We start from the raw sequence: 72089 nt of genomic DNA, 5'->3' as shown, positions 1-72089 counted from the left end.
TCTTTACTGTAGTAAGGAAATTGTGGCTATATATACAAATAAAGACGCTTTAAAAATTCTGGTAGGGATGCATTTCCTTTTTTCAAATGGGCAAGACAGGATGAATTGATTCCAAGCAAACTGGCCCTTTTCTGATTTCTGCCATTCTTGCCGTTCATCAATTAATTTCTCAAACATGATCTATTAGGATTACAGGCATACTTCATAGTTTGTATCTGAGCCAAAGAACCAACATGGTTACAGAACTGGTTGGGAGATGCATGGTATTGTTTACACCCAGGACATTTCATTGACTTTGCTTACCACAAAACAAAACACATATCCATGTTGTCCCAAAGGTGTTCCCCCCCCCCAAAGAAGCAACTGGACTTTCTTGTTTTTCTTTGAAGACATTTCACTTCTCATCCAAGAAGCTTCTTCAGCTTCAGAGACAGCTTTTTCAGCTTTGGGACAATCATGACCGGGATGACTGAAAATGTCCATGTTGTTTTTGCACACTGAAATCCATAAAAAATACTCTCCAGAAACCCAATTCCTATTTTCTTAGGATTGTTTTCTCACAATGGATTCGTGCCAAAACACCACTTCATGAACTATGATATTTTTCTCTTCCTGTCTTTAAAAACTCAGCAACAACTGTAAAGAAACTGAACTGCTTATATAGAACAGTCTATCTATTGCAAAGAAATATTCTCATTTTCACTGCATTGCAAAAGAGCTTCATTTCCAACTCCACCCAAGCCAACTGCAGTTGGGTTTTTCAAACCATGTTCCAGATTCATGAACTGGCTTTAGTAGGAAAAGGCAGTAATTGATAGGAGCCACAATAATGTTGACACTAGCATTCTGCTGCCAGCTGAGCAGGGGTGAAATCCAGCAGGTTCTGACAGGTTCTGGAGAACCAGTAGCAGAAATTTTGAGTAGTTCGGAGAACCGGCAAATACCACCTCTGGTTGGTCCCAGAGTGGGGTGAGAATGGGGATTTTGCAGTATTCTTCCCCTGCCATGCCCACCAAGCCACGCCCACCAAGCAACACCACGCTCACCAGGCCACACCCACAGAACCGGTAGTAAAAAAATTTGGATTTCACCAGTGATGGAAATGCAGTTTAATATAATACCTGTTCTAGTTCTCCTCCAGTAGCAAAATCAGTTTGAAATCTTTCAAACCATCCACCCACCTCAGAGAACACTGTGAACGCTCTGTTGTAACAACATAAGTATCCATCTTCCTCAGCAGCCGCCGGTCTGATAGTTTGAAAGCAACAGGTTCTTGAAAGCAATAGGCCTTGACCTAGTTATTATAACCAGTTGTCACTGTTCTTTTATGAATGCATCAAATACATCTTTAAGAACCGCTTGCCAGGGGTCACCCCTGTATTTTCCCCCCTAAACTCCATCCATTTTCGTTAAATGAAAGGAACTACTTTGTATTGCATGGATTTATTGCCGGTCATCTTCGTTGGATGATTCCAAGCTCCAGTATAAGGGAGCGGAAGATATTTCCTGTCTTCTTCTTTCACATATTTATGTCTGTCTCTTAAGCAATCTTTGACATCACATGGCTATGATGGCATCCATATTATACTAACTATAGAAAAGTTTTATTTAAAAACTATGTTCTTTTAGCCATTCATTTTATAGCTATTCAACTTGGACAGTGAACTTGGCAAAGAACAAAAACAACAAATCACCTATTTAATACACAGACAAACCACTTCTGAAAAATCTTGATAAGAAACTGCAGGCTTTTGTCCAGACTGTCTCTGAGAATCAAATCCGATTGAACAGAAGGGGAGGGGGGAAGTCTTATTTAATTTGGGCTCAGTTCCCAGTGACTTCATGTCTTTGGAGAGTCTCAGTCATTCAGGTCATGGTTGTCCCAAAAGTGCTTTTCAAAAGGCAACTGGACTTTTGAAAAGCACCTGTGGGATTTCCAGTGGCTTCATGACATGGCCTTGTAGTTTTCTTAGTATTTTGGAAATGTGAGACATCTTACTTTCCAGGATTTTAGGTCCACGATGAGGTTCCAATTGTTTGGGGCCTTGGCTACCTTTTTATACTCAAGGGACAGAATAAAAATGACAACACCTGGTAATGTCTCTGCAGCACATACTATGAGTGACTTTGTAATAACATGAAATAACTGACCCACCGCCAGGAATATTTTTAGGTAAAGTGATGACCTTAAGCAGAAAACACCTGGGGATGGTCTTGTCACTAATTTAGAAACTCAGGCAGTTGATTCTTTGCTAAGAATTTTTTTTAAGTATTTTTGGTTTGTAGTTACTTTCTCCCGCTTCTTTCAGCAGGTATCAGACCTTGCTGTCTTCTTTCTCTTGTTACCAGTAAAAATGCAGATAAAAGGCTCAAAGGCTGGAATGATTTATAATGAATGATGCAATCCACAGAGCTTGCTATACCAAAGAAATCTACAATTTGCTAAAAATTGCAAATTGCCTTAACTGGCTAACTAATTCTTGCTATATAGAGAAAAGATCTCTTGCTATCACACTATTTCCCGCTAACTGTGAGAGGCATTCTGATATTAGTCATATTACCATGTACAGTATATTCATCATCGCTAGTAGATGCAGATAGCCTTAATATCCATTTATTTGATTACTCCATTCAAAGCCATCGAAGTCAGCGGCATCATAACATCTGACATCATGTGGTAATATGTTCCAGCTTCTTATTTTTGTATGCATAATTTTCTTATGGATTCTTCTTATGTGTTGTTTTATAGATTTTTGTTATTCTGTTAATTCACACTATATTTCTCTTATCTACAATAGCATATCTGAGATTTGTTTTTTTATATAAATGTTTCTTCATATTTCTGTATATATACAAAGTGCATAATTATCCACTTTTAGATTAAGGGCTGTTAATCTGGGGACTACTGATGCTAGAGAAGTACAGTGTTTATCATCTTATAAACTAAGTACCTGTTAGATCATCCAAACAAGAAGCATTATCAGGAACATCAGCACTATCTTTATTTTAAGGTTACATTAACAAAACTTTACAAAACTGAAAGCATTTCTCCCCTCCTCTTCTTTTACTGTCTGGAAAACTAGGGAGGGTTTTTTTCTGAAATGCTTCCCATGCAAACTCTCTTTCTGTTAACCGAGTTACCTCTTATATGCTGATAGTCCGGTCTACTGCTCTTTCCTCCCATCTCCCAACATTTTTCCTAGATACCATTATATCACTTTCCTTATTATTATTACAAATAATCAGAAATAAAATAATTGGCCATTTTTATTAATGTATCAACGGGTAGCCTATAGGACGTGTGGTTGACAGTGTTGCAGGAAGCTCTACCCGTTTTCCCATCTAACCCAAATAACAAGTTGGCTTGTAGGTCCCAAATTACTCGCTATTGATGGCAGAGGGAAATCAGGAGGATCTGAGCAATGAAAACTGATTAAAAATTCCTGGGAGGGAAAAGTAAATCACATTGCTCCATATTTCTTTCTTCCAGGCAGTCACTAGAGAGATAAAACTCCTTACATAGATAACACACTGGATGTTATCTGTAATGATTTATTCTTCCTACAGTTCAGATTCACAGAAGCTATTCCCTACCTGTTGACAGACAAAAATCTATCATGTAATGAATACATAGAGTAGTATGGTGGGTTGTAGTTCACGACAGAAATCTTTGTCCATTTACACACATGTCCAGTTAAAGGATGATATATATTTTCTTAGCAATTAGACTTTTAAGACTGCACAGGCTTAAAAAAAGATAGTATCTCTGGATAAAAAATAATCTTTCCTGAGTCTTAATTTCTCTTTCCCAACACTGTGTGAGGTTCCAAAAAGAAATGATATCATTGAAAAATGAGAGCATATTTATAGCTCTCTATAACATTGCTTCAGTGTTAATACTAATGAACTGTCCCATAAACTTGGCCCAAATCTTAATTTCTAAAATGTTGTAGTTTTGGTATTATTAATTCTCTTCGTGGGATGTCATTCCACTTTCTTAAAAGGTTATCTAATCTCCACATTAAAAAAGAATAATAAATGTTACTTGTTAATTAATCTTGAATCGTCTTAATCTACATTTAATGCTTTCCAGTTTATAATCTGTAAAACTAGACATCATTTTCTACCCCAAACAATAAAATGATTTTGGAAATTAGTATGAAAGTTGGAGAGACGTATATAAAGAAACAATAGAGATTTGTTCACATGTGTTCCCCAAATTCTAGATCTTGACTATATATCTTTAATGTCTTCAGTAGATATGTGCGCTTATTGCAGTTAAACAAACACATCTGAATGAGGTAATTCTTCTCAAGCATTCTGAACAGTCATCAATTTAAAAAAACATGGCTAGAGAAGGAGAATAATCCTTCCCAATCCCCCTGTGTGATAGTTTAGGCACTTATTGGAGCATTTCCAGTCAATACACATGGCTGACGCTGACTGAAGGGAATCTCCCACTTCATCTTCCTAGAACTGCTGCCAAAGTCATGATCACAAAATGTGACATGTAAAGAAAATCTGAGAGAATTGGGTCTAATTACTTCACTGGCATAACAGAACAGAATTAGCAAAAGAGCTCTCTTTGGAAGAATCTGGGCTTCATTTGACACTGGGAGTACATGTTACAAATAGGCCCCGTCTGCATTAGATCCCATTTCTATTGGAGATATTCATCTGCTCTATATACATCTCCATATAATATTTATTTCCAAGCATGTTAGCATTTTATGTTTATGTTTTCTTATGGTATTTTACTGTGGAGGGCTGGGTTGTACATCTCTGACTGAGAGAAAACTCTGGCATATTTCTTCAGAAGAAATTATCTCTGAATTCAATGGGATTTAACCTCCTGGAAGCAAGTTTATCACAACCGTAATATGAGTTAGCATTGCAGTCTGCTATTGTTCCTCATCTTTCTACTCAAGAAACATTTGTTTGTTTTTATTCTTTTGCCCTTTTCAGATATTTTGGGGTTTTGTATTTTAACCTTCTTTGAATAAACTGAAATTTTTCCACACAAAAAAAAGAGAAGCTTTTGTTTCACCTATTTTGTGTCACCAAGCACAAGCTTATGTGATAAGAATATCACATAAAAAAACCTGTACAATAAAATTGGGAAGTCCTCATAAGAAATGGAAACCCTATCTCTCAAGTTAGTCACAGACTGGTTCCTATGAATGTAGCTGGTGCATAAGTAAAGGCATTACAAATGTTCATGTTGATAGCATTCTAAAGTGTCAGATGACTGAATAACACAGAACAATATGTTTCTAATATATGATTCATATTGTAATGTTCCAAAGTAGTGACATCACAGACAAACTTTTCCTTCATTGGCTGGTTATCAAATTTTCAAAATCATATAACATAAAATGAAACCAAGCTTTATATTGGATGGAAGAGTTTCGCCATATCTGTTGCATGTTGATTTTTTTTTAAAGTTGCTCAAAATTTATTGCATTTTCTCTCTTTGATACTTGTGAAGCAGATGCTATATTATGATTTTGTTTGAATTATCCTTGCTTTGGATGACTAATAAAAGATCCACGATTCTTTAAAAGCATAATGTTTAAAATGCCTCAGTGATATTATAATACAAAACATTCTTACCTAAAACAGCTGGCTTAATGATCCACAAACACTTTTTTTGTTACCTTGAGTCAATTTTTGACTCCTGGCAACTGCCTGGACAAGTCCCTGCAGTTTTCTTGGCAATGTTTTACAGAAATGGCTTGCCATTGCCTGCTTCCTAGAGCTGAAAGAGAGTGACTGGCCCAAGGTCACACAGCCAGCTTTGTGCTTGAGGCAGGCCTGGAACCAGTGTAGTGTAACGGAAAGGCTTCTGGCTAGAAACTGAGAGACAATCTCTCAGTTTCTAGCCAGAAGCCTTTTCCATTACACTACACTGGTTCCTTAAGCATCCTTAGGTACTGTAAGTGAAAATCAAACTCAAGATGGAGTGGATGCAAATGGCCTAGAATGAATGACGAACTTGCAATTGTGTGTCCTGCTCATGTACTGAGTCATCCTATTTGTCCATTGGTGGTGAAGACCGGTCTCCCTTGCTTTGTATTTGCACATTCTGGAATCAAATATATTCCTATGCATAGCGAGTCTTTCTACAATAAGAGGCACTTTCTAAAACTTCCTTAAAAAGTGTTTTTCTTACATTCATTAAATCCAGTACTGAGCATAGAAGGATTAAGGAAATCAGTTTTGCACAGAGAGACAAAAATGATGAAGAAGTAGCTTGGCCCCTTGACATTGTCATCACACATCATTTCTGTTCCTGAAAGCTCTTCCAGAATGTGTAAAATTATTCACCTTAATAGGTTTTGTTTGTTTTTTTGTTTTGTTTACATTTATACCCCGCCCTTCTCCGAAGACTCAGGGCGGCTTACAATGTATAAGGCAATAGTCTCATTCTATTTGTATATTTTTTTTACAAAGTCAACTTATTGCCCCCCCAACAATCTGGGTCCTCATTTTACCTACCTTATAAAGGGTGGAAGGCTGAGTCAACCTTGGGCCAGGCTCGAACCTGCAGTAATTGCAGGCTCTGTGTTCTAATAACAGGCTTCTCTACTGCCTGAGCTATCCCGGCCCCTAGGAAAAGGAATAGGAAAAGTAACACACACGGTGAGTTTCTAAATGCACAAAGGTAGCATATGTTGGCCTTCAAATATGGCAAAAACAAAAAATAGTAGCTGAAGAAAACATAAAGCTCTCTTTCAGAGTCCCAGGCAGATATTCAGAAGAAAATGAACAAAAGGCAGATTTATTTTTGGCAGTGGAAAAGAAGTCATTTAGTTGGTGAACAGCTCACAAAAACAGTCTTTTGACATGATATGAATGTGCCTGGCTTATGTTGGAGCTCTTAGGCAAATATGTGCCCATGAAAATGATAAGAAATTATTGGGGGGAAAAATCACAATGAGCCAGTTTCTCCATATACTTGTACAAATCGGTGCATTAAAAGTTTTGTGCACTGTTTTGCTTTATTCTAAAGTTTTAGAAGTTCGCCTAGCTTCTAGAACAACATCAAAGCTAAGTGAAAAGGAACCAATGATGGAGAGTCTTAATCAAATGTCAAAGTAATTATACTATATTCAAAAAAATATATCTTTTGAAGCTTATTCAATATACACCTGTATCCTCCATGGCTTGCAACTATATCAATTTACCAAGGCTATGCACCTTTCAAAAATGATGTGAACAACTAGTTCAGATCCTTTGCAAGAACAGCACCTCTCAGCTATTCATTAAAGTAGACAGCTTTTTAACTATCGTATTTTTCAGAGTATAAGACGCACTGGAGTATAAGATGCACCTTAGTTTTTGGGGAGGAAAATAAGAAAAAAACTGATAAGAAAAAAACTGATTGGCAGGTGGATCGGCATCCCAGAGTACCCCCAATCAGCTGTTTCCACAGGTGAATTTTAGCAACAGGTTTGTTCGCTCTGTGCCTTATTTGTTGTTGTTGTTGTTGTTGTTTTGCTTTTTTTTCTGCCTCTGAAAGCCTCTGAAACAGAACTTCAGAAAAAAAGCCTCTGAAGCTCTGTTTCTGAGGCTTTTTTTCTGAAGCTCTGTTTGGGTTTTGTTTTTTTTCCAAGCTCTGAAGGCTTTTTTTCTGAAGTTTCTTTTCTGATACTGTTTTCAGCCTCTGAAACCTCAGTTTGAGAAGCTGGGCGGGGCTACATTCGGTGTATAAGACACACCCAAATTTTCACCCTCTTTTTTGGGGGGGAAAGGTGTGTCTTATACTCTGAAAAATAAACTTCTGCAAGAGTTTTAAACTGATGCTTTAAGGACTTGACTCATTAAAGTGAAGGCCACCCCACTAAGCCAACTCTGCCCGCCTTATTTGAAAAACACTAATAAGGATTCCATTAAAATTCTATCCCTTAATAGCTCTTGGTTTTATCCTTTTATAATTACATAGAGGATAGATGAATAAATAAATAGATGGATGATAGATAGGAAAGAGAAGGAAAGTCTTAGATATGTTGGTTTTATATCTATGCTGACCTAAAGTTTGCAAACTAGACTGCTTTGCTCTGTATTGGCATTCATTAATAATGGCATCTGAGATTGGATTAGAAATTGAGTCCTTATTTTCTAAAGTGTCTACCTCATAGTGAATAAGTTTACTTTTTGACTGCCCAGTCATTAAACTAAATATTACACTAAATCCATTGCTGGCAAACTTTTTAGAATTGTGGTTAATTTGGAATTGCAGCCAAGAGCCAAGAATTACTGCACTTGTTAAGAATTTTATTTCTATTAACGCTTTATCTCCACACCCTGTCTTAACAAAATTCATACATACACAACCTGGAGTGAATCATGACAGAAGAGTAAACAGTTTGAAATGTTTTCATCCTCACCGTGGTGTCCTTCCAGATTTTGCCTTCACGTTGTTGCTATGTTCTTATTTATTTATTTACAACTCCCTCTACCCTGCTTTATTCATGCCAAATTTAAGCAGCTTACAAAAGAAACCAAATAAATAACTGTGCTATATATAAATAATAACATTTCATTAAAAAAACAATAGTAATAACAATGATGAATCATCAACAAGGCCCACACACATCCTAGGTACATACTGTACATCGTACATTCTTCCATTAGAAATATATAAATACCTTAACCACCAGGTTTTCATGAAATTTCCAAATATTAATATTGAGGATGGCAGGGTATTTTGGAGGGGTAGTGATAGGAAAGGAGCATCAGAAAAGATTTAAAAATAACAAAAAATGGGTTAATCCAAACTCTGCTCTGTGGCTGGACAGCAAGATAGTTGAAAATTGGCCCATCCCGAGAGGTCATGGGTCCAAAGTTGACTCAGTTTTTTCATACTGTAGCATGAACAAAAGCCCCGGGGAAGCAGTTTTCATTAATATACTGCATTCATCAGCCCAAGCATGCTGAAAACCCATTTTGCAACTGCTTTTCTTCTGTTGTCCGGTTCAAGGCTTTTTGGAACAAGACATGAGATTCTCATTGGCCAAGTCTAGTTGCTTTTTCAGTTAGCTGTAGCTGAGATCATGTCTCAGTTATAGCTTGCAGGCAGGGTGGGGAGAAGAAGGAGACAAGAGAAAGAGAGATTCTATTTCGTTCTGAATTCTATCATTTCCTTTTCAAGCACTGTATTACTAACTATACAAACACAGTCCTTGCAAGCTGCTGTCAGGATAATTTGATGGATATCCCCAAATTCTAATCCTTTGTACTTGTCTTTTGAATAGCCTATTAATCTCTTTCCCGATGCTTTATTATTTATTTATTTATTATTTAAATTTGTATACCGCCCTTCTCCCGGAGGACTCAGGGCGGTTCACAGCCAAGTAAAAAACACAATACACTATAAATACAATTAAAATACAGTTAAAAAACTTATTAAATTGGCCACGATTAAAATTTAGGACTAAAACCCATTAAAACCCATAAACTTAAAACACTAACCCAGTCCAGCGCAGATGAATAAGTGGGTTTTAAGCTCGCGGCGAAAGGTTCGGAGGTCCGGAAGTTGACGAAGTCCTGGGGGGAGTTCGTTCCAGAGGGCGGAAGCCCCCACAGAGAAGGCCCTTCCCCTGGGTGTCGCCGGACGACACTGTCGCTACCGACGGCACCCTGAGGAGTCCTCTCTGTGAGAGCGCACGGTCGGTGAGAGGTATTCGGTAGCAGCAGGCGGTCCCGTAAGTAACCCGGCCCTATGCCATGGAGCGCTTTAAAGACGTTCACCAACACCTTGAAGCGCACCCGGAAGGCCACAGGTAGCCAGTGCAGCCTGCGCAGGATAGGTGTCACTCGGGAGCCACGAGGGGCTCCCTCTATCACCCGCGCAGCTGCATTCTGGACTAACTGTAGCCTCCGGATGCCCCTCAAGGGGAGCCCCTTCTGCTTTAAGTTCATTACTTTGATTTCTATACTTTTCGTACTTTGACACCTGTTTCTTTTACTATTTACCAAGATTAGATAAATATAAACATAGATCATAAATTGCTGATTGGTTTAATTGTACCTTACTCACATAGTAAATAATACATCTATAAAACTGAGGGTCTACCTAGAAATTGCACAATCTTCTTATCATAAAATCAGGGTAAAATAAAAGTCATCTACCCCACTAAGCCATTTAACTCTGTTAATTATCTAAACAACTGAGATAGATAGAAATGCTAGAGAACAATATAACCTTTGAGACAAATCTGTGAGATTAGCTCTACTGAACCACATCTGAACAGGATTCTGCTCATAGCCAAACTGACATCTCTGAAAAACTCACCAATAGGGCACTGTTTGTCTTAACATCCAATGAACTGAGGTGCACAATAAATAACAGGTTCCCTCCTGTTATTTCAGAGCTACACTTGGCAAAATTACTCTGCTCCTAGGTTGATAGTTGTCCTGGGTTTGGGATCTAGTGGCATTATAATCACAGGACGGTTAGAAGTTACCATGATGGGAAACATTATTTTAAAAAGTGCCATCTGGGTTCAATCAGTGCACTGACTCATATTGACAGACAAGATTGAATATTACTAAACCGCATAAAACCAAAACATGATTGGCTAGTTTGTGGTTCAAAAGGTTCTGTAAACCTGGCCATGTGATATACTGTCTCCTTGCACTTTTTGTGAAGAAGTTTATAAAACTAAAAACAAAACAATCAGGTTGTACTTAATCTGGATTTGTATATTACACTAAGCCATATGCTTTGCTTATTTTTGGCTTAGTATGATACACAAACTCACTTACTATGACTTGGCATAAAGTGTCTTCTGGTACTTGAAGGGTAGTCATAGGAAGAGAGGGATAGATTTATTCTCCAAAGCATCTGACAAGAAGCAAGGCAGTTCCCCCAAGCTCTAAGAGCTCTGAAAGATTTTGTTTACTGGTCCCAAGATCACATTTGCCAGCTCCTTCAGTACCCTGGAATATAATCCATGTGGTCCTGGTGATTTGAACTCACCTAACGTGGATAGGTGTTTTTTAACCTATTTCTTATTCTATTTTGATCTGTTTGAAAGGAAGGCAAGTAGGCCTACATATGGCTTGATATTTGTCCAAAGAAAGTTGCAACCCAGGTGAACATGCACACATTCAACAGTACCGTTCTTTCTCTTTTTTTTTGTGGATATCATCATTTCTTAATTTGTTAACCATCCTTGTTTTGTCCATTTTTGTCTTTTAAGTCTGCCTAGCTAATGAGACAAGAGTTTCCCACGTTTAGAGTTCCTAGTGTGCCACTGCATCAGTTCACATGTGTGGATTGCCTCCTACCAGGGGTGAAATGCTCCCAGTTCGGACCGGATTGCCTGATCCAGTAGCGATGGCGACGGGTGGTTTGGAGAACCGATAGCAAAAATCCCTGCCCCCCCCTTCCCCCCGCATGCTCAGCTGAGCCACACGATCATCAGAGGTTTTTTTTACTTTTAAAAGCATTTTTTCTTCGGCCAAAAAATGCTTTTAAAAGTAAAAAAAAAAAAAAAGCCTCTGACGATCGCGCGGCTCAGCTGGGATTGTCAGAACCTTTTCAAAGCATTTTTTCTACAAGCTCTTCGGCCGAAGAGGCTGTAAAAAAATGCTTTTAAAGGGCTCTGGCGATCAGGCAACTCAGCTGGGATTGTCAGAACCCTTTCAAAGCATTTTTTTACAACCTCTTTGGCTGAAGAGCTTGTAGAAAAAATGCTTTTAAAAGTAAGAAAAAAGTTAGCCACACCTACCCAGTCACATTACCCTCCCCCCACCAAGCCACGCCCACAGAACCAGTAGTAACAAATTTTACATTTCACTCCTGCCTCCTACATATACTTAATGACATTATTGATTACGTACAGGCCAGTTTCAACATATATCATTTTATTGGAGCAATTTCCCAAATCCATATATACTGTATTTCAGGAGTCACATTAGAATTAGCTTTTTTAATTTATTTGAAAAACCAAATTGTCTTCTGCAGTGTTCATGGAATCTCTTACCCTTCCCTTAAAAAAATCATATTAAGAAACTATCCTCTTACCCTAAAGCAATACCATATTTTTCAGAGTATAAGATGTACTTCCCCCCACACCCAAAAGAGGCTGAAAATTTGAGTGCGTCTTATACTCCAAATGTAGCTTTTTCAAAGCTCTTTTCAGCCCTAATGAGGCGCTAGCAAGTGAAGTGATCTCCGTGCTTTGCCTGCTTTTCTCATTGCTGCTCCCTCTCAGCTGTGCTTTAGAAGCTGTTTTTCAGCCCTAACGAGGTGCTAGCTTCACCTGCTTTTCTCATTGCTTCTCTCTCCAAAGATCAGCTGTGTTTAGAAGCTGTTTTTTATCCCCAAGCAGGGAGTAAAAAGCATGCATGTGTGCTCAAAACCAGCAAATTAATGTGCTGAAGCTGACCAGACTAAAGAGACTAGCCAGATGAATACCTGATAGGTAGATTTTTTTTTCCTATTTTCCTCCCCAAAAACTAAGCTATGTCTTATACTCCGGTGAGTCTTATAGTCCAAAAAATACGGTACTCCATTGTTTTGTGCCTCTTTTGAAATTATATGCATATTTCTTAAAGGCTGTGTTGCAAGATAATAGATCTAAATATAGCTGTCTCCCACTATGACCCACGAAGCTTCAGCCAGGCCCTCCTGTTTCCATTAGAAGAAGATTGTGTGGGATTTGTCTAGGAAAAATAAATTGAACTAAGAAAAACAAATCTGGTCTTTTAAACCATCTACAAAGGTCCTAGATCATTTGGCTGTCATCATCTTTTGAGAACCACATATTGTCATGATCTTTGTTTACCATTCATAGATGTTTGCCCAAAACCCTTAAACATTTGTCCAGAAAATTGCACTGAATCTACTTATCTGCCTAAGAAATCCCCAGCTAAGAAGTATATTATGTTCTATCTTTCTGCATTGCTCTCAGAGGTTGGATCCTTTGTGTTGCCTCATTTTTGTTTCTGAGATGTCAATGTTCTGGACACCCAGTGGTAACTTTCTTATTCCTGCATCTTAACTGGTTATTTCTAATAATGTTGAACAATGGTTTACTGCAGAAACTAAATCATTCACATTATCAGATGAAATAATAGATTTGCTTAAACAACATTGGAATCAATATATGAAGAATGCACATAAACTGAGCTTAATTACATACCTCTCAAGGGTGGGTTCTAAATTTTTTTACTACTGGTTCTGTGGGCGTGGCTTATTTTGTGGGCATGGCTTGATGGTCATGTGATTAGGTAGATGTGGCCAACTCAATGTCACTCACATCAAGGGGTGCTTTGCCTGGCCTCTCCCTTCCCAGCCATTCCTTGTCACACCCAGCCTCAACGTATCTATAGTTCTGCAAAAATGTTGCTCACCTTTTTTCAACTTTATTATCTAAATACTATAGATGCACTTTCATGACCACTGAAAGGAGGAAATGGCTCACATGCTTTGCCCAAGAGTGTGATAGGCAACAAACTTTTAAGGGGCTGCCAGAAAGAAGTGGGGGGCAATGTATTTTCCAAAGCACCAGAAGGCAAAACAAGAAGCAATGGATGGGAACTGAACAAAGAGAGAAGCAATCTAAAACTAAGGAGAAACTTCCTGTCAGTGTGAACCAATATAGGTTTCAGTCATAATTTCACTTATAAAATAGCCATTCATGTAATACAACCTGCATATTGTTCAATACACTCATTAGAATTATGGCTGATGTTTGACAGCAAGCCTAAAATCCCCATTCCCTCCCCACTCCAGGGGAAGGTTACTTCAAAATCCCCATTCCCTCCCCATCCCACTAATCTGCTCTGGGAAGGAATCAAACTACTCCCTCTTCATTTCCCAAATAAAATATTACTCATAAGAAAAGGCTCCCACATAAGCAAGGAAAAATCAAGCTGCTAACAATGAACCTGCCTGGAATTCCACATTCCTGCCAGCTGCATAAAAGAAACTTTGTAAGCAGAAAACAGCTATGGGTGCTTAGAGATAATAGAAAGTGGAAGCCGGAAGTTAGGCTCCATTTACTGTACAAGCAGGCAGAAAACTCATTCAAGACAGGATATTTCACAATGGAAATCGCCCAAACCTTTTTAGAAACACAAAGCCCATGTTGCACAAACCCACAAACTTCAAAAACATAGAACCATCCCTCCTCTTATCCAGTTTGTTGTTCAGCTGACCCAGAAACGAACTGCTTCTGCAAGTAAAAACCTCCTTCCAGCCGCTGCATCAATTTAAAGCGACAGCGTCTTTTTTCCCCCCCATTCTTCTTTGCCAAATGATCTCCTGGCTCAGAAGTGAGTCCTGAGTTGGGAGGCTTCTTGGCTTCTCAATTTAAAGCAATGATGTCGTGTTTTTTTTTTTCTCTTCTTTGTCAAGTGAGTCCTGATTTTTTCCTTCTAGCCAATCACCTGGGAGTCTGGAGCAGCAATAGATTAGGGGCGGGGCCAGGCAGAGGTGGCATTTACCGGTTCTCTGAACTACTCAAAATGTTTACTACCAGTTTGCAAGAACCGTGGAGAACCGGTAGCAACCCACCATTGATACCTCTGCTATTTGCATTATAAAGCAACAAATACATCCAAGCTTTTTGTTCTTTTTTGGTACAGTATTGTGCAACCACATCAGTGGTGGGTTGCTACTGGTTCACCCTGGTCTAGAATGGAAACCAAATGTAATAAAGTTCCATTCCAAAACCAGTGAACACTGCATGTCCCTATTGGGTAATTTCCTTAGTAAATTGTGAGAAAGCTGTACATTATTATTTCGTGCAAAATGTTTGACAAAATGCATCATGACAATCTGATTAGTAAGCTAATTAAGTATTAGCCTGAAAGCAGTACAATTAACAGACACATAACAGGTTTGAACTTTCTTTGGGTCATCAAACATATAACGGCATCCAGCAAGGAAGTTAAGACCTGTTCTCCATCATTCCAGAATAAAAGACATGGAATAATAAATGTACAAAAATGCAGACTCTGATTAAATGTTCAAAATAATAGAAAAAGTAGTTTCTCACTCACCCAGAAGTGTCGGAAAGTATAAAGCCATGGAAAGACAATCCATCTCCTTGGTGAGCAACTCAATCTGCCTGCTTTGCTGGCAGGAACTCTGGGAGTTACTAAGGTTGGAGACCCCTGATCTAAAAAATATAAATTAAATAAAATAATAAAATAAAATATTTGTGCAGCTTTCTGAGATTTGGTGTGTTTCTGTAGTGTTTCACTCTAACTACACAAACACACAAAATCTCACAAAGCTGTGAGTGTGTGTGTGTGTGTGTGTGTGTGTGTGTGTGAGTGTGTGTGTGTGTGTGTGTGTGAGTCATTTGTGTTGTGTTGTGTGTGTATAAAGTGAAAGTATGAGGTTCTTGCTTGTTGCAGGGGCCATTTTGGGTGAAGTGCAGCTGCTTTTACATTGTGTGTGAGTCAGGTGTTGTGTTGTGTGTGTGTAAAGTGTGAAAGTTGGTTTTTGGTACTTCTTATTGTTTTGTATACTTTGTTTATTTTTTTTATTATTTATTGTTATTGGCCACACCCACCCAGTCATCTGATCACCAAGCCATGCCCACCAATTAAGCCACAGAACTGGTAGGGAAAATTTTTAGATTTCACTCCTGATTGAGAGCCATATCAGGGTTGTGTTTGACCTTGGGGGGCGTAGAGTGCATGGCCAAGGGGGGCGTGGCCAGCTCAACATCACTTGTGTCGGGGGAGCCTGTGGCTACCCAAGCGCTGTGCCAGCGAAAATGCACACCCCCCCCAAACTCCATTTTCAGCTGCAATGGCCTCCTGCAACCTTCTGCCAGCGAAAATAGAGCTCTCTTTTCACTGGCAGAGGGCTGCAGGAGGCCATTGCAGCCAAAAATGGGGTTCAGGAGCCCTTTTTGCTGGCAGAGGCACTGCGGACCGATCCTTTGTGTTTCCAGGGCAGCCCCATGGCCAAATCTAACCACCACATGAGATCCTGCCCACGAGCCTTGAGTTTGACACCTCTGGGCTAGATAAATCAAACATTTAACTAGAATAGCTCACAGAAGGGACCTCTTTTGGTAGTACTCTTGCCTCTTGTCACATTGTCTCTGACTTTTGGAAACATCTCAGTTAGTGTAGTTGGACTAGGAATACTCAGTACATATCAACTCCCCATTGCTTTTATTAGCTTTGAAATAACTAAAACAACATGCCCAAAGGACAATTAGAATTAAACTGGGTTCAAGACAGTTTGGCTGCTGCCAAATAATTCTATTTTATATACCCTTAAGGCTTGTTCGTGGTGAGTAGGGCTGAAGTCACATTCAACCAAAAATGTTGGATTAGGAGAGGGAAATTATCTATGTGCTGTTTCTGCATGTTAGCTTGGCTTGACTCATGGCTTAAGCATTAAGCAAGCATGTTTTGTTTAAAAAAAAAAAAGAAGTCAAAATGAAAGTTCAAATAAATAAAGAAAAAACCTTGGTACTGCTCTCAATCTGTTTCAGATCTCCAGAAAAAAACAAAACGAACTGGGAAGAAATGCAAAGATATCTAAGGGAGTGGAGAGAGAGAGAGAGAAACAGTGTGAGTTGCAAAGTGCCTTATTTATCCTCAGATGGCCTTGGGCTAACTGTGACTCTCTAAGTATCCACCTACAAGTAATCCTCGACTTACGACCACAGTCTGGATGAGAACTTCCATAACTAAGCAAGGCGACCAGAGGTGGTATTCAGCCAGTTTGGACTGGTTCAGGCGAACTAGTAGCGGAAATTTTGAGTAGTTCGGAGAATCGGCAAATACCACCTCTAGCTGGCCCTGCCCCCGCCCGCCCGCTTGGCCACTAACCTGCTCACTGCTCACCCACTCACCGCTTGCAGCCGCCCGCCCTGTCCTGCTCAATCACTCTTCATTTCATCTCCCCAGCATAGCACACTGTGTGGCTCCTTGCTTGCATTGACCAAACAGTCTCTGCGGCTTGCCTGCCTTCCCATGCAGTGCCTGCAGCCCAACTGAGCAGCCCTGATCTGCCTGCCTGGGTAAATAAGCCTGCGAGTGGCAGCCTAGCTGCCCCCCTGGCCTCCAGCTTGCCTGGGTTGCTTTGCTGCTGCATGGTGCTGTGGCCTACCAACCACCATCCCACCATCCCCGTCCCCAGCCTCCAGCTTGCCTGGCTTGCTTCGCCACCACAGCTCCATCCCATACGAGGCTGTGGCCTAGCTAACTGCGCCTCCACCATCCCAGGAGCTTTCCTGGCTTGGTTCGCTGCTGCGGCTACATCCCATGGGATGCACCATTCCCCCACTCTGGCCTTGCCCCGGAGCCTCCGCCCACCTTGGCCAGGTCAGGGAATGAGCCATTCCCCACTCCGGCCTTGCCCCAGAGCCTTTGTCTGCTCACCGTTCGCCTTGGCCAGGTTGGGAAATGTGCCATTCCCCATTCCGGCCTTACCCTGGGCCTCTGCCTGCATATATCATTCTGTTCTTAAGTGAATCAAAAGTTGTTAAGTGAATCACACAGTGATTAAGGGAAGCTGGCTTCCTCTGTTGACTTGGCTTCTCAGAAGCCCATTGGGAAAGTTGCAACATGACCCTAGGATGTTGCTACCATTGTAAATAAATGCTCGTTGTACAACAGCCAGATGTGACTGTGAGGATGTCATAGACGCAAGGACTGAGCATAAATCACTTTGTAACTCTGAATGGCCACTAAATGAATGGTTGTAAGTCAAGGTCTACCTGTATACCATTTCCAATGAATGATTAAGAAGACGGCCCAATCATCCATGTTAGGGCTACCATATTTGGTTTGGGGTTTTTTTTCTTTCCTAGAAAGGAGAGGACTGAAGAGAGGACTGTTTTATACCAAGCACTGTACAATTTTTATTCAAGCATGCAGGGATGTAACCTGCATTCTGTCTTTCGGGACCTAAAGAGACCAGCCCAACTGAATAAGTGACTAAAGTTGAAGTAGTGTTTGAATCTACTATTTTATTAGCATAATCTTGCTCTAAGTCCAACTGGGCAGGAAAAATATTTTGGGGGAAACATGGGGTGGGAATCAGGGGTGAAATGCTCCCAGTTCGGACCAGTAGCAATGGCGGCAGGTGGTTTGGAGAAGCAGTAGCAGAAATCCCTTCTCCCCCCGCCGCCCCCCATGCCTAGCTGAGGTGCCTGATCATCAGATGCTTTTTTTAACATTTAAAAGCATTTTTAAAAGGTAAAAAAGCTGAAGCCTGCTAGGCAAAAAATGGCGGGGTGTAAGCAAAAAATGGGGGAGAGGTTTGTTTGAGAGAGAGAGAGAGAGAAAGAAAAAAAGGAAGGAAGGAAGGAAGGAAGGAAGGAAGGAAGGAAGGAAGGAAGGAAGGAAGGAAGGAAGGACTACAAACCTGGCACTAGATGCAGCTTCAGAGGATAATCCAGGGCTGGAAGGGATCTGGAGGTCATCTAGTCCAACCCTGCTCTAGCAGGACATTGTTAGTGAGTTTGTCTTTTGATCCCCCAGTCACATAGCCACGTGCATCCAGTCACATGACTCACCCACCCACCCACCCCGACCAAGCCACGCCCACAGAACCGGTAGGAAAGAAATTTAGATTTCACCACTGGTGGGAATGGGATAGTTAGACTTAGTCAGTTAATTGTTTGTGATTAACTGTGATTTTTAAAACATTTGGGAAATTACAAAAGAAACTTAATTGACCAAAAACAACTGAATGTCAGTAGATGCATTAAAGACTACATGCCTGGTGCTGCCTGGATGCTTTAGCAACCTCTGGAACTCTGATAGGCTTTCATGTCTGAGACAGGACTAGAACTCACACTTTCTTGGTTTCTAGCCTGATGTCTTCGCCACTAAACTAAACTGGCATTTCAATATCCTTGCTGGATTCTTTCGCTGATACCAGGACTGAAAAGTTGATGATTTCTAGATTTTTTTTTATTTGTCACAACATTATATACAAGCACATACAATGAAAGAAAACAATAGGACAGGAACGTAGGCACTTTTGTGCACTTATGCACGCCCCTTAGGAATGGGGTGAGGTCAATGGTAGATAGTTTTTGGTTAAAGCTTTTGGGAGTTTGAGAAGAGACCACAGAGTCAGGTACTGTATTCCAAGCATTAACAATTCTGTTACAAAAGTCATATTTTCTCAATCAAGATTGAAGCAGTTAACATTAAGTTTGAATCTATTGTTTGCTCTTGTATTATTGCGATTGAAGCTGAAGTAGTCTTTAACAGGAAGGACATTGCAATAGATGATTCTGTGTGTTAAACACAGGTCTTGTCGGAGTCGGCGGAGTTCTAAGTTTTCTAATCCCAGGATTTCAAGTCTGGTGGAATAAGGTATTTTGTTGTTTACAGAGGAGCAGAGAACTCTTTTTGTAAAATATTTCTGGACTCGTTCAATTGTATTGATGTCAGAAATGTGGGTTCCAGACAGGTGAGCTGTATTCAAGGATAGGTCTAGCAAATGTTTTGTATGCTCTGGTTAGTAGTGTAGAGTTTTTGGAAAAGAAGCTACGCAAAATTAGGTTTACAACTCTTAGAGCCTTTTTTGCTATGTAGTTGCAGTGGGCTTTGGTACTTAGATCATTTGATATGAAAACTCCAAGGACTTTAACAGGGTGGGGGTCATCTGTAAGGTAATGTCCATCAAGCTTATACTTAGTGTTTGGCTTCTTTTTTCCAATATGTAAGACTGAGCATTTGCTAGTTGAGATTTGGAGTTGCCAAGTTTTAGACCAATCGGATACAAAGTCAAGGTCTTTTTGAAGGGTAGTAGTATTGTTGGTGGTGTTAAATAGTTTGACATCGTCAGCAAAGAGAACACAATAACTTGAGATATCGTCACAGAGATCATTTATTTATAGTATGAAGAGCGTTGGTCCAAAAACGCTGCCTTGAGGAATACCACTTTTGACAGGAACAGGATTTGATAGAGCATTGCCAATTTTGACCATTTGTTTTGTATATAGGTACTGGATGGGATATGGGAAGAAGAGAGATTTGTTTGTATACTTAACTGGGGTGAAGAGTTACTAAATTTGTTTCTATTTACTCAGAAGTTACTTCTACATATATATATTTTCTTATTTTATTTATTTTTTTGCATTTTTTACACTTACAAAAAAATAACGCTTGTTAAGGTCTTTCAATTATTTCCTCATTTTCACTCACCTATGGTATTTGTCCCATAGCCATGATGGTGACACGTTCCACAGGTGGCACGCGTAGCCATATCAGTGGGCATGCCAACTCAGCTCCGGCGCGCATGGGCATGCCAGCCAGCTGATTTTCGGGCCTTCTGGGCCCACCAGAAGTAGGGAAACAGGCTGTTTCCTGCCTCCGGAGGGCCGGGGGTGGGAGGAAGGCCCGTTTTTCTTTCTCACCTGGCTCCATATCCTCTCTATGCATCTAGGGAGAGCGAAAACAGCCTTCCCCAAGCCCTCTGGAGTAGGGGTCTCCAACCTTGGTCCCTTTAAGACTTATGGACTTCAACTCCCAGAGTCCCTCAGCCAGCAAAGCTGGCTGAGGGACTCTGGGAGTTGAAGTCCACAAGTCTTAAAGGGACCAAGGTTGGAGATCCCTGCTCTGGAGGCCCAAAATGGCCCATTTCCCAACTTCCGGTTGGACAGGAACTGACGTTTTGTTTTTGTTTTTTTGTTTTTTTTTGTTTACATTTATACCCCGCCCTTCTCCGAAGACTCAGGGCGGCTTACAGTGTATAAGGCAATAGTCTCATTCTATTTGTATATATTTACAAAGTCAACTTATTGCCCCCCCAACAATCTGGGTCCTCATTTTACCTACCTTATAAAGGATGGAAGGCTGAGTCAACCTTGGGCCGGGCTCGAACCTGCAGTAATTGCAGGCTTTGTGTTCTTAATAACAGGCCTTACCAGGCAGAGCTAAACCGTTTTTTGCTGTCCCCGGCCACCAGAGACTCCTAGAGAGGCCAGGTGAGAAAGAAACACGGGCCTACTGGGCCATCATGTGCCAGGAGCGGGGGGAAGGGGGTTGTGCACACATGTACGGGGTGGGGCACATAAAATTATGGGTGTGGGCACGCTCACGTGTGAACCACCCCCCCCATCCTGGCACGTGATGGCAAAAAGGTTAGCCATCACATAGCATAGAACACCTGTTTTTATATATGCATCAATGTACAGTATGGACAATATCTAAAACACTGCAAAGACATCCACTTTCTCTTCCCTCTAAATGGATTAATAAAATATCATGATCCAGGAATAGTTTAGTTGTAATCACTGATATTTAATTAAGGAGTAGAGAGAGGTAAATAAGAGGCACATTGCTTCTTGTCCTAGTGGGGAAGTTTCTTCTCTCGTGCAGTAACTTGCACACTTGGAGAAATTTGCTATTTAATTTATCTATTGAAATTATTAATGGATAAACTTTTAAGGTCCTGTTCTCCCTTTATCTATAGAGCTGATTGAATGGCTAAGCCTTTGAAACAGAAGAATCAGGCACCAAATTAAAACTGTTTTTGATGGAGTAGATAATATTATGTGCCATTGACTAACTACATACTTTAGCATTTCTTTGTTGCCTTAGAATTTTGAGACAAAAGTTTTTGGCTTAAAAACTAAAGCATATTTTCAAAGCACATCTGCACACACACCTAGTGCAGCGTGATAAAATGTGTTTTAAACTGTTTCCATTTGTTCTGTTTTCCAAAATTATAATTCAATCTCTCACATAATTCAAGGGATTCCATAATGTCTTGTTGTTTGACCTTGCATGATAGTTTTTAAAACATATATAAACACACACGTGAGAAAGTCTTTTGGCTGCAAAACTATCATTCTTTGTACTTAAATCAAAATCACATGGAAAGTGTATTTATTACAAAAGGACTGTTCAGAACCTCGCAAAGAAAAAGAAATGCTTTAGCAGATGTTTCCTCTCAGAAGAAAATGGATTAGAAAGCCAGGAAGAACTCAGCTTGGCCCAAATTAATCTCTGAGTGGAGAAACTCTGATATTCAGAAAATACAGACGCCCTATACAGCATGCAATAACATTTACTATGAAGCGTTATCTATCATTATTTTGGCTAATGCTGCTAAGCTCCCCTCAGTTAACATAAAGATTTCAACAGATCTAATTCAGTCAAAATCTCTCTGGGAATTAAGAATCCATTATGATATACTCTTGAACCATTTGTCCTGTTCCATTATGGGAATCCATTATGAGAATTTTATCAAAGCCAGTCGGGCTCTTTGTTCTGGAATCTTCTTTCCCATTTCTAGATTTGCTCATTGGTATGTAACTTAATTCCTATAATCATTTCTTAGGATCTTTGTCTAGCACTAATCCTGCTCGCTCTGATGTCTACCATCATCACTGCTAGCTCTGATGTTTAATACATATTTCCAAGGCCAAAATATCTTGGTCAGTTGTCTAGGAACAGGTATTTGCCTTGGATCTATAAAAAAGAAAAGTTTTATTTCTGTTGAGGTATTTTTATTTTATTTTATTTATATTTTGTCAAGCATGTATTTTATGACAGATACAAGTGTAAACATAATTATAAATACATGAAATGGATACGAATAAAAGGAAACATTAGGACAGAGACAGTAGGCACGCTGGTGCGCTTATGCACGCCCCTTATTTCTTTTTCTTGCTTGCTTCTATATTTTTGGGGTTATCTTTTAACTTTGTAAAAAAAAACTATGTATGTCTGTCTGTGTTTACAAAGTTAAAAGATAAACATAAAAATAAAAAAGCAAGCAAGAAAAAGAAAAAAGTGTCAAAAACAGTAGAAAGCAAAAATAAATAAAACAAAAAACTTAAAGAAGCATCTTCCGATCTTCTTTACAACAGTAAGACATTCTTGAAACCATTTTGGCCCTTCTAAATTATATGTTTCCCTTCTCCATTTATTCAACCCTTATTAAATGGTAATCGCCCCATTCCTAAGAGGACCATAAGGGGCGTGCATAAGCGCACAAACCTGCCTACCATTCCTGTCCTATTGTTTTTCTTTTCTTCTTCCTATATATATATATGCTTATACCTCCTAATATTTACTCATATATATGTTTATATACTATATAACCTTTCTGTATGATACTTACATATATTGTTGTGACAAAATAAATAAATAAAATAAATAAATAAATATAGAAATCATCAGTTCATTTTTATCCATTTCCAGAAAAAAGTCCACAAAGGGTTTCCAGTCTTTCATAAAAGTAGTTGTTCCTTCCCCAATCAGAAGCCAAATAAGCCATTTTTGCATGTTCTACCATCTTCAAAATCCATTTTTATTGTAGATATTTCTATATTCTTTTATCTTTAAGCATATAATAATTGCATGTTATTACAGAGGATGGTAAAGGACAGGAAGGCCTGGAGGAATGTTGTCCATGGGGTCGCGATGGGTCGGACACGACTTCGCAACTAACAACAACAAAAACCATATACAACCCCTTCATGGATTATTGCCTTGTCATGGCGAAGGGGCTTGCGTAGCTCAAGGAAGCTATGAGCTATGCTATGCAGGGCCACCCAAGACTGACAGGTCATAGCAAAGAGTTCTGACAAAATGTGATCCACTGGAGAAGGAAATGACAACCCATTCCAGTATCTTTGCCGTGAAAACTCTATGAACAGTACCAAAAAGAAAAAAGATATGATGCCAGAAGGTGTCCAATATGCTACCAGGGAAGAGCAGAGGGCTAGTACTAGTAGCGCCAGAAAGAGTGAAGCGACTGGCCCAAAGCCGAAAGGACGCTCAGCTGTGGATGCATCTGGTGGTAAAAGGAAAGTCCAATGCTGCAAAGATTTTTTTCTCCAGAGGAACCTGGAATGTAAGATTCATGAAATCAAGGCAAGCTGGACGTGGTCAAACAAGAGATGACAAGACTGAACATCGACATTTTAGGAATCAGTGAACTAAAATGGACAGGAATGGGTGAATTTAATTCAGATGACCATCGGGTATACTACTGCAGGCAAGAATCCCTCAGAAGAAATGGAGTAGTCTTCATAATCAATAAAAGAGTAGGAAAAGCAATACTGGGATACAATCCCTAAAATGACAGAATTATCTCTGTTCGAATCCAAGGCAAACCATTCAATAACACAGTAATCCAAGTCTATACCCCAACCATTGGTGCTGAAGAGGATGAAATTGACCGGTTCTATGAAGCCCTACAGCACCTTATAGAATTAACACCAAAAAGTGATGTCTTTATCATCATGGGGAATTGGGATGCTAACGTAGGATGCCAAAAGATAACTGGAATAACAGGCAAGTTTGGTCTTGGAGTACAAAATGAAGGAGGGCACAGGCTGATAGAATTTTGTCAAGTGAATACGATGATCATAGCAAACACTCTTTTCCAACAACCCAAGAGACGAGTCTACACATGGACATCACCAGATGGTCAACACAGAAATCAGACTGACTATGTGCTCTGCAGCCAAAGATGGAGAAGCTCTATACAGTAGGTAAAAACAAGACCAGGAGCCAACTGTGGCTCAGATCGTGAGCTTCTCATTGCAAAATTTAGGCTTAAATTGAAGAAAGTAGGAAAAAGCATTAGGCCACTCAGGTATGAACTAAATCATATCCCTGATGAATATTCAGTAGAGGTGACAAATAGATTTAAGGAATTACAACTGATGACAGAGTGCCTGAAGAACTATGGACAGAGGTATGCAACATTGTACAAGAGGTAGCAATTAAAACCATTCCAAAGAAAAAGAAATGCAAGAAAGCAAAATGGCTGTCTGAGGAAGCTTTGCAAATAGCTGAGGAAAGAAGGGAAGCGAAAGGCAAGGGAGAAAGAGAAATGCAGAATTCCAGAGAATAACTAGAAGAGATAAGAATACCTTCTTAAATGAACAGTGCAAAGAAATAGAAGAAAACAATAGAATAGGGAGGACCAGAGATCTCTTCAAGAAAATTGGAGATATGAAGGGAACGTTTCATGCAGAGATGGGCATGATAAAGGACTGAAATGGCAGGGACCTAACAAGGCAGAAGAGATTAAGAAGAGGTGGCAAAATTACACAAAAGAACCATACAAGAAAGAGCTTAACGTCCCTAATAACCATGATGGAGTGGTCACTGATCTCGAGCCAGGCATCTTAGAATGTGAAGTCAAATAGGCCTTAGGCAATCTGAGCAACAACAAAGTTAGTGAAGGTGACAGTAACTGAGCTATTCAAAATCTTAAAAGGTGATGCAGTAAAAGTGCTGCACTCAATTTGCCAGCAAAATTGGAAAACTCAACAGTGGCCACAGGATTGGAAAAGGTCAGTTTACATTCCAATTCCAATTCCAAAGAAAGGCAATGCCAAAGAATGTTCAAACTATTGCACCATTTCACATGCTAGTAAAGTTGTGCTTAAAATCATACAAGCTAGGTTCCAGAAGTATGTGAATCGAGAACTACCAGAAGTACAGACAGGATTTCAAAGAGGCAGAGGAACTAGAGATCAAATTGCCAACATACATTCGATCATGGAGAAAGCTAGGGAGTTGCAGAAAAACATCTACTTCTGCTTCATTGACTATGCTAAAGCCTTTGATTGTGTGGATCACAACAAATTGTGGCAAGTTCTTAAAGAGATGGGAGTACTAGACCATCTTATTTGTCTCTTGAGACACCTATATGCGAGTCAAGAAGCAACATTGAGAACTGGACACGAAACCACTGATTGGTTCAAAATTTGGAAAGAGTCCAGCAAGGCTGTATACTGTCACTCTGCCTATTTAACTTATATGCAGAACATGAGAAAGGTGGGGCTAGATGAATCAAAAGTTGGAATTAAGATTGCCGGGAGAAATATCGATAACGTCAGATATGCAGATGATACCACTCTAATGGCAGAAAGTGAAGAGGAACTAAAGAGCCTCTTGATGCTGGTGAAGAAGGAGAGTGCAAAAGTTGGCTTGAAACTCAATATTAAGAAAACTAAGTTCATGGCATCCGGCCCTCTCAATTCCTGGAGAATAGATGGGGAAGAAATTGAGGTAGTGACAGATTTTATTTTCCTGGGCTCCAAGATCACTGCAGATGGGGGCTGCAGCCAAGAAATTAAAAGACATTTGGGGAGGAAAGCTATGGCAAATCTAGACAGCATTCTAAAAAGCAGAGACATCACCCTGCCAACAAAAGTGTGTATAGTCAAGGCTATGGTTTTCCCAGTTGTGATGTATGGCTGTGAAAGCTGGACCATAAGAAAGGCCAAGTGCCAAAGAATTGAGACCTTTGAACTATGGTGCTGGAGAAGACTCCTGCGAGTCCCTTGGACTGCAAGGTGAACAAATAAGTCAGTCCTAGAGGAGATCAACCCTGACTGCTCTTTAGAAGGCCAGATCCTGAAGATGAAACTCAAATACTTTGGCCACCTAATGAGAAGAAAGGAGTCACTAGAGAAGAACCTAATGCTGGGAAAGATTGAGGGCAAAAGAAGAAGGGGATGGCAGAGAACGAGGTGGCTGGATGGAGTCATTGAAGCAGTAAGCGTGAGCTTAAATGGACTCCAGAGGATGGTAGAGGATAGGAGGGCCTGGAGGAATGTTGTCCATGGGGTCACGATGGGTCGGACATGACTTCGCAACTAACAACAACAACCATATACAAAAACCAATCATCAGTGAGTCTTTTCTAATTGACTATCCATTAGCCTGGTTTTATTTAAATGTTAATTTTAAAAACTCTCTTCTACGCCTCATGCAGTCTGGGACTGCCTCAGATAGGCATTTTGAAAAATATTCACAATTACATAAGTATTAAATAATTTAATTTATTACTCTTCTTAGCTATGAATTGTTTCTCTTTTGTCCAGGGTGTATGAATGTGACACACTAGCAGAAATCAAGGTAGGGTTTTCTGAATTTTTGATACACAGAGCTCAGAAGCTTCACCATCACTGCTATAAGCCAAGTAATGTAGTCAATATGGTGCATTTCTTTAAGATATTCATTGTACCCTTAAATTGGTTTGTTCCATTTTTTTTTCCAGGGAAATGTAGTTATTCTGAGTGCCCTCAACTAGCTATAATTCCTTGATTCTTTGGGAGAAACCAAAGACTTAATGTAAATATATAGCACAGCAATGTGAAAGAGGTCAGAATAGCAAACATGCAAACTGATTCCAAATATAATTATAATGTTCTCCTTTTTCCCTGGAAAAGTTATACAAAGTTGGAAAATGTTCATGTTTTTCACCAAATGAAAGGCTACCTCCTAGGCCATCGGGAGCACGGAGGTCAAACTTGCTGGGTCACTTTGTTGTCCCGTGACATTTCACGACATTTTTCCAATTCACGGAGCTGGGGTGGACATGGCCTGCATGTGACGCATCTGGCCCAGAGGCCACCAGGTTGATACCCTTGGGTAGAGTAAAAAGCTGTCACACAATTTTCACTTCTTAGCTCACACTGCATCACACTCTTTACCTCCTATTCAGTCCAGATTTCTCTCTCCCTCTCCCTCTCTCTCCCTTTCCCTCTCCCTCCGTCTCCCTCTCCCTCTCTCTCTCTGTCTCTCTCCTTCAAGTCAGTATTGACTCCTGGCAAGTATCTGAATTAGTCCTTGCATTTTTGTTGAAAATATTTTCATAAGTGGTTTGCCATTGTCTTCTTCCTAGGGCCAAGAGAGAATGGCTGGTCCAAGCTACCCAGCTAGCTTTATGTCTTAAGGTGGGACTAGAACTCACGGTCTGCCAGTTCCCAAGCCTGATGCCTTGAACCATGACATCAAATTGACCTCATTGTCTACGTTCATTTTAGCAGAAAGGCATTTAAAAAGAGATGGAGTGGGGAAACATTGCTGTTTATCTATGATTAATTACAAACCCGTTCCTTGCCCTGAATAAAGTTAAATTAAAGAAATCGATGAAATACGTCATCCTTTTATCCAAGCTTCTCAGGGGTTAACATGCCAAACACTTGCGGTTATTCCATTGCTTTGTTCGTTCACGATGTGGTGAGTTACTGAAACTGATCCAAAATGACACACACGTTTGGCCCTTTGAAGGATTTCAACAAGCTTGGAGTGAACTGCATAGGTAGGTTGCAGCTTGTAACGATGGTGTACGTTGATGTCTGGCACTGATTGCTGACTTTCCAGGCTACCATACTAGTGTGTGTTTCATTCCAAATTGGCTCGTGGAAGCTACTGATGTATTTTCAGACTGTTACTATGGCTTACTTTACAAAAGGCAGAGTAAGATACTTTCCAAGGCAAAGGAAAAAAGAAGTTTGGATGCTAAACAACTGTTTCTCCCATAAAGACTGCAGGATTTTTGGGAGGTGTAAATAGGGTTAAGAAAAGAGACTTGCTTTGTTCTCAGTGTCCCAAATTCCTAAGCACTGAACTTATTGAGCTGAATTAGTCTAGAAATGGCACTCACGTGTATGGAAACTTCCATATATGTCCCTAGCATTTGCACTAAGATTTTAAGACGGTGGTTAAATTTTGCTTTGCATAAATATTTCAAGTACTCTGTGATATTGATGTTGGCAACCACTCCTATCTATATATGGCCCTTGTTAGTAAGATGGATTTCACACTCATGTTCTACAAGCCATATTATTGGTGGAAAGGATACCACCTGTCTTTTGGACTAGGTTCCTATCAAACCAACAGAACCCAGGAAATTAGTGCTCATTGTATAGCTACAGATAAATAACATAATAAACACAAATATATACTTACAGTATCTTGTTCATTGGTTCTGAGATGCAGACTGCCAAGAAAGTAGAAAGTATTTTCACTAAAGACTCTTAGCCTAAGATCTCATGATAGAATACAACTAGTTCACGGGAATTGACTAGTTTAGTTTTTTCCCAATCTGGTATCCTTCCAGAATTCTGGTTTAGAAACTAGCATGTATAAAATTCAATTATGATCAATTACAGGGGAAACCAACTAGCATTCTTGGTGTCACTTCTTTTAGTTGGATACAATGGAAATGATTTTATCACTACGCAGTTGTCACTGAGTCAGGTTGGACTTCTATCGAATACAAGTGCAATGTCCATCTTCTCGGCTTGCTTACTTTTCTTTAAGAGTCATACAAAGGTACATCTTTAGTTCTACTGTTTTTTCTGTATTCTGCCTTTTCTTCAGTATTTCCAAAGGAGGACAATATGCATGGGCCACATGAAGGCTTCAGCCTGCAATTTGTAACCCCTGGAGGAATCTGAGTGTTTGTCAAAACAGTCTGATTTCAGCAGCACGTTTTTGTGCCTCTGTTTCATAAAAAGTGAATCATTCCTACCCTTAAATTTGCCCCGTTATCTTAGTGATTGAGATGGCATATATACCATTGATAGGTGGCCAGTTAAAGTGGTTGAGAATTTGTGGGCCCCACCAAATGCTGTCCTGTCCCATCAAAGCACATATGAAAAAAAAAAATCTTTTCATATGCCAAAATAATAAAATGCAGCAGCAGCAGAAAAAAAAAAGTGTCAACCATTTTTGTTTTCAGAAGACCTCAAGTTCTAGTGCAAGGGTGTCCAAACTTGGCAACTTTAATCTCAGAAATCTCAGAATTTTTAATTACGTTTAAAGATATATGCTAGACTGTGTGGAAATTTCAGTTTTTAAAAATAGTTCTAAACGTGGAAAGAAATGCATGATGACAGCACAAGGAAGCTTATGTGCAACCCCAAACAGAAAAATATCCAGAGAAATATGAGCTATTTATACAAGCTCCTATAATATCCAGCTAGATGACTTTAACCAACTAAAGAACTCCCTCTACCGATGGCAAGTTCATACATTTGACTATGCAGGTTCTGCATACATTTTTTGCTAAGTGAAGCTTCTAAAAAACAGAATGTGCATTCTCTCAGCTGGTAAAGTATTATGCAACTGTTGATTTAATCTTCTGGGCAAAAGAATCCTGTGAAAGGACTGATCAAAGATGAATCACCTACTTTTCTGAATTGCAGAAGCATTTCCCAATTACATAGGAATTTTCCAGAGCTGTCCAGAGATGTATTTTTTTTCTAATTCTGGGGATCTCTCTAGGGCAGGGGTGTCAAACTGGGGGCTGTGCAAGACCACGCTGTGCTGTTTTCAGCCTGAATGGCCTTCTGCAGCACTTTGCTAGCAAACCAGGGCACAGTGTGGTCGTGTGCACCCCCCGCCCCCCACACACACACTATTTTGGCGAGCAAAGGGCTGCAGGAGACAATCCAGGCCAAAAACGGGACATTGCAAGCCAGTTCTTTGCTATTTCCAGGCCGGCCCTACGGACCAGATTTAAGCACTCTGCAGGCCAGATCCAGCCTGTGGGGCTTGAGTTTGACACCCCTGCTCTAGGGAATCTGTGTCTTCATATATTTATGAAGTATCTTCTGCTTATCTCCAATTCTGTCAAATCTTTGACAGAAAGTTTCAGTCCCTCTAAAAGAGGAAGTTCTAAAAAAGAACTTTCATTGCAGCCACTTACTGAAAATTTCATTTTTAAAAAAGGACAGATATTGAAAACCATCTCTCTCCCATTTGAAAAAAATCAAAACCTTCTGCTTGGTTACAAGTTACACATTTTTTTTGTCTGTGATCCTTTTAAAAAAAATATTCTATTAATTATGCCAGACCTGCCAGATGAAATGGAATAGGGAGCATAATATGGTATCTCTGTGGATAGAACCAGCTGTTGGCAGTGATTTAGGCAAAATCTTTAGATATTGTGGATCCAAAGCTCCTCCATTCCCTAGTAAGTCTTTAAAAATAGGGTTGCTGTATACGAGCCTCAATTCTGGAACATATTTTTTCTTATCGTCAATTAGTGGCAATGGGGATCGAAAGCTGTTAAAAGAAAAAATTGATAAAACCTGTTTCCTATAATTTAGTCTTTTAACAGGTTTCCTGCCGTAATTCCCATAATGTATCTTTCCATTTGCTGAGTTAGATAACTAACATTCACTCTTCTTCCAGCTTACGCAAACATTTTCTACATCTGTTGAAATATTTTCTAGCCTATAGAAGCTTATGTCCTAACAAATTAGTTAGTATTTAAATATACCAAGCATTAGCCAAACAGAATTTCTAAGTATGGTACAGCATCGCCATCTAGTGGCAATATTAAAGACTTCCTGCTACCTTTACATAATAGAAAATCAACTATCACTACATATACTGATTTGTAAATTCTCAAGGGGATGGAAGTCAACTATACTCCATCCAAGAGCAACAGACATAGCCATGGCCTCCCTGTTTGATGATCAGATTGCATGAACACTTGAGTTAACATTTCGTACTCATTCACCCTCATGGCTTTACAGAAATGACTTGAGGGACACTTATAAAACATACAAAATCCACATCTCGTACTTCCTAGACAAGGAGTCTCCAACCTTGGCAACTTTAAGCCTGGAGGACTTCAACTCCCAGAATCCAAGGTTGGAGACCCCTGTCCTAGACAACTGAATCCAACCCCTGCTGCTGATATATTAAGTGATATGGATAAAATGTTTTTAAGATCCTTATAAGTCGCACAGAATCATTTTCATGCTCTAATTTTTGGTTGTTTATATATATAACTTTTATCAGTTCATTCCAAACACACTAATTTTGAATCTTATATTTTTCATCCATACTCATTGCATTATCTACCTTAATATCTGCTGCAAATTTAGGTTCTCAGCCAACAACACAGCATGATCTGCATACAAAATACTCACATATTCATGTCCCCAAACACATTTCTGGTATCAAAATATTCATTACACAAACAAATCCTTGGCTTGTTCCCTGCTCAGAGCTGTTCAACTCCCTCAGAGCTGAACCATTTCTCAGGGATTCTATTTTATTGTATTCTGCAACCAACTTTTAATATCTTATTTATATGCAATGTTTTATCATTTAAGCCTATTCAGTTACCTTGTATCTAAATAAGTCTACATTTTTCTCATTTTCACTTTTTCCATAATTTGCTCTTTGAAAGTATGTGAGATGTGACATTCTGAATTTTTAACAACCATTTCCCCAGGCATACTCAATACACCAATCCCTGTAGTTTTTGCATTTAATCCTGAAGTTATTTCGTTTTAAAATGGTCCATTAGCATTATACATATTTATTTAATGACTTAAAGAGTCATTTTGCACGTTTATTTTTGGAACATCATATACAATAGTGAGATATATAGTAGACATAGCAATAAATGGATATATTTCACTCAAAGACACAAAGTGCAAATTACACCTTTAATCCAATCAGTTTATCTTATATACATGGTACACTATATTTATCACTGATTTTTCTCCCTTTCAAAAGCTCAAATTTCACAAACTAACTTTCTATATTTATCAACTGACACAGATTTTGAATTTTTATAATGAACATGCCAAATTTTTATCATTAACATGAGTATAACAATGTATCTTATTTAAGTACCATGAAGCTCTTGAAGCTCTTAACTTTTTAAGAAATCTAGTTTATTAAATGTTCTCTAAATTTTATTTCCTGGACTCTTCCTCAAATTTGCAAAAAAAGTATTCAAAAGCATTCAAATTCACATCTTACGAAAAGGAATTTCATTTGTAATCCATGTTTTTAAGTTTTAGAAATTTACATTCTTTCAGGAAATTAGATAACCCATTTTTTAAAGAGACAATTAGCACTTTCAGAACCTACAATTTTACCACAATTAGGTACAAATTAGCTCGATAAGAGGACTTTCTGTTGATGTGATATTTTCAGTGATGGAACAATTAGCAATTAGACTGCTACATATTATGAAAATAATCTGAGGAATATTTGATTTTCCGTTCTATTATTTGCAAGCTGTATATCTTGAAGATACATTTTCCCAGTTGATCACATTCCAGATAGCTTTGAGATAGTCAGGTCGAACGTTTTTATATTGAAGATAATATGCATGTTCCCATACATCAATTCCCAGTAGAGGAGTCAGTCCTAAAAAAAGAGGAAAAATATTGCAAAAATACTACAAACTTTAACAATTTATTGCCACAAACATACCCCCAACCACAGTTTAAATAAAGCCTATAGGACTGTTACCCAAATAAACATTTGACCACCCAGTTACTAGGACTAGCTTCTTTCAAAGGAATATAAAACATACTTTCCAAAAATAAACTGATTTCCTGACAGATTTAATTACTCTCATTACACACCCATCATGCCTCTTGGAAGGAAGTACAGGTAGTCCTCGACTTACAACAGTTCATTTAGTGACTGTTCAAAGTTATAATGGCACTGAAAAAAATCATGATTGTTTTTCACACAATCATTGCAACATCCCCATGGTCATGTGATCAAAATTCAGATACTTGGCAACTGACTTATATTTATGGCGGTTGCTGTGTCCCGGGGTCATGTGATCCCCTTTTGCAACCTTCAAATGAACAAAGTCAATGGAAAAGCCAGATTCACTTAACAATTGTGTTACTCACTTAACAATCACTGTAATTCACTTAACAAGTGTGGCAAAAAAGTCTGTAAAATAGGGCAAAATTCACTTAACAAATGCCTCACTTAGTAACAGAAATTTTGGGCTCAATTATGGCTGTAAATCGAAGATTATCTATACCTTCTTCCTCTAGGGAACAGTAGAGTTCCTCTAAATACAGCTACTGAGAATTTTAAAGGTGTAGAAAGAAGAGTTTTTATTTTGTTAATCCTAGAAAGTTATAAAAATGGCATTTTTGTCTTAAGACAGAAAGAGAAAGAGAAACGTTTCTCTCATATATACAGGAAATACCTCCCAAAATATTCTTATTCAAAACAAAACTAAGTTCAAGGAAAGCTGCCCTTGCCAAATACTATGTGGCTGACCACAAGATTGAAATGAGAAGCTGGAAAGAGAGACTGAGCTATTTCTTACCTGCAGGGGAGATTTGAAGAAGGAGCAATTTGGAAGTTTTTCCAACAGATATTATTTTATATCAATGTCTGAACACCCTATTGTTGAAACTTTCTGGGAGGCTAAGAGTATGCTTTGATGAATCTACAAATACTGCTCATGTCTTGTTTTCGTATCCAAACTGCTATGCAAGTGAGACTGTCACACACTAGAAGTTCTTCTCATGAGTAAAGGAAAAGCATTCACTAGTGAAGCATAAAGCAGAACCATCAATGCTCGTATTGGAGTCATGGTGGCACAGTGGTTAGAATGCTGTATTGCAGGCTGACTCTGCCCACTGCCTCGAGTTTGATCCTGACCGGCTCAAGGTTGACTCAGCCTTCTATCCTTCCAAGGTCGGTAAAACGAGGACCCAGACTGTTGGGAGCAATATGCTGACTCTGTAAACCATTCAGAGTGCTGTAAAGCAGTATGTAAGTCTAAATGCTAATTGCTATTGGTTTATTCCTTCTGCCGTTAAAAATGGTCTTTAATAGATGTAGTCAATTTCCACCTAGAGAATCTCACCTGTGGTTCCCTGGAGAGGATCCTGATTGGAACAGGCAGCAATCTGGAGTCTATTAGATTCTTTATTAAAACCGAGCCATCCCCAGCCTGAGCCTTGGACACCAACTGAAACAGCTGTGAGTTTCTCCTTAAAATTTGCAAATGAGCCAAAATCACGTTTGATGGCTTCCAAAAGTTCTCCTTAAAACGAGAAATATATAAACAGTTTGCATTTACATAGAACATCAATGTTTTTTTTTCATCAGGTAGTCCAAAGAACTATTTCAGATTAATTCTGAAGAGAGTTGGTGTAAATAAGAAATCAAAATAATCTTAACCAATGTGAAGAAAATACAAACAGCCTAAAAAAATTACACATTTTATTATGTTCCTCTCATCAGTTCGTGCAATATTAGTCACAGTAAGGCATCCATTATCATCAGGATGATTGTAACTTATCAGGCTGCCTCTTAATCAAGATTTGAGAAAGATATGCTAGTTAATGGTAATTGTTTAGCAATGCTGCTAATGTAGTGCTGAGCCACTCTAAACAGTAAGCAGCAAAAGGCAAAGCTATTTCATGCCTACAAAAGAAGGGATTCATTACATATGTAGGCTCTGTGCGATTCTGCAACCTGCTGATAATCTCTTACTTATGCTATTTTCTCCAAAGGCAGATAATAAAAAAAAAATAAAGCTTGAGACAAAATTAAAATTTGTGGAACAATTTAGTTGATATCTGTGAGATCTAGGATACAGCCTACACTAAATTATAATGTAAATCTAAAACTATATTAAATATGTTAGCATCTAAAATTACAACAAAATATATCTAGTATCTAAAACTATTAGTATCAACAAATATTAAAATTTAAATGAATTATAGTTACAAAGAATGCATTATGGGAGATTGGTCCATCAGGCTTGAACAGATCTTCCGTGATGCTGCACAAAACACAGCTACATGTACTGAAACAAGGGGTACTCTATCCATGACCAGCATCTGGGCAAAAGCTGAATTTGGGCAAATCAGGATATCTAATAATCAGAGGCGGTATAAATCAGGTGTGGATATCTCCATAAAAGGAGCAACGAAGAAGAACATGTTTTGTAGTTTCCACTTCTCTGGAATCACAGAGGCAGAGCCTTGGTACTTTTTGATCTTTACCATCTAATACTGCAGAGGGGAGAGCATGACATTGGGCAAGAAGTTTTCTGATGGTTGGGTGTTTCTAGCCATGTAAGGTAGGTGGCAGAAGTGACAATATATCTGTTGCGTACTGGTGATAGGAAACCTAGGGCCTTCTCTAGGTCTGCTTGCCTCTCTGTATCCTTTATACCCTTGCTTCAGGGTTTGTTTCGCCTGACCATATTCCATCTTAAGAACTGAGGACGGAAACTAGTCTAGATTTAAAATATTAGATTCAACAGCCTTGATCCATGCAGACTGAAAATTGCCCTGAATAATTAATGATGCTAATTCTTGAAGATATAACTTGAGTTTTAACTGGGGTGAAATGTAAAATTCGTTACTACCGCTTCTGTGGGCATGGCTTTGTGTGTGTGTGTGTGGGGGGGGTAATGAACCTCTGATGATCGCGCGGCTTAGCTGGGTATGGGCGGGGGGGCAGGGATTTTTGTTACCAGTTCTCTGATCCACCCGCTGCCATTGCTACCGGATCGGGTAATATGGTCTGAACCGGGAGCATTTCACTCCTGGTTTTAATCAAATGTTTATAGAAGTTGGGCATTTTTGACCCAGCTTTTATCTTACCTGTCTACAGTTGTAGATATGAGTTTAAGACACAGCATGGTATCTGGAGAGCTGCTCTGATGAATGTAGATTGTACCCTCTCCAGAGGTGTAAAACATGAAGCTGGAGGGGCCAACCACAATCCCATAAAAGAGCTGGGTTATCAACTTAGTCTGAAAGATCTTAAGTGCGGCTGGAAAATAATAGCCTCCTTTGGATCAGAAAAACAAGGATGGGACTGGCAGATCTTTGTCCAATACCAGCAGCATATTCCCATGAGTTTTCCTCAAACCAGTGGCATGCATAACTACTCCTAATCTAATGCTAATCACTTGTTTTATTATATGGCCATTAATGCTCCATAAACAGAGTTTCAACCTTTTGGCAAAAGCCATAATCTTGGTTTATTTCATGATTATCAATTGCTGTATTGGACCAAAAGAATTTATGAAAGCATACTAAAATATTGTATTAAAATAACAATATTTTAGTTTGCTTTCATAAATTCTTTCCCAATTTCTTGTTTATATTTTTTGAAAGCCATATAGAGCCGCAGTGGCGCAGTGGCTAGAGTGCAGTACTGCAGACTACGTCTGGTGATCACCGGCTGCCATTAGTTTGGCAAATCGAATCTCACCAGGCTCAAGGTTGACTCAGCCTTCCATCCTTCCAAAGTCGGTAAAATGAGGACCCAGATTGTTGGGAGAAATATGCTTACTCTATAAACCGCTTAGAGAGGGCTGTAATGCATTATAGAATAGAATAGAATAGAATAGAATAGAATAGAATAGAATAGAATAGAATAGAATAGAATAGAATAGAATAGAATAGAATAGAATAGAATAGAATAGAATTTTATTGGCCAAGTGTGATTGGACACACAAGGAATTTGTCTTGGTGCATATGCTCTCAGTGTACATAAAAGAAAAGATACGTTCATCAAGGTACAACATTTACAACACAATTGATGGTCAATATATCAATATAGGACCCAGATTGTTGGGGGGGCAATAAGTTGACTTTGTAAAAATATACAAATAGAATGAGACTATTGCCTTATACACTGTAAGCCGCCCTGAGTCTTCGGAGAAGGGCGGGGTATAAATGTAAACAAAAAAAATAAAATAAATAAATCATAAGGATTGCCAGCAACAAGTTATAGTCATACAGTCATAAGTGGAAAGACATTGGTGATGGGAACTATGAAGCGGTATATAAGTCTCAGTGTTATTGCTAAGTGCTATATAGAAATATTTTACTTACCACTGATAAATATGTCCCACCGTGGCATCTGAAAAGATGCCCCACCTCTAGGCCCATGAATCTGCAGACACTGTAAAACTAGCTCCAATATTAGTAACATGAAAAGTTTCCTTTGTCAATAGACCCTGGGAACATGGATATTGTCAAGGCGGAAGTCAGAACTTTTTTATCTATATAATTATTATTTCTCATACCAGACATTATCATTGTGTCACGCTAATCCTGAAGGCTGCAAACAGGAGTGTTGGTAGGGGTTCAACACTATCAAAATGGCAGGAGTGACTGGACAAAGTTCCACTTTTTTAACATGTGTTGCACACACTATAAAGGTAATAGTGTCTAGTCATGAACAACTCTAGGGGACGGTGCTTATCTCAGTTTCTTAGCCAAGGGAGCCAGTGTTGTCTGAAGACCCTTCTATGATCATGTGGCCAGCATGACTATATATTGAGGTGCATGGAACTCTGTTACCTTCCCACCCGATGTGGTACCTATTTATCTACTCACATTTACATGCTTTCAAACTGCTGAGTTGGCGGGAGCTGGGGCAGGAATGGGAGCTCACCCCATCGCACAGCACTCTGGACCCAAAATCAGGCTGTCAGCTTTCCAGCTGAAAAACTCATGTCTTTAACCATTGAGCCATTGTGCCCCCTTTTTACACATTATATGCATGTACAAAATGGGCAGGATTTTAATTATCTGACCTGTCTGCCATTTTGCTACTGTTGATCCTCCCTGTGGACACCCACATTGCAAACATTAATAAGTATTTTGGAGTGAGGTGGATAAAGCATTCAGTTCTGATTTTCATTTGCCACTGAGAAAGTACCCGGTTTTATTTAAAACTTAAGTAAAATTTCTAAAATAAACCCAAAGTTTACTCACACCTGTATCAATATTACTAAAAACTACTATAAACCAGTTCAAATACAAACCTTTTGGCTCTCCTCCACCTTTAGGAGACAGATTTGTCCAAAAGATGCTATGATTGATGTGACCTCCCCCATTGAACTTCAAAGCTGGTTGAAGAGACACCTGAGCTGTTACATCCCCTGAAGATGGAAAGAACAGAGAAAAAGCAGAACTATTAAGTCCTAACACAAAACATCTTATGCAAGTGCCTTCCATTTAAGAATTCACACATGTATTCAAGTACTGTCATGCACATCCTAGTTAAAACATGTGTTGGCATTCTTCAGTTCAGCAAAATCTCTAAAATGTTAGGAACTTAACCTGTCTCCCTTTAGCTCTGGGTTCCAATCCTCCAAATCCATGGAATTGTAATTGCTGCTTCCTGACCCACATCTGAATTAGGGGAAAGACAAAACAAAACTTGCTTTCCCAGCCTTTTTTTCTTGAATGTATCTTTAATTAGCTTATGCTGAAAGCTTCTTTCGATAAAAAAAGAATCAGCAGACTAATCAAATTTTCTTCTGATGAAACACAGAATGCAACTTGAAATACAATGCCAATATAAACTAGTTTTATGCAAATTGATTTTTATTTTCTGTTTCATGCAGTTTGAATAAGATTCTTTTGATTTATCTCTAGACCACACACCAAGAACAATGCTTGGCTACATCCTTTGAATAAAGATTTTTGGATAACTATATTTACTTTTCTCGGAACCATCAACAAAAAGCATTCCTGTCCCAGTTTAATTATTAAACTCTTTATTCTATCTATAAAGCTTCTATGAGAAATTGTTGAGAAACATCATACAAAGTCCTCATGAATAGTATGCTGGTACCTTAGAAATAAACTTATAAACTTAAGTTACCTTCCAAACGGCTAGGATTAAGAGTTATATTCAATAACTTACATAAACCATTTATAACAAATATTTTTGAAAATTTAATAAACCAAATAACATAGACTACAATCCAAAAAGAACCCTATCTGGGACAACATAATCCTCAATAAAAAATAATTGCTACCAATCTGCCTTCCATTGAGGACCTGTATACTGCGCGAATCAAGAAGAGGGCCGTGAAAATATTTGCAGATCCCTCGCATCCTGGACATAAACTGTTTCAACTTCTACCCTCAAAACGACGCTATAGAGCACTGCACACCAGAACAACTAGACACAAGAACAGTTTTTTCCCGAAGGCCATCACTCTGCTAAACAAATAATTCCATCAACACTGTCAAACTATTTACTGAATCTGCACTACTATTAATCGTTTCATAGTTCCCATCACCAATCTCTTTCCACTTATGACTGTATGACTATAACTTGTTGCTGGCAATCCTTATGATTTATATTGATATATTGACCATCAATTGTGTTGTAAATGTTGTACCTTGATGAACGTATCTTTTCTTTTATGTACACTGAGAACATATGCACCAAGACAAATTCCTTGTGTGTCCAATCACACTTGGCCAATAAAAATTCTATTCTATTCTATAATATAAGGGCAATCGTATATATGTTTAGCTAATTCCACTGATATGACTATATTACTTTGCAATCTCATGACAGTGGAAGGCACAAACGACAAATGGCCTCCTCTGCTTACTTGTGCTAGTCAGCCATGGGGACAACAAATTACAACTGTGATTTCCTCATAATCCAAATATATTAAGGCTACTAATATATTATGCTAGTTGATATGATACAATGCCTTCTCTTTAACATATTCATTTTGCATAAAGGTAAAGGTTCCCCTCGCACATATGTGTTAGTCATTCCTGACTCTAGGGGGCAGTGCTCATCTCCGTTTCAAAGCCGAAGAGCCAGCGCTGTCCAAAGACGTCTCCGTAGTCATGTGGCCAGCATGACTAAACGCCAAAGGCGCACAGAACACTGTTACCTTCCTACCAAAGGTGGTCCCTATTTTTCTACTTGCCTTTTTTATGTGCTTTCAAACTGCTAGGTTGGCATTTTGCATACAGCTCCTCAAATTGGTTTCATTATTGTTTATGTTAGTCTTTTAAACTCAAATTTGACATGTGGATCCTGGACTCTACAATGGCCCCTATTGCAGTCCAGTTGGGTAAGAGAAGATAGGAACACAATTACTGCATTTGTATCCCATGTTTTCCTCTGAGAATTCAAAAGAGTTTGTGTGAGGGTCTGACTCACCAACAGTCCAAAGAAGATGGCTTTTACCTTGAATAAGTATTACTCTTAGCACAGGGGAAACAAATGTACATAGAACAGTTATAAAGAGTCAGTTTTAGCAGGAATAAAACCAGAAAGATATACAGTGATATATTATTCCCAGTACCTTTTGCCAAAGCCTCTTTGTATTTTTCTTCAGCAATATTCAGATTATTTACATATGCAGCATGATGTTTGCTGTGGTGAAGCTGCATAATTTCTGCACTAATATGTGGTTGCAAAGCACCATAATCATAAGGCAAGTCAGGGAGAGTGTGCTTTTTTCTGGAGGCCAGACAACCAAGAGAAGTGATCAGCGCAGTGTTATTTCTGAAAGACAATAAATAAATTATATAATAAAATTGCATTGATTTTCACTTTGTAGGATTATTATTATTTTTTGCTATCACCTAATACATTTAGTTGTTAAAATTTTCATACGTATCCCTTATTGCCACAATTACCCATATCATCATTACTTCCATTTTACCTGTGAACCGAAGAGAAACAAAACCTAGCCCAGGAAAACGACAGGGATACAGGGATCAGTCTAAATATGGTTTATGTTAATATCACACAATTAATTTGTTTGATCGTTTTACATCCAAACCTGAGAGAGAGATGATGTATGGGAAAGAGTTAACAGTTCTCTGAAAGTGCAACGCCAGCATTAAATTCAACAAGCAATAACTGATTTCCAAGCTCTGCAGCCATCTATAGATATCATCTCCAGCAGTCTCTTATTTACATGTAGCCCTCGATTTACGACTACAATTGAGCACAAAAATTCCATTGCTACGCGAGAGAGTTGTTAAATGAGTTTTGTCCCATGTTAAGACCTTTCTTGTTAAGAGAATCATTGCGGTGGTTAAGTTAATAACATGGTTGTTAAGTGAATCTGGCTTTCCCATTGACTTTGTCAGTTCTACATTGACAGTCCTACAGAGGAATTATTGAGTCTGTCATCTGCACCTCTTTAACAGTCTGGTTTGGTTCCGCAATGCAACAAGACAGACACAGACTTCAGAGGATAATTAGAACCGCAGAAAAAACAGTTGCTACCAACCTGCCTTCCATTGAGGACCTGTATACTGCACGAATCAAGAAGAGGGCTGTGAAAATATTTGCAGATCCCTCGCATCCTGGACATAAACTGTTTCAACTCCTACCCTCAAAACGATGCTATAGAATACTGCGCACCAGAACGAGACACAAGAACATTTTTTTCCCCGAAGGCCATCACTCTGCTAAACAAATAATTCCCTCAACACTGTCAAACTATTTACTAAGTCTGCACTACTATTAATCTTGTCATTGTTCCTATCACCCATCTCCTCCCATTTATGACTGTATAACTGTAACCTTGCTGCTGGTATTCTTACGATTTATATTGACTGCTTCCTAATATGATTCGATTGCTTATTTGTACCTTATGACTATCATTAAGTGTTCTACCTTATGATTCTTGACAAATGTATCTTTTCTTTTATGTACACTGAGAGCATATGCACCAAGACAATTTTCTTGTGTGTCCAATCACACCGCCAATAAAGAATTCAATTCAATTCAATTCAATTCAATTCAATTCTATTCTATTTCTATTCTATTTCTATTCTATTCTATTCTATTCTATTCTATAGGTCGTAAACCCTGGGACACTGCAACTGCTATAAATACATGCCAAGTTGCCACGTAAGAGAAGAATGGTGCAATGGTCCTAAGAACCATGTCATTTTTTCAGTGCCACTGTAATGTCGAATGGTCACTAAAGAAATGCTTGTAAGTCAAGGACTATCTGTATTCCTTTGTCTGCAACAGCTTCTTCTAATTTTACCAAGAGTGTAAGACATGCCCTCCTCTCCATGGGAGATTCCTTCATATCTTCTCCACTATGATACATATTTCTTTCAAACTGAACTATATCTAATATTTCTTTTATTCTTTAAATGTATTTTGCAAATATGGACTGTATATGGATTAGGAACACTAAGCCCTGACTATCATTTATCACCTATTACTGCTAAAAATAAAAGTCTAAATTTTATTATTCATTAAAGTTGACATTAGATTTCTTTCATGCTTCTAGTCAAATCTATGTTTTTAATCAGTAAATAAACTGTTGCAATCCCATCCCCAGATTCATTTATTTTTTCTTTCAACATTTATATAGGTGCCTATCTTATATCAAAGCCCGGGTAGCTCCCATCCAAGAGTTAAAACAACATAATAAAACAACATACATATATCCCTAAACATTAAAATGTGGCACCATAGTTAAGCTATAAAATGCAATTATTGTTTTCGTTTCTCTTTTATGGAAGAATATATGTAATAAACTGTCAAAGGGGAAAGTACAAGAAAAACTTTGTCAACACAGGGTTACTATACTTGGTCTCTAAATCCAGATTAACACAAAATGACAGCACATGCAGAAAACATGTTTTAATTCTGGGGGTTGGAACTTCCAAAAAGCAAGTATTAAAGAAGACCATATTCATGGAAATCTAAGTCCAATGGCAAATAATCAAAGGGCACTAACCTACTTATTTGCCAGTTGGTCTGGAGTCTCAATATGGGCCTTGTAGGCTGGAGATAAGATAGAGAGAAGATCTCCACCTCCGAGTTGCTTGCCCTCTGGGTTTTTTAGTTTATTTAATCTTCCTACTTTTAAGTATTTTGTGCTATCTTTTTTTGTCTTTTTAATTAATTACTCTGTAAGCCACCAACAGTGACATGGGTGGCATATAAATTCAATGAATAAATAAACTCCCATTTATAGAGGGAGGAACCAATGACTTTGGCCAATGACAATAATTTACCTAGCAAGGTTAATGTGCACTAGCCAAAGCCGATTCCAAAATTATGGTAAAAAGCATTTCATTATCGGACTGACAGTGCCAGGGACAAGTAACAGTAAATTTCAGCTGCACAGTTCCTTTGGATGCGGAATAAAAGCTATAGGCAACAACTTAACGGAGCAGCTTCACGTTTTATTAATTAATTAAACTGCCCCAATGCAGGACCCTTCCAGTTATACTGGCCTTCAATGGGACCATAAGCCTGCAACTCAAATGAAGGACGACCCAGATAGTTGGGGGCAATAGGTTGACTCTGTAGACCGCTTAGAGAGGGCGGTAAAGCACTGTGAAGCGGTATATAAATCGAAGCGCTACTGCTATGGGGCAGCCGCCTTCGACCGAATCCAAGCGTCCTTCCAGCAGCGCTCTCCTCGTCCTCCTCCCCCCAAGCAATCCACCCTTTCGTGCCCTCGCGTCCTCCTGCCCATTCCTAATCTCCAGTTTCTCGTCACGTCCTTGGCAGGGAATTCAAGGGCTTTCCGACCCCGCCAGGTTCTCACCTGCGGCCGGCCGCGACAGCCAAGCGGCAGAGCATGACGGCCGCGGGGTTCGCAAGGCAGCAAGGACGGCGCAGTAAAAAAAAAAAAAAAAAAACTCTGCGCGAGGACAAAGTCGCGCGCGCTACTCTCGGCGTGCCGCGAGCCTTAGGCCTCTTTGTTCACTACGGCGCCTGCGCAGCCCCGCCTCGCCTCCCCCTGGTGTTCGGCGGAGGGCATCTTCTTCTTTTATCGGACCTATAATACGGGAGGTTCCGGATTCAGAGGCCTAGAAGGAATTAGGGGATGGACGTGGCTGACTTCTTATTTTGCTTCTCCACCGAGTTGGAGTTTCTTTTCCAAATATTTCTTCGGGCATTTATTTATTTATTCATTCATTCATTCATTCACTCACTCACTCACTCACAAGCAATGTCCCGTTGGATGCCTTCTCGTCGCAGATGCATTAGCTGAGTTCAGACATAACATAACATAACATCAGAGTTGGAAGGGACCTTGGAGGCCTTCTAGTCCAACCCCCTGCCCAGGCAGGAAACCCTACACCATCTCAGTCAGATGGTTATCCAACATTTTCTTTAAATTTCCAGTGTTGGAGCATTCACAACTTCTGAAGGCAAGTCGTTCCACTTATTAATTGTTCTGACAATGCACTGAAGTAAAAGGTATACCAGTAGTCCTGGGCGGCAGACTTTTGGACACGAAGTATTGCGGGTCTCTTTGCTGCCGTTCGCTATTTGCAGCCGGCACTTGCTATCTGTCGCCAAGGCAAAAGGGGGAGGTTTCCTTGCTTGTGGCGCAGCATGCTGTGAACGAAATTTACTAGGCCGGTGTTTCTCAACCTTGGAAACTTTAGGATAGAATGGACTTCGGCTCCCAGAATTCCCCAGCCACCAAGCTACCCAAGGAATTCTCGGAATTGAAGTTTACCTGTCTTAAAGTTATTGAAGTTGAAAAATACGGTACTAGGCCTTTTCAGTTAACAGAATAACAGAGTTGGAGGTCTTCTAGTCCAGCTCTCTGCATAAGCATGAGATCCTATACCATTTCAGACAAATGGCTGTCCAATCTCTTCTTGAAAACCTCCAGTAATGGAGTATCCACAACTTCTGGAGGCAAGCTGTTCCATTGATTAATTGTTCTCACTGTTAGGAAAATTCTCCTTAGTTCTAAGTTGCTTCTCTTCTTGATTAGTTTCCACCCATTGCTTCGTGTCCTACCTTCAGATGCTTTGGAGAATCACTTGACTCCCTCTTCTTTGTGGCAGCCCCTGAGATATTGGAACGCTGCTATCATGTGAACCCTAGTTCTTCTTTTCATTAAATTGGACATACACAATTTTAGCAACAGTTGTTTATGTTTTAGCCTCCGGTCCCCTAATCATCTTTGTCACTGTATTCTACACGTTTTAACCAGATGTAGCCTGTTGTGGCAATACAACTTGTGCTGGAGAAAGTACAACTTTTCACTCCCATCTGCACCCTGTCTGCTGTAACTGAATGGTTTTTGATCTGGCCTAGAGCAGAGCTGTCCAAACTTGGCAACTATAAGCTGGTTGGGGAATTCTGGGAGTTGAAGTCCACAAGGCTTATAGTTGCCAAATTATAAGAGCTACCTGACCAGTGGAATAACTGACCACTTCCATCCTGACAGCTAAATAATGAGAATGTAGCAAAATTTCAGTGTCTAGCATAACTATTTCATAATACATTAGAAGTTCTTTCATGTTACCTTTGCTGCACAGATGTTATTAAAATGCAGCTCAGTCCCACCCCATAGAGGTAACAGCAGAAATTAATTCATGTTTCTATAATAATAGAAATTAATGTCCATAATTTCTAAACATTACTGCGGCACTAATTCATTTGGCAAATAAAAAATTTCATAGTTCTCCAAAGTTCCCCAAACCAGGCAGAATTTTTTATTCTCTTGCAATTCAAGTAGATGTGCAGGGATCTTTGTGTGTGTCCAAGTGCAATTTTATTCTAAAAGCATTGATAAGTGTGATGACTATATGGTGGCTAGGAGTCAAAAAAGACTTGATGGCACATAATTTAGTCAATCCATCAAGTCCTGCAACATTTGCTTAATATAAAAAACTAAAGAAGAAGACACAATTCCTTTTTTTTCTCATTCTCTGACTAATTGAATTATGGTTACTGAATTAACTCAACTATCTGGACTTCCAAAGCACATTGAATCAAAAAATGTCACTCCAAACTAGTTGATTTTAGCATACCATTATGCATTAAGTATCCCAGCAAGTATTGTTAGTTCATGGTTTCCGATATAATGTAAAATTAGGTTGAGTAAACTGTGGTTATGTTACCTCTCAGAAAATGATGTTACTTCCTTGGAGTCTGTTGGAAGTGCTGTTTCCTAAATCAACAGGATAGTAGTTAAATTACAAATAATGAAGACTGGTCCTATTTAAAATAATAGGCAACAAACAATCTGAAGTTAAAAGTCAAGCTGACTTGAGAGGACAGCAAGAGCCCTTGCAGAGTCTCACCATTTCTGGAGTCCAGAATGACTTGGGGGAGTCTAGGCCAATAAGATAACTTTTCCTACCAGCATATTTGCTCCTTCTGTGCTGGCAATCCAAATGTATAGGACTGAGCATCAGGCTCAAACCTCCATCTGATCTACTATAGAGGACAAGGCAAACTTTCCACAAATGCATTAGGGGACTGCTAGAGATGACATGGAAACTTAACTCAGCACAGGACAGTTATCCTAGGCACCAGTTATTTCTGAATCTGAGTTCAGCTGGTCCAGCTCTGCTCAGATCTGTCAACATGGCAAAAATAGGGATTGGCTCAAATTCTAGTGCAGCTATAATTTCTTAGGGTTGGTCGGGGGTGGGGGGGAGATTAGTGTGTGGTAAAAACAGGGACCAGCTCCTTTGGGGTGCGCAGGATAGTAATTTAGCATCAGGAAGAAGATGGTCATTGCTTTACAAGGGTTGACATCCAAGTGTAGTTCTGTACAGTATGAACCACATTAATGACCTTGGAGGAGATAACACAGAAATGGTTATAAAAACAGAAGCATAATTTAAGTCTAGGAAATAGAAGAAATGTGATAAAGAAACTCAGTTTGGCGCCACCATAATTTGCTGGGGTATAGGAGACAGGGAAACGAAAACACAACCAGGCTTTCAAATTTGATGCCAACACTTTTATGATAGACCAGGTCAAGAAACAGACTCCACAAGCTTAAGTGAAACAATATTGATATAGTCCTTAGTAGCAGAATTTTGAAGTCATTTCTGGCTTCCTACAAGTTCATGGAGACAGATAAGGATGATCGCTTATGGGAGAGTTCTGGGGGTAGTAGTTTTGCTACATGGTAGCAAACACAACTGACAGGCCAGACAAGGAATTCAGCCTTACTTCTGTTCCCTGGACGAGGATATCATTCCATTTTCGAAATGGAATATGCTAGGATTTGCTGAGGTGTGTCGCTGCTTCTGAGCTCTGCACTCTACCACTGAAGCAGCCAGTCTTCTATGATAGCAGCCATGGAACACAAGATCCTAAGCAGTGCCAATCTCACTCTATCCACCCTGCTGCATCCCTATATTTGCCTGTTATGTGTTGAGGACGTCGCTGGGTATATAAAGACAGCAGGATTCAAGCAGAGCAGAAAGGCCAAATAAAATGTGTGAGGGTAGCCTGTGTGGCTTGGTGGTAAGGCAAGTGATTTAGACATGAAAGCATATCCAAAGCAAGAGCATGAACATCATAAATATTGAAGTTGCCCTTGGCAGCACATTTTGACAGTGGTTTGCATTGGGTGCACTGCGGAATTGTTGCCAGACTGTGCTCTTGTTCTGCCTGGACAAGACAAAAGGTGGCTGTCTAGACAGAGTGAGTGTGATGGCTCTCAAATTTGCTCATGACTTCAGTTGAAAAAAACCCCTGCCTTTAGACCAACCAATTAAATGAACTTATGAGAAATTCAATAGCAAAACAATATATAAGTTATGATTACTTGGAATTTGCTGCTACAGTTTAGTAATGACCATTAGCCTAACAGGCTTTTAAAAATAAATACATTGATATTTGGCTGCATGCTCTTTTCAAATCACAAACATCTCCCTGAAGTTTTCTTGTCTTTTTGTCTTTCTGGTGGCTTTCTCTAACCTAGGTATATCTAATGGTGGAAAATAGCTACAAGTTTGAATGCATGACATAGTAAGGTGTGGTTAAATGGATTTATCAGAAAACAAAATGGCAAAGCTCTTTTCCACCTTTAGCTTCTTAGGATACAATTGTTTAGCATGCTTCCCCCTCCACCTTCAAGCCAGGCAACCATCTTCCAAACCAGCTGCTTGATTATACCTCTCCCCCCACTTAATTTTCTCAAAATGCCTTTGGGTGTTCCCATCTTTGGACTAGCGTTTTGCAACTTGCTTGTTTTCTATATACATTTTTACTTGAAAGGAACTTTTTTTTTTTTTTTTTTTTTAAAGATAGGCCATTAAGTCTGTTAAGCATTCAAGTTGCTGATGGATCTACAGGAATATAGAGTGCCATATTGGGAACTGAGATCAGAGATATTTTACATGATCATTAAAGAAAATAAGTTGTCAGACTTACCCAGATTTTGCTGATTTTCCAGGATATTAAGAAACAGAATGCAAGATCAGCTAAACCAGGGGCCTCTCAACACACACAATGCTGTGTCGCCATGAGCACAATTGCTCTGTAGGAGAGTGTTTCTGAATATTCTGATATGCCCTCCCCTTCCCACAGTATCTTAGAAAAATTGTTATGGATTCCCTTTTGTTCAAGTGAATTTTTTTGCCCTTTGTCTCTCACAAAATCCCATCATGTTCCCCTGGAAACTTAGGGTTCTCTTGAACATTCAGAAAAACCCTGGTCTGGACTACATTGTGCAAGTACCATTAAGATTAAAAACAAATATATCATTTATACAGTTACCCCCAAAATACTAATTATTGATGCTTTTAAAGTACAATTTTGCATTGGAATGATGTAAGTTTATGTTCAATATATCAAAATTGTAACTTTATCTCTAATTCACCAATTGTAACTGGGGGCGGGGGCATTGTATGTGTGCCCTCAAGTCAGTGTTGATGTGTGACAACTGCCTGGATAAATCACTGCAAGATTGGTAAGATTTCAGAAGTGGTTTCCCTTTTCCCTGGATTGCATGAGGGATTGGCCCAGTGGTGGAATGCTGCCGGTTTAATGACCGGTTCGATGAGCACATACTTTGTGCTGAAAATGGAGCATTTAGAAGCTCATCTGCTTACCTTCCAAGTCAGCAATGGTAAGTAGAACAGCGAGGGGGGGAAATCAGCTGTGCCTGAAAACAGGAAATAAAGGACAGGATAGGGTGGAGACGGGGCCAGCCGTTCGTCAGTGCTACCGGTTAGCCCGAACCTGTCCAAACCAGCTGAATACCACTTCTGGATTGGCCCAAGGTCACCCAAATGGTTTTGTGCCTAACACAGGACTTCAAGTCAGTTCTAAATTCTAGCCTGGTGCCTTAACCACTATCGTGTATCAACATGGCTCTCTGTAGTGGCTTTTAAGGATCCATAATGCTTTTTATCATATATTTATTCTGTAATGGTTATAATTTACCATTCATAACAAGGCTATAATAGGCTACATTTAGACTAATCTTACATGCAGTGGAATACAAAAATTTCAAGATGTGTATTCCTCTGCATTGTGATTGCAGTATATAGACAACTTGAATACTGTCACATTGAGGCATATGCCATTTTGACAGGTAGATGCAAACTATTGAGATAATCTCTTTCCTACAAATTTTCATTAAACTGAAGAGAAAATTTACTGTGATACTATACTAAATAACCAGTCCAAATAGAATAATATAGGCTTAAACAATGAACCTCAGGTTTAGAAATTCAGTTTTTCAATAGAAGAGGAATGTACAAAAGAAGTGTAACTAAGGATTTCAGATATGGAATATTTTCAGTATTTGTTATTCAGTTTTTACTTCCTCTTTCTGTCCAGAAAGTAGGCTGCATCATTTTCATCAATGCAAAATCCATCATTTGTCCCAATACATTCAGTACATTAAAGAAATGTTTTTAAAAAGATTTTATAAAGAGTTCTACAGAAAATGGCAGTAAAGAAAAATCCAATGCTGAATAAATAAATGCAGCAGCATCAAATAAATTACATTATTAAAAATTTTATTTGGGTTTGGTCAGTACAGGTAAGATAATATTGGAGTCACAGAGCAATATGCATTAACAGGATACAACAGTTCTTAGTTCAGTTCAAAACTGAGTAACTATGCACACAAAATTCTTAAACATTGTCACCTAAAGAGAACACACAGATGCATAGTGGCAAAAGTGGAACACAAACTACTATAGGACTCCCTCACCAAGTTTATTTTAGTTAGAAAACTACTGTACTGGGCAAACTTGGCAGTCATTAACCCACAACTATTATGACAAAGTTTTGAGTGTTATAAACAGTATGAGTAAAGAATGCCCTTACACAGCACAAGTTCTAGATATACACAGATTTGTACATACATCATTGTGTTATACCTGGAAATAAAATTCCATTTCAACTTCACATTAACTCAAAATATACCTTGAGCTTACACAAACATCCTTTTAGCAACATTCAACGTAATCAATTTGTTAAAATTTCAGAAGTGGCAGAGGTATTGAAGCAGAAAACCCACAAAGGCAGAATTGTGACATATATGCACTAATTTGAACAGTTCTGGACAGTTTCTTTTCCCAATTAAGTGACACTATAAAAAAAATTTTTTGCAGAAAAAGGTTACAAAACCGAACCCTGCACATTTATGTTAGAGTCCAAACCATTCTGAACATGACGAGACCCCGAAGTTCTGTTACCTTTCACACTGACTGTTTTCTCCTCTTGTGGATCATGATTAGAGTCTGTATCATTTGAATGGTGAGTAAGAGAATTTTCACTACCAGTGGGAGAGTCTACACTTTCGTACCCAGTACTGAGTTGATTTATATAACTACCAGATCCTCTGCCAGTTCTATCTTCAGAGTGGTTGGAAAGCTTATTACCATTGCTTGGTGAGGGTGGAAAATCATCCTCTGTTCCACTACCTTCTCTATAAAAACCAGGCCCCGCTGTCCTCTGATGTGAAGAGCTGCCATTACTTGGTCCATTGGCCAGGCGACTGCAATCTTTGCTCATGGTTTCACCCTGATCTGTAATTTCACAAGATGGAGTCCGGCTGGTACCTGGAGTTGAAGCTTGTGACTGCTGCTGCTGATACTGAACCAATTGTTGGCGAGTCTCTTTCAATTGTTGCTGTAGAACTAGAATGGTACTCTGCATACCTTCTACTTCCTCATCAAGCTGGATGATGAAATCATTCAGTTCTACATGAAGAAAAACAATTTAGAGCATATACTTAATAAATAGTATCTATCTCTTCAAACTGGGCATAACTAAACAACATGCTCAGTTTCATATAATAATACCTTACTTGATCTTAAACACATTCCATCATAGCTCTTTAAAAAAATAAATTTAATATAAATTTAGAATCTATTTTCTGTGCATGCATGCACGCACTTGTGAGCAACACAAAGTCCAACAGAATAGCTTTAAAATGTAAATTTTAATCCCTATTTTAATTTCCATCATAATCCTTTGTTTATTTAAAGCTTTGGTAAAGCTCGTAAACAGATTTTTGCAATTATGCCTAAATTCAGCATAAAGGAAATACATGAAAAATACAGTTGTAAAAAGGTCAACAAATATGCAAAAGTCCCAGTGATAGATCTGCTTATCTAAATGGCTACATATACCTTGCTGCTTCTAATTACTTTTAGTTAAGCAATTAATCTTTTCTGGCCAAAACTGATCTACAAATACTAACATAAAAACTAGTACTGAATTCAAAATATATGTACTGATGTTCATAAATAAAATTTGCTTATTGTACACAAATAAAAGAACTTGATATTAGTAACAAGATATTTTCTATCTTTCTGCAAGAAATATATGTCCACATATTTTCTTTTTTATAAATTCTACGCTACCTATCAATCATCTCCTACACAGCTCCTTCTGTGTATTTTTTTTAAATTCCCAGGATTCTTGGGTAATACAATCTAACTGATCTGGATAGAATCATATTGCAGTTGCTCTTTACTATAATGACATACATTACCACATTTAATTTACATGTTAATTAAATGATGTATAAGTTCTATGTAGCATTTAATAAACTAATATTAGACCCAAGTAATAATTATAGCATAGAAATCTTTGAGTACATTGTAACATAGCAAAAGTAGATTTTTAAAAAGATTTTTAAAGTTTGTAGTGTATTACAATTTAATAACTAATCAATTTAACTAAGTTGATCTATGGCTTCTGAAGACCCCAAAAGATAAAACAATGTGGAAACTGGCATTAGACTTAAAATCTATGGTAACTGCACCTGATAATTATATTTTGAAATTATGTTCATTGAAACAGCACTGTTTATCTTCCTTTTGTATCTCATATAGGGGGAAAAACACGCTTTCTAGTGCAATTTCATTTGTTTACTTGTATCTTAGATATAGCATTTATATAACTAAATGTCAAAAATACATTCAAAATAATTTTTATTAAGAATTAAATCAAAGTTTGCTAGCCAGAATAGCCTATGACTTAGTGAAGATTTAAAAACAAGTTTCCAATGGCTAAGAAACAAAACATAACGAAGATAATATTTCACAAAATAGTCTTCAACCACACATTTACATGGAAGCAACACTAGAAAACTGCCAAATTCATTTTAAATTAAGTGCTAACTTTCTGTAACTATCTTCTAAGGCACTGAAATAACTTTACAGTAAGAATCTAGACGAAGATACCTTAAAGTCTAAGCATTTATGTACCACCACTGGGACTTCTGCTTTTCCAAAAAAAAAAAAAATCAAAACACTATAGAATAACCACAACATGCTTAGTTTGTATTATGATTTTGCTCAGTAGAAAACTTTTGCAAAGGAGGACATAATCATACAAGTTAAAATTAAACATAGTTAATTGTGTGAAAAATTCATGCTTAATTCTCACCATTACCATTTAGTTGTGCTGGTAACTGTAACAAGTTTTATGAGCTTGAAATTCCTTCCAGAACATTTTAAAGGTGTTCCATAGTAGAAATATATAATGCCCACAACGTTTGACTTTTGAAGCTTACACAAACACAGTACAATTCCTCTATTTTCTTTTTAAAAAATCCCTTACCATCCTGACTGCTTTTAAGCTCCTCACTATATTTCTTCTGTAAAGCCAACTCTGCCTCAAGTTGTGCAATACGTCCTTGGGACAGTTGCCTTCCAAGCTCTTGATTCTCCTGGATAAGCATTCGACACTTCGCCATTAACTTTTTGCCTGTTTGGCTGTAAAGGAAAGAGCCATCTATCATAAAATGAAGACAATTTTCTTTCATCTCCCTTGATAAAAGCTGCCACTGGGAGCACTATTTCTGTAACACATCTTTCTATAATATCTTGCTGCCAGTTGTCATTGAACATTTTTTATTGGTCTTCTGGCCCCACATGGCCAAGCTGAAAGGCAAGTATCTACAGTTTAATAAGCAACTATAATTATGATCAAAAGGTATCTATTGCTTTTATTGTCTGACTAGGCAATTTCAGTAGAAACTGGACTCAATAAGAAAACGTGGACAGAAATGATGAAAACAGCAACATTCAATTTTTTGTTTCTAGGAACAGGAAAAAATGGATTTACGTAATGAAAAGCTTAGTCATGTCTGTAAGTTTAACTCCATATCTTTGAATTATACAAATTTGGAATCACCAAAAAGTTTGAAGATTTCATGTCTCTCCTATTGACCTCATGCCAGATACTCTGCTCGTGTCAAGCAATTACAAACAGTGTTCATGGCAAAGTAAAGCTCTTTTGTACCTCCTTTTATATACACTGAGCTACTTGCTACTTTGTGTAAGCAGCCTATGCTAGCAGAAGCGGTACCATCCACCTATATGCCTGTCAGCTATCTAGGAATAGATAGTCACACTGCGGTAGGCTAGTGTAAGACCAATATGAAAGTTGTAATAAACTTTCTAAACGCAAACGTAATCTCTGCCAATAGTTAACTGCTGCCCCTAGACCAATTTAGTTACCAGCTGCTTTAGTTATAATTCATTGCTTGCTCTTTTTTTGCCAGGAAATCCATTCCTATAAATAGCTAGCTTCTGCCCTAAAACATCTAAGAGTAATATACCTTTCAGAACTTAACATTTTATATAATCAGGAAGTTTTTTCTAATGTTTGAAATCCTTCTTGGATTATTTGAACTTGATGGTTCAAGCCTAAACCTCTAGAGCAGTGATGGCGAACCTTTTAGACACCGAGTGCCCAAATTGCGAGCACACGCATGGCCAAATTGAAAGGTGCGCACGCATGAGCAGCAGAGACCCGAAGACCAGCTGGCCGGCAGGAGGCGAGGCATCCCAACACCGGCAGTGTAGCAAGAGGTAAGATCTTTTTCTTTCATGAGCTTCTGTTTCATCATTTGCAGGGAAACAAGCTCACGAAAGAAACCCATGGAGATCTGACCTGGGGCGACGGCGCGTGTGCCAGCAGAGGGCTCTGCGTGCTACCTCTGGCAGGAGTGCCATAGGTTTGCCATCATGACTCTAGAGTAACTGACAATGTGACCTATATAAAAGTCCTTCAAACATGGGAGAATGACATGTTTTACATTGCCTTTTTAGGCTAAAAGCTTTGTCCTCATGAAACTTTGGTATTGCTTATCAACTTTATCATTCATTGTATATATCTGTCAACATCCTTCTTGAATTGTGGTTTCAGAACTTAGAACTATTTCTATTTGACAAAACTATTTTAGTTTATTACATATATTAAAAAACTATATAAAGCAGTGACAGCTTAATAGTAAAGCAGCAAACATTTGCAAAATTATTTTAGATTTAAACTAATTTTAAAAACTGAGCTGGATAAACCAATGGTATGATTCAATACAAATAAAAATTCTTAAGTTACGATCTGGCCAAAAGCACCATTAGAATGCAAAATACCTATCCTAAAAGGCTTAATAATGCAATAAAGCACCTTTTCAACATAAGCACATTACAACTATTGGAAGATAACTTACACATATCATTTTGAAAGAGAAACGTGACTTAGACTGCCAGAACTAAAATCCCAGAAGAAAACATAACTGGGTACATGTATCCAATTTAGGTTTTTTCTACATTAGGAAGTTATACTTTGCAATATGCCTATTTTCTGACCTTAGCAAATATATTTGAAATTTTGATCACATAATCTAAGAAAGCTAATTTCAGCATCCTTCCTTTGGATTTTTTAAAACAAATCTAGTAAGTACCTGTTCCAAAATTGTAATTCAATGCAGAATTATTAAAATTATCCCGCTTTTTGTCTGATTGAGAAAAAACTGACACATTCAACAGTACTTTCTAGACTGACACAAAGGTATCATACAAAGTAGTTTCCTACATATAGCATAATGCCCAACAGTGGATATATTGTACATGCGTGGAACCCATTGTGATTCCTGGTCTCCAAAATATGTATATTACATATTACAGCATATCTAGCTTTTTGTTTGTTTCTCATACATAAACAACTTGGATGAAGTAAACCCAAAATTTGGCTAGTTGCCACAGTTATTTTATATATGTCAAGATTTCAAATATGCGTTGATTTTTTTTAATAGCAACCTTCATTGAATATTAAACACTTTTTAAAAAGCAGCATTTTATGAAGGTTAATAGAAAAAGACATATCCCAACCCTAAATTCCTATAATTAAGTGGATGATTCTTCGGATTCATGCCTATAAGATTCTTGCCTATAAGAAATGATTCTTGCCTATAAGAAATTTGGCTACAATAGATTTACCACTAATAAAATACATAAATGCTGAATATTTAGAATCTGAATAACATTTTAAAGTGTTTTTTTTTTTGTAACTTAGGGCAACATTCTAACTCTTGTAATTTGAACTAGATTTTATGTATATTAACTTGTATGTTAATTTATAAATGACTGAGATAAGCAAAAAACACATTAATGTAGGCAATACAGTTTCACGTTGTCCAAAGCATCTGGAGGATGCCAAGAAAGACTATCTTAAAAATGTCAAAAACTAAACAAATATAATTTCAAAACAAAACACCAATATTGTATCTTATTCCTATTCATGTTCATACTGTGAATATGATTTTCTCTTGCTGGAGTTCAAAAGCCTGTAAACAAGGGCAATGCAATACAATTCTTAAAACACTGTTGAAAAAAGGTAAGATTTTGAGCACAAACTTGCAAAGACATAGGATCCACAAAATATTATACGCAGATACAAGAATATTCTTTCCTTAGTACTTCAGAATCACTTTCACAGTGTAGAAAAATACACTACCATTTTGAAGCATAAGATCAGAAGTAAATTAGGGCAGAACACAGAAGACAAACAACTTAAGGAAAATATTTTAAAAACAATGAATTAACACTCATCTCTTGAACCAAGCACTTTCAAGCTAGGAGCCTCTGAGTTTTTTGTTTCTAAACTTTCAAGAAACTTGTTTCTATCTCTGATATATAGTAACTAGGGGTACTGCGGATTGCAGTTCAAAACACCTGGTAGCCAAGAGGTTAAGGAACACTTGTCTTACAATTTCATAGAAACAATAAAAGAAAGTATAACTACTTGAGTACTTAAAAGTACCAATTTCACATTTATCTTCTGATTAATCTATTAATCTGATTACGTGCATATCGAGGATTGAATTAAGACTACGAATTAGTCATTTTCTGAAACCATTTTTTAAATGGCAGGTGCCTATTTTAAGTGCAAATAAACTGGATATATATAGAAACTAAACGTTATCTTTTCTTCTAAATATTATCTGATCAAGTTGAGAATTCACAGGCAATTTGTATGACACAATTAAAACATACCTATGAAGAATGGTTTTCCGATTATACATTCAACAAGTTTTACAAAGACAAGAGTAACATTTTAGGATACTTTTCTCTGCAGAAATCTTACCTCAGTTCTGTTGATAGACCTTTAAAAGATCTTCCATACCATTCCACCAAGATGATCTCCAAAAGCCTGAATTAGTGTGAATGTTTTTTCCCTTTTGATGAAATACCCATGATTTGTATACTATCACATTTTTATGTTGAAATAATTTTATCACAGGTATATGCATTTTGTAAAATGGTTGTTTTAGATTAATTACTGAATGTGGAATGCTGGAATTATTATATTATGTCCAGTTGAGATATCCTATGCAATAGTCCTCAATTTTTTCAATCTATTAGAGAAGACTATACAAGTATTAGGACAAAGCAAGTAATTTTAGAAGCCTTTCCACTGTAATCTTGAGAATACTGAAACGTCCGATAAAACTATTCCTAGAAATCACTTAGATGTGACATGGTGCCAGACAGTACCAATGATTTTGAACTGTTGTAAACCGATGGGATGTATGCAATAAGCTTTGACATTATCTTTCTTTCAGAGAACAGGATAAAACATGGTAGCAGCCTGTTCTCCATTCTTTTATGTTCATATTTCACTGGAGCTTCGTACAGTGGTTCAGCCAGCTGTGTCTCTCAATTATTTGACATTACCTATTTTAAAGCAGTTTAAGGAAGAGTGCAGCTTTATATAAAACTAAATATACAAATGCATCATGCTAGCTAGGCAACTGACTGGTATGCCTTGTATAGTTTGCGTATATTTTCTCAGGATAATAATATATATATGGCAATTTTATACTGTCAAGGATAGGATAGGAATCTCAACTAGTTTTTGTCTATATATTCTAGTTGAGATTCACATGTATACAACTGTTCAACAATATAAAAATTGGTAATTAAATTGCATCTGTTTGTACAGCACTAGATTTAGGAATTTACATTTTACCAGCCATCCACAGAATAATTTGTTAATCCAAACCACGACAAGTTTCACTGAATTCCTATAAAGCCCAAATGCTAAGCAAACCAACACTTGAGTGTGTGTATGTTCTCACAGCTGATTAGCAAAAAATGTGATTTAAACAAAATTCACCTCATTTGAGTTTTGACCCAGCAGTTCAGTGAACAAGGAGGAAGTCCACAGTCTTAATGGCAAAACTGACTTAATCAGTCTCTACATCACTAGGTTTAGGATTAAGAGCGAAGCACATTCCACTTATATGTTTTACTGGAATTTGATATGATCAATTCATGATTTAAAATCTCTAGGTTCTCCTTCAATTTGTCTGTAGACATAGTGTGCCACAGACTTTAGACTTCTGCTTCTCCCTCATTTTCTTCAAACAGAACCACTTTGCAAGTGTCTACATGTTCTAGAAAGTACACATTTTCTGTGGTGGCCACTTCTTCAGAACAGTCCGACGCTGTCAGGCCTCTGAAGCAAAGGGGGGGAAAAGCTGAAACACAAGGTTCATCTGGTAAGTTTTACATTAAGCAATACAAGCTGGACAGAATAAAATGTAGCTTTTGGCTCAAAACGTCTGAGTCTTGGTGTGGAAACGAGTACGTGGTTGTCCCACCAAAGCATTCTCTGTCAGGGAAGTCTTGACTGGGGAGTATGTTTTGTTTACCTATCAGGTGTAAATTTCCAGGCACTCAGTTCATTTTGGGCTTGTTCCAGTTTGTCTTTAGTCTGTTCCAGTTCACCTTTCATTTTTAGGAAAAACAAGTTGATGGCTGGGTCCACCATTGTTGATCTCAGTTGAGCAACACTTGGTTGCTGGACTTGCTTGAGGTACTGTATCTGATTCTGCATGAAGGAAAGAAATATTAAGTCAATATATACTATCATAGGTCCACATAATCTGAAAAACAACCCTTTCTTTTTTATTGATATTAATAGAAAATAAAAATGAACTCTGAAAGTATGACAGCATTTATATAGGGTGCTGTAAACACCATAACAATTCATACAACCATGCATGCACTAACCACAAATTTAAGAAGTGGCACTGCAATACAGCTCCCCTCCTTCTGCATGTACATGCACTATTAACACATGCGCAAAAAGGGCAGAGATTGTATGATGGCAATGTTTCCATTTTATTTATATACTATTTTGTATTTTATAAAATATTTATATATATTATTTGTAATTTTATAAAGTAAGATTTATAAATAAATATTAACATTTAAACAATTTTTAAACTGAGCAATTTACAGTCTTATGAAGTTTAGTTTTTAATGGTGGCAACACCTCATAATCTTAAAAACCTGATTCTTACATATTGCAAAAGAAATGTAAGTTTTGATTTTAGTGAGGCAGAATAAATATTATTGTAATGGTGAGTTCCAATTACACTTATTCCAGTATATACAATATTTATTATTCAGTAAGCTATTATAGTGAAAATACAATGTTTAGAGAAACATACTAATACAATAAACTTTGTACTCAAAAATCAAGTCCTCAGCGTTAGGGTTGCTGAGGATTGGAAACTCAAAGAAAATTAAAGAGTAAGTAAAAGATGACCCCAAGAAACTTCAGTGGATTTAATAATATATTTTCATTTGTCCAATTTTGGGACTATCCAAATAAATTAGAGGGTTGCATGTGGTATCACTGAAAAGCTGGTGACATAAAAAGAGTAGATTAACTTTTTCAACTTTTCCTGGGTTTGAGGAGAGTAGTTTATGGTGAGCATGGGAAGCCTCTTCAGGAAAGCTGTTCCATTTCCATTCTTAAAAATTACCCGACTCTTACCAAAACAAGTGTACTACTAAAATTCAGTGGTCAAATTTCAGCAATGAAGGTGAGGGGATAGATACACAGCTAGGTGGTGTCACACTCCATTTTACAACATTATTTTTGAGCGCGAGCACGCACACACACTACAAATTGATCATTTTGCTGTTGAATTTCAATTTTATAGTTTTGAGATGCTAGAGCCGTGATGGCAAACCTGTGGCACACATAGCCTTATCAGAGGGCACATGAGCTCAGCTCCAGAAGTTGGCAAACAGGCTGTTTCTGGTCTCCTGAGGGCCTCCCAGGGGGGGTGGGGAAGGCCGTTTTCGCCCTCCCCAGACTCCTAGAGAAGCTCTGGAGCCAGGTGAGAGAGAAAAACGGGCCTACCAGGCCATGGTGTGCCAAGACTGGGGGGAGGGGCATGCGCAGGGGTGGGGCGGATAGAATTATAGGTGTGGGCACACGCAGATGGCAAAAAGGCTAGCCATCACTGTGCTAGAGAACAACAATTAAGGTACAAGAAACACACACAGACCACAATCTAACAGATTCATTAAGCAATCAGTAGGGTTTTATTCTAACCAACTAAAACCATCAAGAATTTTCGCTTAAACTTAGGAGATTTCAGATAATTCTATAAACAGAGTGAGCTACATTCATCTAGTATGTAGATGAGCTACATTCATCTAGTTGCAACAAAAATGTGAATGCTTTGCAAGCGTGTACTGAATACAAGTTTTGTAAGCATCTATTATGAAAATGTTAAAGGATACTCAACAAATATATGAAATGCAGTAGACAGTTGTGCATATGTGTGTGTAATATTATCATGGATCATGATGGATTAGTGGACTGGCAATAGTAATAAAATACAGCTTTGACTGGGAGACCAATCAACGGTATGGTAAATTCTACAACGATCATTTGCAACAAATCTCCATGCTAGCACTATCACGGAATACAAAAGCTATTCCTTTTTTCTGTTAACGTATTTCACTAACTGGACAGAAAATTTTGTTTCTGAATTGTTGCCGATACACCTGTGACCTCTAATTAAATAAAACCAATTATATGAAATTTTTCATTACGCACAAATGAATGCCTACTAAGCCTGAATCTTTCTACATTATCCAACACTTACTTGGAACATCGGTAATATTATCTAAGTACACATGGATATCATTCTCTTTTATTTTCTACTACCGATAGGCAATCTTGGTAGCAAGAGCCACATTTATCTATCAAAAGTCCAGAGTTAGGCCTATTTTCAAGGCTGTTCCAAAGGTACATTTTTAGAATAGAAGTACATGTGCCAAATGTTGTATATAGTAACTTGAATTTATTAAGGCTAATTTGAATTTACTATAAACCATTCAAAGTTATGGTGCTGAAAAATAAATTATGACCAATATCTACATTTACATGTTTCCAGTGCCCCTCAGTCAGGGTATGGGAGGGTTGTTAGGATACAAATGGAGGATGTGAAACTGATTAGTGTTGTCAGTTTTGAGCCCCCCATACCATAGTCATTTGGGTGAGTATTCCAAAAGGCAGTAGAGTGGAGAAAAGGAAAGCATAAATGCAGTTGTGTGATTTTCAACTTTGTGACCACTTCACTTAGTAACGAAATTGCATGCCCCAATTGTTACACTGGGACTACCAATAGCCTCTAAATGGACAGAGAAACACACCAAAATTTGCTATCAAATTTTAGTAGTGTATTTGGGAGTGACTTCAAGGACTTGAGATTCAGGGCTGCACACAATCACATTACCATCTCAAACAAAAAGCAAGCTTTAGTTTTAGATTTATATGAACATTGCAACAGAATTGTGTAATGCAAATTAGTGGTTTTTATTTATAGGTTCTTTAATGTTAGTGATCAATCTAATGGAACTCTGTATTGAATATGTTTTGTAATCATTGTGTCATCTATATCAAGGGTTGCTATTGAACTGTAGTAGCTCACAACTCTTTGAAAAATCAGTAATATGTCAATATATTTTACATCACTAGAACAGGCTTTTGATAAAAATATAAAATTTCAAACCATGCTAAATAATAGGAATAATTAGCACAACTAATGAATAGAATTCTGTTTAAAGCATTCAAAAGCAAATCAATAGATTTCAACAGAGACAATTGCAAAAGTTTTTATTGATTTCACTTACAGTACACTCTTGCATTTCTTGTTCTTTAGTTGCTAGTCGCATCACCAAGATATTTTCCCTTCGAGCAGATTCTTGTTGTTGTTGCTTCAGTTTTTCTTCAGATTCTCTCAATCCAGTTACATCATTGGCTAGTGTAAAAAAGGGAAGAAATTACAAGGTTTATTACCAGAAACCTTCAAAATAGTAAGATAAAAACATAAACAATAAGATAAAAATGGTATCTAAACAGAACAAAAACAAAATAATGGGATTAATAAATACATTCCCTTTTGGAAACAAATGTAAGAAAGAAATATAGCTTCTATGAGAACACAGGTAACACCACAACAAAATTCACTCTATGACTATTTTCTACTGGTCTTTTAGCAGTTCACAAAAGAACGGAAAATAGTAATGGCATGACAGTATATCAAACATGTTATTTGACTCTGTCATAATCCTCCTTTTCAGTCCTAATGTCCTAAAATTACCTGCATATGTATGACGGTAACCTTTTTACACCTATAGGAAAAAGCAGCTTCTGGGAGCTTACAAATATACAGGGTCATTAATTTTTAACATTAATATGTGTATTTATATACATCAACTATGTATTTCTTATATGGCCCAGGACAATTCCTCTTCACTCAGTGCAACCCAGGACAAGCCAAGAGGTTGGACATATCTATTGTATGAGAATGTGAAGAGCTGCAAACTATAATTTGCTCATTTGCACCTATCAGTTCTACATGAAGCACAAAAGCATCAATAATAAATGCTGCCAGAATTTTCTTCTACTTTCATTTTACTTTGAATTTTGTCAACAGATTCATATTAAGGAAAAGGAAGCAACTTTCTTTGGTACATAAAATACTAATTTGTCAAACTCTACATGCATTGCATGGCTACAAACACAATCCTCCCTAATTATTGTTTCTAGTATTAATCCCAGGTCACAGGTGAAGCCAATGTTTTGTCCCTAAAGGGATAGTTCTGGGACAAGGATAAGTAACCTAAAATAATCTAAACTCAAATCCCAAAGATACACCACGGCTTAACAAGCTCATTATTCTATGAAGGTTTCTTGATTGTTGTTAAATCAGAAGTAAACAAGCTTGACTATCCAAAGGAAGAAAACATAATCCTAAAGTCTGTTGATGCCCTAAAGACTATTTAATAATTAGATTGTCTTATTTATTGTTAACGTATTAAGTTTGTCTATACAAAGAGTAATATATCACTGCTCTCGTCCAATAAAAACCATATAGGAGCCAAATAATAATATAAAAGTTGCCCCACTTCAATTTCAGAATTAAAAAGTGAAATATAAATCAGGTTTAATGAAAATACATGTATTACAACACATTTAAAATGTACTCTCAAGCAGGTAGTACTTTCATGGATACATTATAAGGAAATGACTATCCAAAAGGGATAATCCAAAAGAAGCTTTAACTAATAAAATAATGAAATTTAAAAATGTGCTATGTATAACAGTTTCATTTAACAATTATTGCAAAACAATTGGTAAAATCAGATCAATTATGTGAACTACTGTGTACACATCTATCACATTATCAACTGAGAAAATATGCCAATATCTGTAATTGACAAAGCCCTGCTTTAATAAATGTATTCAGAGTAACATGGTTTAGGTTTTATTTTTTAAAAATACTGGTGAATTGAACAATATTACAGAAAAAATATCTAGCCTAATGAATATGCCCAAGGGAAAGCCATCCATCATTTCGTATCACAAATTATTGATTCAGACAGTGTATAAATTTTAATGTATCATTAGAGAGTGAGTATAGGTAGTCCTCAATTTATAACAATCGGAACAAAAAAATTTATAATAAAGCAATGCAATCATTAAGTTGTGCATCACATGACCACACCTGCTTTTGCAACCTTTTTTTGTTGGACATTAAGCGAATCACCTGTGATGGTTAAGGGAGACATCAAGTGACTACAACTTGTGACCTACCTCCAGTCCCACATTTGACTATGCCTGTCAGAAGCTAGCTGGGAAGGTCACAAATGATCACGTGACCAGAAGATGACATGATTTGTAAATGTGTAATAGTTGCCAAGCACTGGAATCACAATAACGTGACTGCAAGGATTCTGTAATGGTTCTAAATACAAGGACCTTTCGTTAAGTCACTTGTTTCAGCACTGTCATAGCTTTGAACAGCTACTCACTAAACAAATGGCTGTTAAGCGAGGACTGCCTGTATCAGTTTTATGCTAGATACTTTATTTCCTTTTCCCAGTAAGTTTTTTAAAAAATTTGCACAAAGATAAGAAAGAAGGTAGTTCAGGTATTAACTTCTAATCAGTGATCCTTTTAATTGTATATGATTCTAAATTAGTTTTAGGAAAAACTATTAACCAATTACTTTGAATGATAGAGATCAGATAAAAACAACTTACTACAATTTACTTCAATAGGACTAGCCTGATGGCATTAATATATAATCTTCCTCAAGGTGATAAATATTAAGTTCCTAATTTGTGAATTAATAGGTTCAAACTTACTTAAAAATGTATATACTATAGGAATATATATTTTAGTTGCTTTGTCCATACGTGGTCCAATAATTCACTTCCCAAAAACTCAATTTTTAGTATTCTATCTTTCAAAGAATACGGCAGGGTCTAATTATATATTCAGCTGATTTTCAACTTACAGTTTAGATCAGTGTATTTGCCCTCAAGAGCTTGCACATATGCTTCATACTGCTTCCATCTAACAAAGAAAGAAAAACATTTCTGAATTGCATGTATGATTAAAAAAATAGCAGCATACGATTAAACCCATCTTACAGCTTTCATTAAATATTTTAATTATCATAAAATATGTATAATTTAATACCTAAGAACACCTTTAACAGCTACAGGAAACATACACCAACAAGCCCCTACTTCAAATTGTAGTCTGCTTTCAAAAATAATCCTTTCTTTTGGTGGATTACCTTATGTGTGAGCCAAAGTAGAGGCAATATTCTTTGAACAAGTTTACAGCTAACTTTCTTTAATAATTTTTATCTTTTTCAGTATTTTCAACTCTGGCTATTTTGATTACTTTTCAAAATACCTACATACCCACCACACTATTCTTTTCCAGGGGATAAGCAACATAATGTAAAATGCAGAAAAGGAATAAGAAAATAAAAGTAAAATAAAGACCTAACTGAAAATCAAAAGATAAATATAACATATAACAAAATCATTTGCCTTATCTCCCCATATTTTTCTATCCTTGCAAACTATATTTAATAGATTTCAATGGCTCAGTGAAATTGTTAACTGCTTTTAATCTCCTACTATTAGGGCGTAAGATGGGGCAAAAGAAATTCTATAAAGCAGGGGTCCCCAACCCCCAGACTGGTCCATGGCCTGTCAGGAACCGGGGCCACACAGCTGGAGGTAAGTGGAGAGCAAGCAAAACCGAAACCACCACAACCCCCATGGAAAAACTGTCTTCCGCAAAATTGGTCCCTTGTGCCAAAAAGGTTGGGGATGCTGCTATAAACAACTGACTCAAGATCACTAAATTGAAAACCGAATTGAGATTTTTCCCATGCTTGTTTAGCCCAACCCAAATATATATTACATGTACATAATCATACCTTTAAGCTAATTTCAAATATGCAAAGAAAAAAAATCCCTATACCTACATTAATCACTTCTTTTGACTGAGTGCAATGTGCAAATCTAACCACTCTGCTTTCCAAATTATCATGTATGAGATAAATCATTATGTGTTATGTAAATCCAGATTACTAAATCCAGATTAATAAAAACAATAGCCTAGTGCAATATGTGGACTCTATAATCCATCACATGGGTAAAGATTTGATTGAATAATGTTTCTGTGCTGATGACTTTATAGACACTTCCACATAGTGTTCTTTAGCAAGTGACTTGTCACTGTCTTCTGCCAAGTTGTCTTTTTCAAAGTCTTCATCTAGCAATAGCTCATAGCTATCCTGACAGTCCTTCAATTCAAATATTAACCAGAATTATGCAGCACTTCAGATTTGATTTAGAAGAGGTGCTCCAAAATATGCTTGTTTTCAGGCCTGTATTTCAAAAGCACCCCCAAAGCAATTATACAAACTCATAAAAGCTGTTTTAATAAATTGCAGAAAGATCTTAATTTGTGAATCCACATTTCAAAGGACCTCTTCCAAACTGAATCCTATGAACAGTGATTTTTTTTTTTAAGAGAAACCGTCTATGGGCCACTTATGATCAAAACAGTAGAGGTCTGGATCAAACTGCAGGTAATTCTTAATGACTATCCATTCAGCAACCATTCAAAATCATGATAGTACTGAGCAAAGGGACCCATGAGCTGTACCTGACGTTATGGTCATTATAGTACCCCTGTGGTCACATAATTGCAATCTAGGCTCTTGGCAACCCGTTCATTTACAATGGGTTGCCAAGCACTTCACAACCATTTGATCACCATTTGCAAACTTCTGTGATAGCTTCCCAGAAAGTCAACAGGGAAGTTGGCAGAGAAAGCCACTACCGCCTGCTAAAAGAACTCCCTCTGGTTTCTTGGGATGAGCTAAAAAAAGGTCTGCCCTGAGATCCAAACAGGGTTTCAGCACAAAGCATTTGCAGCATTGTGCATTTGTAGCCAGACCCCAGAAATCAGAGGATATCCTCATCTTTGGGAGTTAGCTGCAAATATTTCTCAATCAGTCTCTGGTTGGAAAGGGCTGCCCATCAGACAGATTCAGACCCATGTGGGGAAAGTCCCTCTGTCAGCCAGCTGTTTTGACAGTGAAAGTACTGCCCACTGGAAAATTTTGACCCCATATGAAGTCATCTCCTTTCAGCAGGCAGCTATTTCTCTCCACTGAGTGAAGAGATCGCTCAATGACCACAACCAGGAGTAATGTCATTGAGCAAAACAGCCACATGACATCTCGCTTAATGACCACTTCACTCAATGATCAAAGATTATGGTTTCAATTGTGTCAAGGACTACCTATAAATAATGGCCTCTGGTGGCGCAACAGGCTAATGCAGCCTATTATTAACATCAACTGCTTGCAATATTGCAGGTTCAAGTCCCACCAGGCCCAAGGTTGACTCAGCCTTCCATCCTTTATAAGGTAGGTAAAATGAGGACCCAGATTGTTGGGGGGCAATAAGTTGACTTTGTATATAATATACAAATGGATGAAGACTATTGCTTGACATAATGTAAGCCGCCCTGAGTCTTCGGAGAAGGGCGGGATATAAATGCAAAAAAAAAAATAAAATGGGATATTTACTTTTCATTTTTTTTAAATGTTCTTTGACTCTCAGTAAATTACAAACTACAAAATTTGGTATCTTAAATCTTTAATGTCTGATTTAGCTTAATTAAACTTTTTAAACATTTTCATATGCAAAAATGGTTCTTCATTAGTCCTTATTAAATAAGCTATTGTGAAGATCCAAATTATTCTATGTAAGATATGAGAAATGAATTTTTGCTATTATGAGATAAATCATTATTTTACCTTAAGATCAATTCCTCTCTAGGTAGAACCTTGAAGTCTGTTTCACTGAGACGGGCCTGCACAAAAATAATTTCATTTAATTATTTCATCTAGCATTGACAAGGAAAAGTAATAGTAGAATACATGTTTCCAGATTACCTTCTTTGGAAGTGGTTCTTCATTAGTCATTGTGAACTCTGTAGAAGAAATAACACTATTACTATTTTACCCTCTTACAAGTGTAACTAAATGCGCATACACCTTAAAGTACAAAGTTCCAATCAGTTTGAGTATATCTAATTCATTTTTATAATAGCTTTGGAAAATAGTAAAAACTTTTGTTTCAACAATGTACCCCATTGTAACTCTTGAGAAATGTATCAGTTAAGCCCTATTGAACTCTATATTGTAAAAATATGTTCATTTTGTAGATAATTTAGACATTTATTTTCAACAATGAAGATTTAAATCATTTCTGAGAATGCATGAATGTATATGAAAACTCACTACTGCTTGTGTGCTACAGCTTCATCCAGTTACAGGTAACTCTGTAACTCTAGATTTATGGTTTTTGCCATTTCAGGAAGTAATCAACCCAGGATCATATTTATTGACTTTTCTGCACCGCATAGGTAATTCAAATCTAATGTTTTCCTCAACTAGTAGAAAGCTGTCCCTATCGTTTATAAGATGGGCAAATATGTTTTAAATAAATATATAGTAGAGAAAATGTTTTGCTCAAAGTTTTAGAACACTGATAGTTGTAATGATCAGCATCAGACCAGAACTCTGAAACTGTCATTAATTTTCAGGCTGATCTATTTCGCAGGACCAGTGCAAAGATGAAAGAATGGCAACAAGCATGCAGCAATTAACAATTCTGCTATTTTATATAACACCATATAAATTCAACCTGAGGACCCTATAAATAATGCTTTACTTAAATTATCAGCAAAGATAATTTAATAATAGTTTTATTAACTTTTTATAAACTGCAAAAAACAAAAACACCCCTAAGCACAATTTTACGGAACCTTATAAGAAAGCAGTAAGTACCTCTGAATGATGGGTCTCAATTCCTGGACAAACCAGTGCAGGGTTTTTTGGCAACACTACAGAACTGGCTTACTTTCTCACAGGATGTTTTGACTTCCCAGTCTACTCTCTTGTAGTTTTCCATCCAATTACTGAGTTCTGACTATTTTTACGGATTTTCCCCTCATAAGGATCAGTTCACTTTTTTATTGTACCATAAAATTTGATTAACCTCTATAACTTTCTATAATTTGTTTCAAACTAATTACAATAACTACTTTGTGTAAATCTATTATTTTCAGTAGCTTTATTGAAATTTTCTTTTTTCTACTGCAAATAAATATCCATTTTTATATTAGATGACTTCTAATTCTAAAATAATTATTTTCTCTTTGCATGCTAAAATGTATTTGGAATAGATTTAGAGACTTGAGATATTATTCTGCATACAGCCTTCATCTCTTATGTACAACCCTAAAATTAAGAACGTAATCTGACCCCGAAGTTGTACCTATAACAGCCCCCAAAATGTAAGAGTATAATAAAAAATGTATTGTTACAATACAAAATATGTATTGTTAGACATTACTATGCTATAGTAAACTTTGCTGAATAAACATTCAGTAGAGCAAGCCAATTTCAATTTAAGATGATATGTTTTTCTGAACATCTTTATTAAATAAAGCTAAAAAATTATTTTAGTGAAAAATATTTTTCCTCTCTTCATAATAATCACTGGACTGAGACAGACATAATAGCAACTATGGTTAAAACACTTATCAATATAAAGTTGTACAAATACCTCATCTCATATAAACCTGGCTGCATAATCTGAAAAAATGCAATCTTGGCCTTAGTACATTCTGATTTGTAGTCTGGGCAGAGGCACCATCAACATTTTAATTCTACATGTGAAGAGCTTGGTCAATACAATAAATGATCTACATGGAGCATGCAACTAATTTTTACATGGGCAGGTTATTCATAGCCAACTGGATCACCACTGCATGTAATATATTCATTGCAATGTAGCACATCAATGATGATAGTTCTTTCTAAGCAACCTGTAGAATGAACAAAAGTATTCTATCTCTCATCTGCCTTCCCCAACTTGGGTCTTCTGCAAGTGCATTGGGTTACATTTCCCATTTCTACCAATTACTGGATCTGCTGAAACACATGATTTAACATGGAAGGAGGAAATCATTTTGAAGAGTCATTTGCTATGTGGAAAATAATCACATCTTAGGTTTTATACAACTTTTGTCTGCACAGTGGCAAAACTACCAATAAAATACCAGCAGTTCAGCAGAGGATGTAAAAAATAATGAAATCTACCGTCAGTTTAAGGTTTTAAGAGTAAATCTAACTATGTTTTCCTCCAGAATCACTGTTAACTTCCTAATAAAATATAGCAACATAACCTATCCTATTTTTTATTTAAAAGAATTGTTAAGACAAAATATTGACAAACTTAAAACCATTTTGTAAGCTAAGGAGGTCTTAAAAATATAAGCATGTGATCCGCAGCCCAATCCAACCTATTTACTCAAAATATTTGGACAGTCCGGTGCATAAAAACTTTATAATATTTAGGCGAACACGCAGACACGTGACCTTACATCTATATTTCAAGCTTCTCAGACTGCAATTATAAATTGTAATAATAAAAAAACCGCACGTTTGGAACTGATCTGCAAGCGAAGAATGTAACAACCGCTTTAAATCCTCCTCGCCTTACGGCCGTCTAGGTAAACAAATCAGGATCTTCCCGAAAATAAAAGTCGCCTGTCTTAAAATGGGCCTTCGGGAAGATCTCAGCAAATGCGGGCGGGGGCGGCCGAGCGAGCGACAAAGAAGATGCTACAGGCGTGACGATGTCGGAGCCCGCAAAGGGCTGCCGCAAAGGGGCTCGGATCCCCGATCTCCCGGTGCACGCTGGACGGCCTTCGCAATCGCTTTCTTCGCTCTTTTCGGCGGTCTCTCGTTAACGCTGGAGTCGGCGGCGCCTCGCGCGGGAAGAGGAGGAGGCCACCACTCACCTCCCGCCGATGGCGGTTCCGTGTTCAGAGCCCTCCGAGTACTTCCAGGGACGGTCTCTCCTGTCGCATCGATAAATTTCGAACCACTGCCCTGAAACGGTCACCACCGCCGCCGCCACATTCCGCTTCCCGCCCGCTCTTTATTCGCTGGTTCGCTGCGCTACAAAATGGCGCCCGAGAGGGAAATGAGAAAAGCCGCCTCGCCCCTTCCTTCACTCCCGCCTCGTCCCAACCAGAAGGCAGCGCCGCCGCAGCGCGGAGCCAACCGCTGCCACTCAATTCCCCGGCCCCTCCCCCGCCCGACTGCCACCACTCGCGCGCGCCCCCTCCCTCCCTCGCGCCCTCTCTTCACTTACCGGCCCAGGCAGCCAGGCAGCAACCGACTCTTCGGCAGCCGCTGCGGCGCTCGCTTAGTGCCGGATCTACACTTCTCCGCCGCTTCTTTCGCCCCCCTCCCTCCGCCGCGCGTGGATGGTGTTTCCTTCTGTTGCTTTCTATGGAGACGAACAGCCGTTGCGCGGAAAAAGGGACAGAATTATTAATATTTTCGGGGGGGGGGAGAGGGGTAAAGAGGTGCGAAACGGTCTGGTCGGTCTATTCCTCAGTCTGTCAGGATGCGCAGTTGCAAAGCGTGATGGGTAAGTGGGGGGGAGTCGTCGGCGGAAGGATTCGAAATCGTCCTATATAACCACCTGCAAGAGTGAGGCTGCTTTGGCGGAAGGGGACCTGACACAGAAATAAAAATAAAGAGTCCCGAAGCTTCATTTCTCTTTTTCGAATTGCAGGTGGATTTTGCAAAATGATTCAGATGTCGTGGACTCGGTTCTCCTGGGCCCAGTTCAATACTGCGCAGAACTATCTAAAATGGTTATCTGAAATTGGCGTAAAGGTTGCTTTTCGCTGCATAGGAGTGATCCTTTTTTCAAGATTATCGATTTATTTCTAATTCGGAATATTGCATGCTTTTATCGTCCTGAAACAGCCGGAAAACTATTAATCAAGTGTTTCAGGAATGATCAACTTGTTCGTTTCGTTAGTCATTACTAACAACATCTTTTTCTACAGGATATAAATAACTGCTACTAACCTGCCTTCCATTGAGGACCTGTATACTGCACGAATCAAGAAGAGGGCCGTGAAAATATTTACAGACCCCTCGCATCCTGGACATAAACTGTTTCAACTCCTACCCTCAAAACGACGCTATAGAGCACTGCACACCAGAACAACTAGACACAAGAACAGTTTTTTCCCGAAGGCCATCACTCTACTAAACAAATAATTCCATCAACACTGTCAAACTATTTACTGAATCTGCCCTACCATTAATCGTCTCATAGTTCCCATCACCAATTTCTTTCCACTTACGACTGTATGACTATAACTTGTTGCTGGCAATCCTTATGATTTATATTGATATATTGACCATCATTTGTGTTGTAAATGTTGTACCTTGATGAACGTATCTTTTCTTTTATGTACACTGAGAGCATATGCACCAAGACTCCTTGTGTGTCCAATCACACTTGGCCAATAAAATTCTATTCTATTCTATTCTATTCTATTCTATTCTATTCTATTCTATTCTATTCTATTCTATTCTATATGTTGGCTAGTACTGCACTAATGGTTTGAGTAACGTTGAAGAACTGGGATTAACTGAGTTTGTAATGCTAAGGCATAACTCATGTTTCTCAAACACCAATAGCTACATTCACACAAAATAGTGCGCCAAGGGGTTTTGACAGGTGAGTTCCGATGGG

The 72089-nt window shown here is 38.0% G+C and overlaps 2 protein-coding genes across 5 annotated transcripts; both read right to left on the bottom strand.

The window, feature by feature from the left end:
- Positions 1–32161: 32161 nt before the first annotated feature.
- On the bottom strand, positions 32162–43994 carry SOD2 (superoxide dismutase 2). The gene is made up of 5 exons (XM_058168454.1): positions 43835–43994; positions 40604–40806; positions 38303–38419; positions 34370–34549; positions 32162–32892 (listed from the first exon to the last, which is right to left on the bottom strand). The coding sequence occupies exons 1-5, from the start codon at positions 43867–43869 to the stop codon at positions 32750–32752; spliced, it is 678 nt and encodes a 225-aa protein (XP_058024437.1). The 5' UTR covers positions 43870–43994; the 3' UTR covers positions 32162–32749.
- Positions 43995–50010: 6016 nt separating this feature from the next.
- On the bottom strand, positions 50011–70942 carry WTAP (WT1 associated protein). Of its 4 annotated transcripts, XM_058168394.1 has the most exons (9): positions 70683–70941; positions 70327–70486; positions 67409–67446; positions 67271–67326; positions 64433–64491; positions 61761–61888; positions 58472–58650; positions 53089–53243; positions 50011–51218 (listed from the first exon to the last, which is right to left on the bottom strand). In XM_058168394.1, exons 3-9 carry the CDS (start codon positions 67436–67438, stop codon positions 50635–50637), a joined length of 1191 nt encoding a protein of 396 aa, XP_058024377.1. In that variant the 5' UTR covers positions 67439–67446; positions 70327–70486; positions 70683–70941; the 3' UTR covers positions 50011–50634. The 4 variants fall into 4 exon arrangements, with proteins under 4 accessions (XP_058024377.1, XP_058024387.1, XP_058024399.1 ...); XM_058168404.1 differs by lacking the exon at positions 70327–70486 and having other exon boundaries at positions 70683–70942; XM_058168416.1 differs by lacking the exon at positions 70683–70941 and having other exon boundaries at positions 69966–70546.
- Between the last annotated feature and the right edge of the window lie 1147 nt (positions 70943–72089).

This window comes from Ahaetulla prasina, chromosome 1, assembly GCF_028640845.1.
Source record: "Ahaetulla prasina isolate Xishuangbanna chromosome 1, ASM2864084v1, whole genome shotgun sequence".
NCBI classification, from domain to species: Eukaryota; Metazoa; Chordata; class Lepidosauria; order Squamata; family Colubridae; genus Ahaetulla; species Ahaetulla prasina.
This window is presented reverse-complemented; position numbering and strand designations above follow the sequence as displayed.

Excerpts from the sequence above, each read along its gene's own strand:
- WTAP (XM_058168404.1), bottom strand. The coding sequence starts at position 67,438 with ATGACTAATGAAGAACCACTTCCAAAGAAG. Across the intron at positions 58,651-61,760 it reads AAGAAATGCAAGAGTGTACT|AATCAGATACAGTACCTCAA; the intron begins GTAAGTGAAATC and ends TCCTTCATGCAG. Across the intron at positions 51,219-53,088 it reads GCTTAAAAGCAGTCAGGATG|AACTGAATGATTTCATCATC; the intron begins GTAAGGGATTTT and ends TTCTTCATGTAG.
- SOD2 (XM_058168454.1), bottom strand. The coding sequence starts at position 43,869 with ATGCTCTGCCGCTTGGCTGTCGCGGCCGGCCGCAG. Across the intron at positions 40,807-43,834 it reads GCTGTCGCGGCCGGCCGCAG|AAATAACACTGCGCTGATCA; the intron begins GTGAGAACCTGG and ends ATTGTCTTTCAG. Across the intron at positions 34,550-38,302 it reads AGGTGGAGGAGAGCCAAAAG|GAGAACTTTTGGAAGCCATC; the intron begins GTTTGTATTTGA and ends TCTCGTTTTAAG.